We start from the raw sequence: 60,948 nt of genomic DNA, 5'->3' as shown, positions 1-60,948 counted from the left end.
TATAGAGCTGTACCTTCTCCCCCAGCAACCCCTCTGTATAGATCTGCACCTTCTCTCCCAGTAACCCCTCTGTATAGATCTGCACCTTCTCCCCCAGCAACCCCTCTGTATAGATCTGCACCTTCTCTCCCAGTAACCCCTCTGTTTAGAGCTGTACCTTCTCCCTCAGTAAACCCTCTGTATAGAGCTGCATCTTCTCTCCCAGTAACCCCTCTGTATAGAGCTGCACCTTCTCCCTCAGTAACCCCTCTGTATAGATTTGCGACTTCTCCCCCCAGCAACCCCTCTGTATAGATCTGCACCTTCTCCCCCACTAACCCCTCTGTATAGAGCTGCACCTTCTTCCCCACTAACCCCTCTGTATAGAGCTGCAGCTTCTCCCTCAGTAACCCCTCTGTATAGAGCTGCACCAGTAACTCCAGTTGATACAAGAAGCTGACAATCTACCTGCCTCTCCCACAGACCCCCCAGTGATGCTTCTTTAGAGCCTGAACTCACATCCCCCCCCATAACCCCTCCTCCTCCAGCCCCGGATTTGCATCTGTGACTCCTCCCACCTTCCCTTTCTTGCTCCTGGGAGAGGGGGGATTTATTCCAGATCAGACTTTGCAGCAGGAGAAGCGGCAGCAGCAGCAGAGAGAGGGGGAGAGACAGGGACCAGACAAAACCCCCACTCTCATGAGTAACATGCAGCCCCCCTCCCCCACTTCTCAGCAGCCCCCCAATGGTCTCCAGAAGACCCTCCAATCCTAAAGACCCCGAGTCTTTCCATGAAATATGGGAAAACTTCTCCTGCTAAACTTTCCCCCCTTCCCCTGAACAGCAGCAAATCCAGCGACAACAAAGGAGCAAAAGAAGCCCCCGTCCCACCCAAAAACCTCCATTGCCCCCCGTCCTTTTGTGCATTTCCCATTGAATTTCCCCTTGAAACATGATGTTTGGCCGGGAGTTGGCCACGGCTTTGTACATACGGATGCTCTTCACCTGGTGGGATTTCTCTATGATCTCAGCCCTCAGCCTGGACCCCATTTACTGGAACAGCTCCAACAAAAGGTACGACATGGGGGGACAGCGAGCGTTGCCTCTACGTATGGGGGTAACAAGGGGGGCTCATCCCACTGGCACTAACAACTGTCAGAGAACCCGGGGGATATTCAGGGATTCTTTTGCCTTTCCCAAATCCCAGTTGGTTTTCATCTTACACTAAATACTCTATTATACAATTTATATGGGGCACCTACTGTTTGTTTATATGGGGGTCACTGTGTATCAGGGGTACTGGCTCCTGTAATATGTTTATATGGGGGGGTCACTGTATCAGGGGTACTGGCTCAGTATATTTATATGGGGGTCTCTATGTATTAGGGGTACTGGCTCAGTATGTAAATATGGGGGTCTCTGTGTATTAGGGGTACTGGCTTAGTATGTAAATATGGGGGTCTCTGTGTATCGGGGGTACTGGCTCAGTATGTAAATATGGGGGGTCACTGTATCGGAGTTACTGGCTCAGCATGTTGATATTGGGGTCACTGTGGATTAGGGGTACTGGCTCAGTATGTAAATATGTGGTCCCTGTATCGAGGGTACTGGCTCAGTGTGTATATATGGGGGATCTCTGTATCGGGGGTTACTACAATATGTATATGTGTTGGGGTCCTGCCAATAGTAATTATATTTACATATGGAGAAAAATGGGGTTCTTGTTATTTATGGACCAGAGGAATAATTATTCAGCTCCACATCATGAAATCTCTGATATAAACTGCAGATTAATGGGAAATGAAGCAGAAATCTGTGGATAATCAGTTGGTTCCACTGGTGCAATGGGATTGGGATGAAATAGAGTTTTTTTGGTTTCAGTGATTAGGAAATTGGTTAATTGTGTGTTTATATGATGTGTAAGTGCCGGCAGCTGTATATGTGCCACACACAGGGGGTATTGTTCTGGGGCACCCTGGGCACTGGGTTACCCTAATAGAAAGGGGGTGTGAGCTCTCAGTACGTGGGGAAAGGCTGAAATAATCTATTTATATAAATTGGGGTGTCATGTAACATATATCGTGGGTAAAGGATAGTGTGGAAAGGTTTTATTTGAGATGTGAAATCTGAACAGAAATTATTGCATGAAAATCGGCGATATCCGTGTAAATGATCAGATGCAGCAAATTGTGCTGTTTTGCATCTTTACATTGGGGGACCAGAGACTCAATAGTGGGGGGCAGGTTTAGCCGGGACACAGGGTCCCCTCTTCCTGTATAAAACGTGGGGTGATTAAGCAATAATTACCGATATACAGTTACTGATGGCGCATGTCGTGTAAGATGTGGCTTTGACATGGTGAAGGGGGTACGTGTAGTGTTGGAGAGGTCTGACAGCTGTTATGGGGGTGCAGGGATTGATTCCACTATGGGTGATGGAAAGTGCCAGTTTGGGGGTGTCAGTGCTGGTGGATGTGTAGCTGGCGGAGAGCAGAGCTGGACAGGCAATGAAATAGCAGAGCTTGGCATGGCACTGGCTGGCACAGAGTCAGACAGCTGGCAGTTTGCTAACAGATACATTCATGTATTTATATGGTAGATGCCAAGCCTTGGGTTTGCTGTGTTGGCACAGGACTCTGCCCCACTGGTACTGTAATAGCTACAGGGAAGGTGAGCTTGGCATGGAGCTGACACTCATTGTCTCACAATCCTTTCTGTGGGTCAGGACGGTGACCTGGAGATGTCGGCCAAACAGCACTGAGCCAGGGAGTGTGCCTGACACTAATAAGATCTGGGCTCTGCTTGTGCCAACCAGTGCCCACCCTATTAACTCCCATAAAAACTGCCAGTCTTGGGCATTTCTTTAGTCTGGAGACCCAAGCAACAAGGGAGCACCATGTTATCTATTCCCAAAGCTCCCAAGAGCCTCTATTCACTGTACAATACATTAAGCTGACCATACATTAACTGCCAACATGGAGGGGATAAGTGATGCCACAGTCATTAGTTGTTATAGGTGGGATAAGTAATGCCACAGTTGCTATAGGAGAGATAAGTGATGCCAAAGTCACTTGTTGCTATAGGAGGGATCTCATGCCACAGTCACTAGCTGTTATAGGTGAGATAAGTGATGCCACAGTGACTAGTTGTTATATGTGGGATAAGTGATGCCACAGTGACTAGTTATAGGTGGGATAAGTGATACCACAGTGACTTGTTGCTATAGGTGGGATAAGTGATGCCACAGTTGCTTGTTGCTATAGGTGGGATAATTGATGCCACATTTGCTAGTTGCTATAGATGGGATAAGTGATGCCACAGTAACCAGTTGCTATAGGTGTGATAAGTGATGCCACAGTGACTAGTTGCTATAGGTGGGATAAGTGATGCCACAGTGCGTAGTTTCTATAAGTGTGATAAGTGATGCAACAGTCGTTAGTTGCTAAAGGTGAGATAAGTAATGCCACAGTCGCTTGTTGCTATAGGTGGGATAATTGATGCCACAGTCGCTAGTTGCTATAGATGGGATAAGTGATGCCACAGTCGCTAGTTGCTATAGATGGGATAAGTGATGCCACAGTCGCTAGTTGCTATACGTGTGATAAGTGATGCAACAGTGACTAGTTGCTATAGGTGGGATAAGTGATGCAACAGTGACTAGTTGCTATAGGTGGGATAAGTGATGCCACAGTGACTAGTTGCTATAAGTGGGATAAGTGATTCAACAGTCATTAGTTGCTATAGGTGGGAAAAGTGATGACACAGTCGTTAGTTGCTTTAGGTGGGAGAAGTGATGCCACAGTCGTTAGTTGTTATAGGTGGGATAAGTGATGCCACAGTCGCTTGTTGCTATAGGTGGGATAAGTGCTGCCAAGTTGCTAGTTGCTATAGGTTGGATAAGTGATGCCACAGTCGCCATTTGCTATAGGTGTGATAAGTGATGCCACAGTGACTAGTTGCTGTAGCTGGGATAAGTGATGTCATAGTCACTAGTTGTTATAGCTGTAAGAAGTGATGCCACGGTCGCCAGTTGCAATAGGTGGGATAAGTGATGTCGCTAGTTGCTATAGGTGTGATAAGTGATGCCACAGTGACTAGTTGCTATTGGTGAAATAAGTAATGCCACAGCCATTAGTTGCTTTAGGTGGATGAAGTGATGCTATAAGTGGCATAAGTGATGCCACAGTCGCTTGTTACTATAGGTGGGATAAGTGATGCCACAGTCGCCAGTTGCTATAGGTGTGATAAGTGATGCCATAGTGACTAGTTGCTGTAGCTGGGATAAGTGATGCCACAGTCACTAGTTGTTATAACTTGAAGAAGTGATGCCACAGTCGCCAGTTGCTTTAGGTGGATGAAGTGATGCCACAGTCACTAATTGTTATAGGTGGGAGAAGTGATGCCACAGTCGCCAGTTGGTATAGGTGGGATAAGTGATGTCGGTGGTTGCTATAGGTGGGATAAGTGATGCCACAGTCACCAATTACTATAGGTGGGATAAGTAATGCCACAGTCGCTAGTTGCTATTGGTGGGATAAATTATGCCACAGTTGCTTGTTGCTATAGGTGGGAGAAGTGATGCCACAGTCATTAGTTGCTATCAGGGATGCACCGAATCCAGGATTCGGTTCGGAATTCGGGCAGGATTCGGCCTTTTTCAGCAGGATTTGGATTCGGCCATTTCCTTCTGCCCGGCCGAACCGAATCTGAATCCTAATTTGCAATCACGTGACTTTTTGTCACAAAACAAGGAAGTAAAAAAGGTTTTCCCCTTTCCACCCCTAATTTGCATATTGCATATGCAAATTAGGATTTGTATTCGGTATTCGGCCAAATCTTTTGCAAAGGATTCGGTGCATACCTAGTTGCTATAGGTGTGATAAGTGATGCCACAGTCGTTATTTGCTATAGGTGGGAGAAGTGATGCCCCAGTCACTTGTTGCTATAGGTGTGATAAGTGATGCCACAGTCATTAGTTGCTATAGGTGTGATAAGTGATGCCACAGTAGTTATTTGCTATAGGTGGGAGAAATGATGCCACAGTCATTAGTTGCTATAGGTGGGAGAAGTGATGTCACAGGCACTTGTTGCTATAGGTGTGATAAGTGATGCCACAGTCGTTATTTGCTATAGGTGTGAGAAATGATGCCACAGTCGCTTGTTGCTATAGGTGGGAGAAGTGATGCCACAGTCACTTGTTGCTATAGGTGTGATAAGTGATGCCACAGTCATTAGTTGCTATAGGTGTGATAAGTGATGCCACAGTCGTTATTTGCTATAGGTGGGAGAAATGATGCGACAGTCATTAGTTGCTATAGGTGGGAGAAGTGATGCCACAGTCACTTGTTGCTATAGGTGTGATAAGTGATGCCACAGTGGTTAGTTGCTATAGGTGGGAGAAGTGATGCCACAGTGGTTAGTTGCTATAGGTGTGATAAGTGATGCCACAGTGGTTAGTTGCTATAGGTGGGAGAAGTGATGCCACAGTGGTTAGTTGCTATAGGTGTGATAAGTGATTCCACAGTGGTTAGTTGCTATAGGTGGGAGAAGTGATTCCACAGTGGTTAGTTGCTATAGGTGGAATAAGTGATTCCACAGTCTCTTGTTACTATAGGAGGGAGATGTGATCTCAGAGAGGCCAGTTGGAAGGTGCCAGTAGCCACTGATCACATTATCAGCCTGAGCTGAATTCCCGGGATTCTTTTATAGACACAGGGAATTGTAACCTCAGGCTTTGAGCCCCAGGGAGGGGCGTACCAAGTGGTTTATATGCGGGGGGGGAGACAGTTGGAGTCGCATTTGTATGTCTGTTTGTATTTACTACTGCACCTAATTCTGCCTTTGTTCTGATAATTAGGCCCCCGGCATATTATACATTTTCATTCTTTTCTACCAATTTTCTGTAATTAGCTGCATTAATTAGATACATTGGCTGTCAGCTCCAAAAATCGTCATTAGCTAACGAGCATTCAATTAATTACAATGGCAATGATGAGAGATCACCCTGATGTACCAATGTCTCTGTCTGTAAGTTGCGCTTTCCCACTTTATTGCCTGACAGATGTACATGCACCCGCTGTGTCTCCCTCTTTCCTCCTGCACTGCCAGTTCTCCCTTTGTCCTCCTGCACTGCCAGTTCTCCCTCTGTCCTTCTGCACTGCCAGTTCTCCCTCTGTCCTCCTGCACTGTCAGTTCTCCCTCTATCCTCCTGCACTGTCAGTTTTCCCTCTGTCCTCCTGCACTGTCAGTTCTCCCTCTATCCTCCTGCACTGTCAGTTCTCCCTCTATCCTCCTGCACTGTCAGTTCTCCCTCTATCCTCCTGCACTGTCAGTTCTCCCTCTATCCTCCTGCACTGTCAGTTTTCCCTCTGTCCTCCTGCACTGCCAGTTCTCCCTTTGTCCTCCTGCACTGCCAGTTCTCCCTCTTTCCTCCTACACTGTCAGTTCTCCCTCTTTCCTCCTGCACTGTCAGTTATCTCTCAGTATAACTGCACTGCCAGTTCTCCCTCTTAACTCCTGCACTGTCAGTTCTCCCTCTTTCCTCCTGCACTGCCAGTTATCCCTCAGTATAAATGCACTGCCAGTTCTCCATCATTCCTCCTGCACTGCCAGTTCTCCCTCAGTATACATGCACTGCCAGTTCTGCCTCTTTCCTCCTGCACTGCCAGTTCTCCCTCTGTCCTCCTGCACTGCAGTTCCCTCTCAGTATACATGCACTGCCTGCATTTTCTCCTCCAGCACCATCTGTTCTCCCTCTAAACACCCACCCACATTCACACAGTGGGGTACAGTGGGGTGTCCCACAGACTGAGCCCCCAAGAACAAAATTATTTATACGCGACATGAGCTTTCAACATAATCAGGTTTCTCAACTGAGATTCCAAAATGTCTCTACTAACGTTTTATTTATTGTCACAGTGTCTGTGTATTTGTCATTTCCACCATCTGCACCCGTCTGGCACCCACCACCCCTCCCCCCACTCTCCCACAATCCTTATCATTCCTCCATATTGTCTGTCATCATTCTGCACCCTATCCTGTCCTGTGATTGGCCAGAAATCTGAGTATCACTCATGTATTATAAGGGATAATGTACCCCCTACTGTAAATGATAAGGATATTAGAAGTCACTGAGGGGTTGTTCTGTGACCATATAAAGACACAAGGCTGCAGGCTGAGTTATACAGGGAACTCTGAGTGTCACTAATGTATTATAAGGGTTAATGTACCCCCTACTGTAAATGATAAGGATATTAGAAGTCACTGAGGGGTTGTTCTGTGACCATATAAAGACACAAGGCTGCAGGCTGAGTTATACAGGGAACTCTGAGTATCACTCATGTATTATAAGGGATAATGTACCCCCTACTGTAAATGATAAGGATATTAGAAGTCACTGAGGGGTTGTTCTGTGACCATATAAAGGCACAAGGCTGCAGGCTGAGTTATACAGGGAACTCTGAGTATCACTCATGTATTATAAGGGATAATGTACCCCCTACTGTAAATGATAAGGATATTAGAAGTCACTGAGGGGTTGTTCTGTGACCATATAAAGACACAAGGCTGCAGGCTGAGTTATACAGGGAACTCTGAGTATCACTCATGTATTATAAGGGATAATATACCCCCTACTGTAAATGATAAGGATATTAGAAGTCCACTGAGGGGTTGTTCTGTGACCATATAAAGACACAAGGCTGCAGGCTGAGTTATACAGGGAACTCTGAGTATCACTCATGTATTATAAGGGATAATGTACCCCCTACTGTAAATGATAAGGATATTAGAAGTCACTGAGGGGTTCTGTGACCATATAAAGACACAAGGCTGCAGGCTGAGTTATACAGGGAACTCTGAGTATCACTCATGTATTATAAGGGATAATATACCCCCTACTGTAAATGATAAGGATATTAGAAGTCACTGAGGGGTTGTTCTGTGACCATATAAAGACACAAGGCTGCAGGCTGAGTTATACAGGGAACTCTGAGTATCACTCATGTATTATAAGGGATAATGTACCCCCTACTGTAAATGATAAGGATATTAGAAGTCACTGAGGGGTTCTGTGACCATATAAAGACACAAGGCTGCAGGCTGAGTTATACAGGGAACTCTGAGTATCACTCATGTATTATAAGGGATAATGTACCCCCTACTGTAAATGATAAGGATATTAGAAGTCACTGAGGGGTTGTTCTGTGACCATATAAAGACACAAGGCTGCAGGCTGAGTTATACAGGGAACTCTGAGTATCACTCATGTATTATAAGGGATAATATACCCCCTACTGTAAATGATAAGGATATTAGAAGTCACTGAGGGGTTGTTCTGTGACCATATAAAGACACAAGGCTGCAGGCTGAGTTATACAGGGAACTCTGAGTATCACTCATGTATTATAAGGATAATGTACCCCCTACTGTAAATGATAAGGATATTAGAAGTCACTGAGGGGTTCTGTGACCATATAAAGACACAAGGCTGCAGGCTGAGTTATACAGGGAACTCTGAGTATCACTCATGTATTATAAGGGATAATATACCCCTACTGTAAATGATAAGGATATTAGAAGTCACTGAGGGGTTGTTCTGTGACCATATAAAGGCACAAGTCAGTAACACAGGTTGGAGTCAGACAATATATGAATGTGACTAGAGAGTTGTTTGTCACGGTCCCTAGGATGAGTGAAATGTCCCACGGTCCCTGGGTCTGACAGTTGCACATAGAGAATAAAGTGACCTTTATATGAAATAAATGACAATTGTCACATACAAATATAATGAAAAGACAATTAACCAGTGTCATTGAGAGGAGAGTCAGACCCCCAGGTATTAAAGTGCATCAGTTTGTTCCCTGTGTCTGACGCTGAGGTTTATACATCAGTATGGAGTATGGTAATAATTGAAGTGGAAAGTTTATTTTTAGAAGATTCTGAATTTCTAATAGCGGTGAGATTCATACAGATCCTGATTGGCTTTGGTATCTACATTATAAATCACTAAAAGCCACTGAAATTCCTTTCATTATCTGTTTTAAAATATTCCTTAAAGGGGTTGTTGACCTTTAAATGAACTGTTAGGGGCCGATTCATCAAGCTCGAGTGAAGGATTCGAAGTAAAAAAACTTCGAATTTCGAAGTTTTTTTTGGGCTACTTCGACCATCGAATGGGCTACTTCGACTACGACTTCGAATCGAAGGATTCGAAGTAAAAATCGTTCGACTATTCGACCATTCGATAGTCGAAGTACTGTCTCTTTAAAAAAAACTTTGACCCCCTAGTTCGCCATCTAAAAGCTACCGAAGTCAATGTTAGCCTATGGGGAAGGTCCCCATAGGCTTGTCCATGTTTTTTTGGTCGAAGGATTATTCCTTCGATCGTTGGATTTAAATCCTTCGAATCGTTCGATTCGAAGGATTTAATCGTTCGATCGAAGGAATAATCCTTCGATCGTACGATCGCAGAATTTGCGCTAAATCCTTCGACTTCGATATTCGAAGTCGAAGGATTTCAATTCCTAGTCGAATATCGAGGGTTAATTAACCCTCGATATTCGACCCTTGATGAATCGGCCCCTTAGTATGACGTAGAGAGGGATATTCTGAGACAATTTCCAATTGGTTTTTATTTTTTTATTATTTGTGGTTTTTGAGTTATTCAGCAGCTCTCCAGTTTGTAATTTCAGCCGTCTGGTTTCTAGGATCCAAATTCCCTTAGCAACCATGCACTAATATGAATAAGAGACTGGAATATGAATAGAAGAGGCCTGAGGCCTGAAAGTAGTAATAACAATACATTTGTAAGCTTTTGTTTTTTAGATGGGGTCAGTGACCCCTGTTTCAGAGCTGGAAAGAGTCGGTAGAAGAAGGCAAATAATTTAAAAACTATAAAAAAAAAGGAATAAAGAAGACCAATCGAAAAGATGCTTAGAATTGGCCATTCTATAAGATACTAAAAGTTAACTTTAAGGTGAACCACCCCTTTAACAACTAAGATTCTTAAGTCATTTATGGAGGGGTGAGGGGTGTTGAAATGGTTTCCTACTGGTGTATCCAGTTTTTTATTGGTTATACTGATACATTAATTACTGACTGTTACCCCTGTGTTATTGACTGATACATTTATTACTGACTGATGCTCCTGTGTTATTGACTGATACATTTATTACTGACTGTTACCCCTGTGTTACTGACTGATACATTTATTACTGACTGTTACCCCTGTGTTACTGACTGATACATTTATTACTGACTGTTACCCCTGTGTTACTGACTGATACATTTATTACTGACTGTTCCCTGTGTTATGACTGGTTTAATTTAATTACTGACTGTTACCCCTGTGTTATTGACTGATACATTTATTACTGACTGTTACCCCTGTGTTACTGACTGATACATTTATTACTGACTGTTACCCCTGTGTTACTGACTGATACATTTATTACTGACTGTACCCGTGTTACTGACTGATACATTTATTACTGACTGTTACCCCTGTGTTATTGACTGATACATTTATTACTGACTGTTACCCCTGTGTTACTGACTGATACATTTATTACTGACTGTTACCCCTGTGTTATTGACTGATACATTTATTACTGACTGTTACCCCTGTGTTACTGACTGATACATTTATTACTGACTGTTACCCCTGTGTTACTGACTGATACATTTATTACTGACTGTTACCCCTGTGTTACTGACTGATACATTTATTACTGACTGTTACCCCTGTGTTATTGACTGATACATTTATTACTGACTGTTACCCCTGTGTTACTGACTGATACATTTATTACTGACTGTTACCCCTGTGTTATTGACTGATACATTTATTACTGACTGTTACCCCTGTGTTACTGACTGATACATTTATTACTGACTGTTACCCCTGTGTTACTGACTGATACATTTATTACTGACTGTTACCCCTGTGTTATTGACTGATACATTTATTACTGACTGTACACGTGTTACTGACTGATACATTTATTACTGACTGTTACCCCTGTGTTATTGACTGATACATTAATTACTGACTGTTACCCCTGTGTTACTGACTGATACATTTATTACTGACTGATGCTCCTGTGTTATTGACTGATACATTTATTACTGACTGTTACCCCTGTGTTACTGACTGATACATTTATTACTGACTGTTACCCCTGTGTTATTGACTGATACATTTATTACTGACTGTTACCCCTGTGTTACTGACTGATACATTTATTACTGACTGTTACCCCTGTGTTATTGACTGATACATTTATTACTGACTGTTACCCCTGTGTTACTGACTGATACATTTATTACTGACTGTTACCCCTGTGTTACTGACTGATACATTTATTACTGACTGATACATTTATTACTGACTGATACATTTATTACTGACTGTTACCCCTGTGTTACTGACTGATACATTTATTACTGACTGTTACCCCTGTGTTACTGACTGATACATTTATTACTGACTGATACATTTATTACTGACTGATACATTTATTACTGACTGTTACCCCTGTGTTATTGACTGATACATTTATTACTGACTGTTACCCCTGTGTTACTGACTGATACATTTATTACTGACTGTTACCCCTGTGTTACTGACTGATACATTTATTACTGACTGATACATTTATTACTGACTGATACATTTATTACTGACTGTTACCCCTGTGTTACTGACTGATACATTTATTACTGACTGTTACCCCTGTGTTACTGACTGATACATTTATTACTGACTGTTACCCCTGTGTTACTGACTGATACATTTATTACTGACTGTTACCCCTGTGTTATTGACTGATACATTTATTACTGACTGTACCCGTGTTACTGACTGATACATTTATTACTGACTGTTACCCCTGTGTTATTGACTGATACATTTATTACTGACTGTTACCCCTGTGTTACTGACTGATACATTTATTACTGACTGTACCCTGTGTTACTGACTGATACATTTATTACTGACTGATACATTTATTACTGACTGTTTTTACTCTGTCCCTGTGTTACTGACTGATACATTTATTACTGACTGTTACCCCTGTGTTACTGACTGATACATTTATTACTGACTGATACATTTATTACTGACTGATACATTTATTACTGACTGTTACCCCTGTGTTACTGACTGATACATTTATTACTGACTGTTACCCCTGTGTTATTGACTGATACATTTATTACTGACTGTTACCCGTGTTACTGACTGATACATTTATTACTGACTGTACTCCTTTTACTGACTGATACATTTATTACTGACTGTTACCCCTGTGTTACTGACTGATACATTTATTACTGACTGTTACCCCTGTGTTATTTACTGATACATTTATTACTGACTGTACCCTGTGTTACTGACTGATACATTTATTACTGACTGTTACCCCTGTGTTATTGACTGATACATTTATTACTGACTGTTACCCCTGTGTTACTGACTGATACATTTATTACTGACTGTTACCCCTGTGTTACTGACTGATACATTTATTACTGACTGTTACCCCTGTGTTACTGACTGATACATTTATTACTGACTGATGCCCTGTGTTATTGACTGATACATTTATTACTGACTGTTACCCCTGTGTTACTGACTGATACATTTATTACTGACTGATACATTTATTACTGACTGATACATTTATTACTGACTGATACATTTATTACTGACTGTTACCCCTGTGTTATTGACTGATACATTTATTACTGACTGTTACCCCTGTGTTACTGACTGATACATTTATTACTGACTGTTACCCCTGTGTTACTGACTGATACATTTATTACTGACTGATACATTTATTACTGACTGATACATTTATTACTGACTGTTACCCCTGTGTTACTGACTGATACATTTATTACTGACTGATACATTTATTACTGACTGATACATTTATTACTGACTGTTACCCCTGTGTTACTGACTGATACATTTATTACTGACTGTTACCCCTGTGTTATTGACTGATACATTTATTACTGACTGTACCCGTGTTACTGACTGATACATTTATTACTGACTGATACATTTATTACTGACTGTACCCGTGTTACTGACTGATACATTTATTACTGACTGATACATTTATTACTGACTGATACATTTATTACTGACTGTTACCCCTGTGTTACTGACTGATACATTTATTACTGACTGATGCCCCTGTGTTATTGACTGATACATTTATTACTGACTGTTACCCCTGTGTTACTGACTGATACATTTATTACTGACTGTTACCCCTGTGTTACTGACTGATACATTTATTACTGACTGTTACCCCTGTGTTACTGACTGATACATTTATTACTGACTGATGCTCCTGTGTTATTGCTGTGTTTACCTGAAGGCACATATGTTCCCAACACACCGGTGCTACAGACAGAGGCATCTATGTTATTTATTAATGTACCACGTTACTGAGTGTTACCCCTGTGCTACATAAGCAATGACTAACCTGCAGTACTGAATAAAGCGTCTGTGGTACCAACTGATGAGTATTCAGGGCGCTTGTTGCTGTTTACGAGAGAAGCTACAATAACAGGCTTTCAAAATGTAGGAACAGGTGGCATTGTGGGTAAGGGCATGAGGGCAGTATGTTATAATATATAATATAAATATAAATTAAAGAGGGTTGTAGGTTTGTTTTTTACTCCTGCCCACAAGCTGGATGTTTAGTCTCCTTCAGTACAATTCCTACTCAGCCATCTTTTTCCTTCTTCCTGAAACCTTTTTCTCCTAAAAATGAAAACCAAAAGTCATTGTATGTCCTCCCTGTTTCAAGCTGAGGGTGAATAGTCGCCTTGTATTAGACGACAAGAAGAAAACGCAGCTATAGCTTTAAAAAAGTCACCCTTTTTCTGTCAAGTGCAAAACGCGTTGGTCCCTCTTCCTAATTTTTCACAGCTAAAAGGAAGATTTGACAATGAAGATCAGTGGGTCTATCCAATGTAACAATTCAGTGTGTAGGTGCTACTCACAGGTACAGAGAGAGAGCGTAAGCTCTGCAGAGTGCGAAACGCGTTCCTTGTCCTTTCTATCTTCATTACAGCTGGAAATGTGACAGATAGAGAACATTTGACTCAGACTGCCCAGAGTGAAGATCTCTACTGAAAACTTGCAAAGGGAACATGCCGGCAGAAAATGTTGGTATGGTACTTAAGTGCCAGGGGAACTGTTTAGTTCATTCCACATGTTATAAGGGATAACGCACCCCCTACTGTAAATGATAAGGATATTAGAAGTCACTGAGGGGTTGTTCTGTGACCATATAAAGACACAAGGCTGCAGGCTGAGTTATACAGGGAACTCTGAGTATCACTCATGTATTATAAGGGATAATGTACCCCTACTGTAAATGATAAGGATATTAGAAGTCACTGAGGGGTTGTGACCATATAAAGGCACAAGGCTACAGGCTGAGTTATACAGGGAACTCTGAGTATCACTCATGTATTATAAGGGATAATGTACCCCCTACTGTAAATGATAAGGATATTAGAAGTCACTGAGGGGTTGTTCTGTGACCATATAAAGGCACAAGGCTGCAGGCTGAGTTATACAGGGAACTCTGAGTATCACTCATGTATTATAAGGGATAATGTACCCCCTACTGTAAATGATAAGGATATTAGAAGTCACTGAGGGGTTGTTCTGTGACCATATAAAGGCACAAGGCTGCAGGCTGAGTTATACAGGGAACTCTGAGTATCACTCATGTATTATAAGGGATAATGTACCCCCTACTGTAAATGATAAGGATATTAGAAGTCACTGAGGGGTTGTTCTGTGACCATATAAAGACACAAGGCTGCAGGCTGAGTTATACAGGGAACTCTGAGTATCACTCATGTATTATAAGGGATAATGTACCCCCTACTGTAAATGATAAGGATATTAGAAGTCACTGAGGGGTTGTTCTGTGACCATATAAAGGCACAAGGCTGCAGGCTGAGTTATACAGGGAACTCTGAGTATCACTCATGTATTATAAGGGATAATGTACCCCCTACTGTAAATGATAAGGATATTAGAAGTCACTGAGGGTTGTTCTGTGACCATATAAAGACACAAGGCTGCAGGCTGAGTTATACAGGGAACTCTGAGTATCACTCATGTATTATAAGGGATAATGTACCCCCTACTGTAAATGATAAGGATATTAGAAGTCACTGAGGGGTTGTTCTGTGACCATATAAAGGCACAAGGCTGCAGGCTGAGTTATACAGGGAACTCTGAGTATCACTCATGTATTATAAGGGATAATGTACCCCCTACTGTAAATGATAAGGATATTAGAAGTCACTGAGGGGTTGTTCTGTGACCATATAAAGGCACAAGGCTGCAGGCTGAGTTATACAGTGAACTCTGAGTATCACTCATGTATTATAAGGGATAATGTACCCCCTACTGTAAATGATAAGGATATTAGAAGTCACTGAGGGGTTGTTCTGTGACCATATAAAGGCACAAGGCTGCAGGCTGAGTTATACAGGGAACTCTGAGTATCACTCATGTATTATAAGGGATAATGTACCCCCTACTGTAAATGATAAGGATATTAGAAGTCACTGAGGGGTTGTTCTGTGACCATATAAAGACACAAGGCTGCAGGCTGAGTTATACAGGGAACTCTGAGTATCACTCATGTATTATAAGGGATAATGTATCTTCGCACCTTTGGATCCCAGTACAGACCTGATGTGGGTAATAGTCGTCTCATTATTTTGGAAGACAAGTTGTGGGAAAAGCCTGACCCCCAGCACCTCCAGTTCAAGTCACTAAGTAAACGTGCTCTGTTGGAGTTGGCGAGATCTTTGCTTTTAGCTGTAGATTTATTGCCGGAGAAGCTCATATATAAATTGTTAGTAACCAGTGGGGAGCTCCCAAGCTGTTGCCCAGACTCTCATTCCCAGGGTGGTGAAAGTGTAACAGCTGTGGGGTCAGAGCCAGGCTGGGTAACCAGCAGACCCTGAGGCAGTAATAGGATTGTGTAATAATAGTGTTTAGGTTCAGGTGGGAATTGGAATGCTAAATGCAAAAGTTGTCTTCATTTTCTCCAGTCTTTACTTCCCCTTTACCTCCTATTTTCTGCCCAGTAGAAAGTCTAGTAGGTTGAGGCGGGTGTTCCTAGCTGGACACAAGTAAACTAGCAGAACCTGTATATAATGAATGGGCCCCTGCGGGGGGCCCCGGGGCCGTAGCTTTCCTGTATACAAGTCCTGGGAATGTGACAGGCTGGGGAAGGAATAAGCAAGAGAATCCGGAAATGTAAAGAGTCAGCCAGTTAAACAAGACTTTACTGGAGAGACAAGTAACTGACACGGCTCCATTGCTGCCACTGGCTTCCCTCTTGTTGGACTGCATTACATATAATAAGCTGATTAATGTCAGGCTCTGCAGGGAGGGATTTTATGCAAAAACTGGAAAAAAACCCAGGCTCAAAGTTCCATTATTTTGTACAAACTTTACTTTGTGGCCCAGTTTTGCACCTACAATTTAGCACCTTAACCTTGAAATAGTACATCTCAGAGCTGCCTGGGCCGAGCAATGCTGAATACAAGAGGGGCAGGACATGGAGCACTTGGGCATTCACTTGCACTCAAGCTCTAGGGGCCTATGCTCCACTCCTGAGCACTCAAACACTCGTCATTGTGTCTTTAGCGGGTGTAAACAGGTGATCGACCTGACCCATTTGTCAGGACCCCTTATTTAACCAGAAGTTAGCAGCTATACTAAGGTAATGTGCCAGGAGATTGAAAGATGGGGACAGCAGGACTAGATGGACACAGTAGGACAAGATGGAGACAGTAGGACAAGATGGAGACAGCAGGACTAGATGGAGACAGTAGGACAAGATGGAGACAGTAGGACAACATGGAGACAGTAGGACAAGATGGAGACAGTAGGACAAGATGGAGACAGTAGGACAAGACGGAGACAGTAGGACAAGATGGTGACAGTAGGACAAGATGGAGACAGCAGGACAAGATGGAGACAGCTGGACAAGATGGAGACAGTAGGGCAAGATGGAGGCAGTAGGACAAGACGGAGACAGTAGGACAAGATGGAGACAGTAGGACAAGATGGAGACAGTAGGACAAGACGGAGACAGTAGGACAAGATGGTGACAGTAGGACAAGATGGAGACAGCAGGACAAGATGGAGACAGCTGGACAAGATGGAGACAGTAGGGCAAGATGGAGGCAGTAGGACAAGACGGAGACAGTAGGACAAGACGGAGGCAGTAGGACAAGATGGAGACAGTAGGACAAGATGGAGACAGTAGGACAAGACGGAGACAGTAGGACAAGATGGTGACAGTAGGACAAGATGGAGACAGCAGGACAAGATGGAGACAGCTGGACAAGATGGAGACAGTAGGGCAAGATGGAGACAGTAGGGCAAGATGGAGACAGTAGGGCAAGATGGAGGCAGTAGGACAAGACGGAGACAGTAGGACAAGATGGAGACAGTAGGACAAGATGGAGACAGTAGGACAAGACAGAGACAGTAGGACAAGATGGTGACAGTAGGACAAGATGGAGACAGCAGGACAAGATGGAGACAGCAGGACAAGATGGAGACAGTAGGGCAAGATGGAGGCAGTAGGACAAGACGGAGACAGTAGGACAAGATGGAGGCAGTAGGACAAGATGGAGACAGTAGGACAAGATGGAGACAGTAGGACAAGACGGAGACAGTAGGACAAGATGGTGACAGTAGGACAAGATGGAGACAGCAGGACAAGATGGAGACAGCAGGACAAGATGGAGACAGTAGGGCAAGATGGTGACAGTAGGACAAGATGGTGACAGTAGGACAAGATGGAGACAGCTGGACAAGATGGAGACAGCAGGACAAGATGGAGACAGTAGGACAAGACAGAGACAGCAGGACAAGACTGAGACAGCAGGACAAGATGGTGACAGCAGGACAAGATGGAGACAGCTGGACAAGATGGAGACAGTAGGGCAAGATGGAGGCAGTAGGACAAGACGGAGACAGTAGGACAAGACGGTGACAGTAGGACAAGATGGAGACAGTAGGACAAGATGGAGACAGTAGGACAAGATGGAGACAGTAGGACAAGATGGAGACAGTAGGGCAAGATGGTGACAGTAGGACAAGATGGTGACAGTAGGACAAGATGGAGACAGCTGGACAAGATGGAGACAGCAGGACAAGATGGAGACAGTAGGACAAGACAGAGACAGCAGGACAAGACTGAGACAGCTGGACAAGATGGAGACAGTAGGGCAAGATGGAGGCAGTAGGACAAGACGGAGACAGTAGGACAAGACGGTGACAGTAGGACAAGATGGAGACAGTAGGACAAGATGGAGACAGTAGGACAAGATGGAGACAGTAGGACAAGATGGAGACAGTAGGACAAGATGGAGACAGTAGGGCAAGATAGAGACAGTAGGACAAGACGGAGACAGTAGGACAAGATGGTGACAGTAGGACAAGATGGTGACAGTAGGACAAGATGGAGACAGTAGGACAAGACAGAGACAGCAGGACAAGACGGAGACAGCAGGACAAGATGGAGACAGTAGGACAAGACGGAGACAGTAGGACAAGATGGAGACAGTAGGACAAGACGGAGACAGTAGGACAAGACGGAGACAGTAGGGAAAGATGGAGACAGTAGGGCAAGATGGAGACAGTAGGACAAGATGGAGACAGCAGGACAAGATTGAGACAGTAGGGAAAGACGGAGACAGTAGGGCAAGATGGAGACAGTAGGAAAAGTCGGAGACAGTAGGACAAGATGGAGACAGTAGGACAAGACGGAGACAGTAGGTCAAGGCAGTAGGACAAGATGGAGACAGTAGGTAAAGATGACGATATTGGGACAAGATGGAGACTTTCCATTTTTTGCAAGTTCACATGGCGCAGACATTTTCGGCTGCAAACGAGACGTGTTTTGGCGTGAGTGCGGCCACTGTGCACAAATTGATGTGCCCACGAATAACATTGACTGTCCTTTAAATTCGCAATTGTCAAACTGCTTTGAGAATATTTTCTCTGCCACTAAACATGTGCCCAAAAATAAAATCACAATTCCTCTTGCACATTAAATACTCCCCTCTCAATTGTGAGTCTAGGAATTAAAGGGTCAGTTCAGCCTTGACTTAACCTTTTCCTTCAGGTATTTATATCCTAAAGGATAAATCATTCAAGAATTAAACATTTGTAAGGTTAACTTCCCCTTCCACTGACATCATCCTCCATTCCTCCTTATTATCCCCCAGAGCTGTGAATAAGCCGGGGCTAAAATAAGATTCCCACCTCCCGAAATTCATATTATTTGTATAAAGAACTCAACACTTTCAGTCTCTCAGCAGCAACTCCTGAAATAGAAATGGATATTTATGTTCATCACCCAGAGTAACACGAAACTGCCTGCTCTGTAACTGCCACTCTCACTCATGTATTATAAGGGACAATGTACCCCCTACTGTAAATGATAAGGATATTAGAAGTCACTGAGGGGTTGTTCTGTGACCATATAAAGGCACAAGGCTGCAGGCTGAGTTATACAGGGAACTCTGAGTATCACTCATGTATTATAAGGGATACTGTACCCCCTACTGTAAATGATAAGGATATTAGAAGTCACTGAGGGGTTGTTCTGTGACCATATAAAGGCACAAGGCTGCAGGCTGAGTTATACAGGGAACTCTGAGTATCACTCATGTATTATAAGGATAATGTACCCCCTACTGTAAATGATAAGGATATTAGAAGTCACTGAGGGGTTGTTCTGTGACCATATAAAGACACAAGGCTGCAGGCTGAGTTATACAGGGAACTCTGAGTATCACTCATGTATTATAAGGGATAATGTACCCCCTACTGTAAATGATAAGGATATTAGAAGTCACTGAGGAGTTGTTCTGTGACCATATAAAGGCACAAGGCTGCAGGCTGAGTTATACAGGGAACTCTGAGTATCACTCATGTATTATAAGGGATAATGTACCCCCTACTGTAAATGATAAGGATATTAGAAATCACTGAGGGGTTGTTCTGTGACCATATAAAGACACAAGGCTGCAGGCTGAGTTATACAGGGAACTCTGAGTATCACTCATGTATTATAAGGGATAATCTACCCCCAACTGTAAATGATAAGGATATAAATTCCCCTTATTTATTCAATTAATAGTAAGTGTTGTGAAAGTGTTGGCTCTATATAAATACATATAAACATACAGTATGATGAAGCACACAGTAGGAGCTATACATTCAGTTGGTAAGTGAACCAATATGGCAGCTCCAGTAAGGGAATTAATGGATGGGGAAGGCAGTGCAAGTCTGACTGGTTGAACCATAGGTCGGGAGATGCCATAGGTCTGTCAGGTAATGAGGGAGGTAAATGGAAGGAGTTTGCCTGAAGGTACAAGTACATTATGGATGTGTAGAGTCTGTGCATTAGCAGATGTTTGTACAATTACCCCCCCCCCCTTCCCATTTGGAAGGTCCTTTGTCCTGTCTGCTGACTGTCCATCCTGGGAAGCTACTACAATAGAGGGGGGTGTGGTTGGATTTGGGGGTGGGGGAGGCCAATGTGGTTTCTTTTTGGTTGACTTGTCGGGAGTGAGATGCCCAGGCAGGAGGCGGCCATTGAATTCTGCTCGTCACCATCTTTCAACCCCCAATGTGTTTTTGGTGTGTGCTGCTGGGACTGACCCATGTGGGGCTGCTATTGGGGGTGCACAGAGTTCTTCTTGCAATGCATTCTGGGTGGGCAGTATTTTCACATGATGAAAATACTGACAAGTTGTTTATTCAATTTCTGCAGCCGCCATGTTGTGCTCAAGTCACATGGAATATGGGGTATTAAACTGCCACTTCTGCCTTCCACTAAATGGCGGCTAAATGGCAACTGCCTGATGCCAGTTATGCAATTAATAAATGCCTATACTTTCAGCCATGTGACCTTTAACTCTATGGGAGAGGCAGCCTGGGTGGTGACCCTAATGGGGGCAGGGGATTGTAGCTGGTGTATTACTACAACTCTCAGCATGCCAATGACTTCTAGTTAAAGCACAGTTAGGGCCTGCAGGTTGAAAACACCTGACCTTAACACAAATATATAATGGGCTGTTCTTAATTTAAGAGACCCTCCTCTGTTGAGCCTTAAAGTGATCCTGGTGACCCCATAAACCCTCGATGCTTCAGTTGTCCCCTAATGTAATGCCAGTGAGCCAGCCCACCTGAAACCCCATAGAAATACTCAGAGCCTCTGGCATCTGCAGTGAAGGCCTTGTCACCCTTTAGTTCCCACATAATAGACTGCTAAACTTAAAGGGGAAATAAAGCAATAAAAAAGTAACATAAAGGTTGAAGTCTCGCAGACAATCTGTTTTTGGACAATGAAAAGGTGAACTTTCCCTTAAAATACAAGTTATCTGCCCATGACTTCCAGGGAAGGACGGCAGGGCCTGGGCATCTTTACAGCAGATGTTGGTGCCTTCTTACCTCTTCATTAAAGGGCACAGTACTCTTAATAAAGGGGAAGTAGCATCTGTTCTCAGTATATAATAAAACTGTCAGCTGTAGCTGCCATTACAACTAAATCCCAAGTCCTGTAGGATTGACAAGACGTTGGGGATATCACTGCTTTAAACATTCCCTGTTTCCCCCGTAGGTTTGAGGACACTGAGGGGTACGTACTCTATCCCCAGATCGGAGACCGGCTGGACCTGTTGTGCCCTCGATCTGAGCCCCGGGGCCCGTTCTCCTCGTACCCTTATGAGTTCTACAAGTTGTACCTGTTGGCCACAAAGGAAGAGATGTTGTCCTGCTCCATCATAAGAACTCCCAACCTCCTCCTGACCTGTGACCGGCCCTCGCAGGACCTGCGCTTCACCATCAAGTTTCAGGAGTTCAGTCCCAATCTGTGGGGACACGAGTTCCAGTCTCAGAGGGATTATTACATTATCGGTAAGTTTGGCCAAAGTTTCCCTTGGTGAGCTCTCACTCTTCCCATTCACTCGCTTTCTGGCCCCTTATTCTCTCCATATAAGTAATAACCTCCTATGCACTGGTAAGGTGAGTACAGAGAAGAGCAACAAAACATATAAAGGGATTAAAGGATATCATTTATGGAGACAGGGTTAGTAGAGTTCATGTTAAAATGTGGAAAGGGATTGCTTTAGTTGTACAAAACTGGCCGATAGACTGGACAGTTGGGTTTCCTTTACAGCAAATAATAAGATACAAGACCTTTGGTCTGGAAGTGCAGATGGTAAAATAGCCTGAGACCCCAGGCATAGAGACAACCCCCTTTGCCTCGTAATACTGTATATTTATATCTACAGTTTCAACTAACTGCTATTGAACTTTCATTCCCAGCTTTGGCTGTTGGTGGAATGTTGGGAATTCTGCAGGTTGGGCATAACTAATTAAGGCACTTTGTTGCCTAAGGGCCCAGGCCTTATTGAATTGTTGGGGGTCCATCTTCTCCAGCTCTTGCATTGCCTAAATTAATTCCCTTTTCCAGCAGCCAACGTCTCCCCCCCTTAATTTGTCCTCTTACTTTCTCTTCATCTAACAAGCTTCCATGTTACTTTGTCTTCTGTCCACCATGCCCAGACCCCAGATGTCCTTCTTTCCAAATCACTCCTGTTCAATCAAGGAATGTCCCTCATGTTCCAAGCCCCTAATCTTACCCTTCTTGTTCTGACCCCCATGCCATTATATTTTTCCCCTTTGCATTCCATTCCCCTTGATGTTCCTTCCCTGGTTATTCTACTCTAACTCCAAATGCTTAATTTCCCAACATGTTCTTACAGCTAAATCTCTCAGCCCCTCTTGAAGCCTTATATTATAACATCTTGAGCTGTGAGCCTTTATGTTCCTCCTTTAGCTCCTGGCCAACCCTGCCCTTTCTTTTTGCTGTTGTTCCGTCTCGTTCATGTCGGCTTTCTCCTCTAGCCTCCCTTCATTGTGCATTTATTGTCCTCAGCTCTCCTTCTCTTTGCCTCTCCCATTCACTCTCGCCCCTTCCCTTAGGGGACATTCTTGTTCCTCCGTCACTGAGCAGAAGTAACGAGCTGTGACATTTAGGTCAGGAGGAGACGGGAGGGAGCGGGATATATGGAGACAGATAGGAGAAGGCTAAGCCCATCTACACCAGAGGTATTTACCTGCTGTTAGACAGTGAACTGATCAGAGGAGTCTATGGTGAATATGAGCTAAAGACGATCCTACTTCCCCCTCCTTCATTCCCGCTTGGTACCATATTCACCTTCCATGATCCAAGTTGTTTCACCTCCCTCACTCCAATGGGTCTCCCTGTCCCAGTCTGCGGTTTCACTGCCTGTCACTCAATGCCGAGTGTCTCTCAGACTTCCCTGCACTCTGTCACTTTCCCTTGCACAATAAATGGTAACACAGCTCTCTGCTTTCCCTTTGGCACTTATTGTCCTTTTTATCAGCCTTGATCCTCAAGCATTTCTGCCTTCTTCAGCATTGCACTGTACCTCTCCCACCCCCACTAGTGCACAGCCTCCCCATCCCTCCCTACATAATGTACCTCTCCCCATCCTCAATACTCTCCATCCTCTCCATCAGTCCCTATATCATGTACCTCTCCCATCCTCAATACTATCCATCCTCTGTATCAGTCCCTACATACTGTACCTCTCACCATCCTCAATACTATCCATCCTCTCCATCAGTCCCAACATAATGTACCTCTTCCCATCCTCAATACTGTCCATCCTCTCCATCAGTCCCTACATCATGTACCTCTCCCCACCATCAATACTGTCCATCCTCTCCATCAGTCCCTACATCATGTACCTCTCCCCACCATCAATACTGTCCATCCTCTCCATCAGTCCCAACATAATGTACCTCTTCCCATCCTCAATACTGTCCATCCTCTCCATCAGTCCCAACATAATGTACCTCTTCCCATCCTCAATACTGTCCATCCTCTCCATCAGTCCCTACATCATGTACCTCTCCCCACCATCAATACTGTCCATCCTCTCCATCAGTCCCTACATCATGTACCTTTCCCAATCCTCAATACTATCCATCCTCCCCATCCCTCCCTACATACTGTACCTCTCCCCATCCTCAATACTATCCATCCTCTCCATCAGTTCCACCATGCTGTACCTCTCCCCATCCTCAGTACTGTCCATCCTCTCCATCAGTCCCTACATACTATACTTCTCTCCATCCTCAAAACTGTACATCCTCCCCATCAGTCCCTACATAATGTACCTCTCCCCATCCTCAATACTGTCCATCCTCTCCATCAGTCCCTACATCATGTACCTCTCCCCACCGTCAATACTATCCATCCTCTCCAGCAGTCCCTACATAATGTACCTCTCCCCACCATCAACACTGTCCATCCTCCCCATCAGTCCCTACATACTGTACCTCTCCCCATCCTCAATACTATCCATCCTCCCCATCAGTTCCTAAATACTGTACCTCTACCCATCCTCAATACTATCCATCCTCTCCATCAGTCCCTACATAATGTACCTCTCCCCATCCTCAATACTGTCCATCCTCCCCATCAGTCCCTTCATACTGTACTTCTCCCATCACTATTTGTCTTCTTCCAATTTAGTCCCAATCCCTTCCCTCTGTATTGTGCACAGGGATGTCTCAGGCCAAAAAAGAGTAAAGTTAAAAAAGAAGTAGAAGTCCGAACAGTGTAGGAGCTGAGGAGCTGACAGTGAGAGGGAGATGGGGTAGTAATTAGCAAGGCATGTGGGGTCAAGTGAATTCTTCCTGACAATTAGCTAAGCACATACTTACATGGCAGGAGTGATGTCCAACATGCAGAGAAGAATGGGGCATGTGTGGGAGTGAGGGCAGCAGCATAGTCCTTGTTTGAAGGGAGAAGGCGTTGGGACAAGGAAGAAAGCAGAAGGGGGTGAGAAGGTGCGGGAGAGAAGGTGGGCTTTATCTGAGCCCTGCAGTCAGACTTTATATGCTCAGACTTTACTTTTGCTATAGATGGACCATCAAGATCTGCTGTCAGAGCTGCAATGTCAAAACAATGTTTCATTGCCATCCAAATTCAGGCCAGCCGCCATATCTCAAGGCATATAGTCCTGCTGCTAGATCACAATCTATCTTTTATGCTTTGGATGCAGTACCTCTTCATAACATACTATCTATGGCCCCCATAAAAGTACCACCATTGCTTAATACTGCCCCCTGAGTCCCTACATACTGTGTCCCTTAGTAATTTACATGCTCCCTAAACACCTATCCTCTTTACTATACTCAACCACTGACCCATATCAGCCCCTACATACACCATGTACCTCCCCATACTGACTTCACATTGCACCTCTTTCTCCATGGGTCCAAAGCAAGGATGGTGTCCTCTAAAGAAGCAGCGCAGAAGTTAGCAGTAAGGAGGCTACAAGTCAGTAATTAATAGGGCTTGTGGGGGTCAACTGAAGTATTCCTAAGAATGAACTAAGTACAAGCTTGCTTGAAAGAAGAAGGTTCCAACAGGCAGAGGATAATGGGCATGTGTGGGAGTAAGGACAGCAGCACAATGATTGCTTAAAGGAGAAGGCACTGGGACTGAGAGATAGTGGGAGACATCTCTTGTCTCTACATTGGAGGCACTCAGACCTTTTATTGAAGATGGACCATCAAGATGTAACCCCACAACAGCACTACAACAATGATTATACACTGCCATCAAAGATAATTACATTGTGTAATGAAATGAGCAGCATCTGTCTCTCCAGTCTGATAATGCACTTGTTAGTCACTTGTCTATGGCTCAGGATCTGAAATGGTGGGAGCACAAAGCACACGGTAGAGCTAACTCCATGTGTGCATAGCCCTAAGATTTCAGTCCTAAAATTACATCTGACTGTACATCTGACTGTACATACTGTACCTCTCTCTTACTCTACTCATAGTCTGTTTCCTACTAATCAGCCCCTACGTACCGTACCTCTCTTTCCTCCATCTGTACTGAATTTCCTACTAATCAGCCCCTACATACAGTACCTCTCTTTCCTGGGGTGCCCAATAAAGGCTGTGATTGGGTATTTGGTGGCCCCCCATGAGTGTCCAGCCTGCAGGAGACTCAGCAGTGCAACTGGTTTTTATGTAACTAAATCTTTCCTTCAAACCAGGAATAAAAAAATAATCACCTGCTCTGAGGCCACTGGGAGCAACATCCAAGGGGTTGGGAGTAACATGTTACTTGTGAGCTACTGGTTGGGGGTCACTGGTCTACATACTGTACTGTCTGTACTGTCTTCTTTCCTCCACACTGTAGTTCCAATCCATCAGCCTCTACATGCTGTGTAAGACCCATTACCACTAATTACTCTCCCTTGTAATAACCTCCTCTTGTATAGCACCAACATATTCCTAAGCACTTCGAAGAGATTTAGGGTCCAATCGGTCGCATATAGTACTTGATTGGCAAATGTATAGTCATCGTTAGTCAAGGTAATGTGGGATGTCAAAAATAGGGGTACGGTACTAACATTTCTCCTCCCCTCTCTCTGTTATACTAATATCTCTTCCCCCTCGCTCTACTGTACTAACACCTCTACTTCCTCTCTCTCTCTACTGTACTAACATCTCTACTTCCTCTCTCTCTACTGTACTAACATCTCTACTTCCTCTCTCTCTACTGTACTAACATCTCTACTTCCTCTCTCTACTGTACTAACATCTCTACTTCCTCTCTCTCTCTCTCTCTCTCTATTGTACTAACATCTCTACTTCCTCTCTCTCTACTGTACTAACATCTCTACTTCCTCTCTCTCTACTGTACTAACATCTCTACTTCCTCTCTCTCTACTGTACTAACATCTCTACTTCCTCTCTCTCTCTCTCTCTACTGTACTAACATCCCTACTTCCTCTCTCTCTACTGTACTAACATCTCTACTTCCTCTCTCTCTACTGTACTAACATCTCTACTTCCTCTCTCTCTACTGTACTAACATCTCTACTTCCTCTCTCTCTACTGTACTAACATCTCTACTTCCTCTCTCTCTCTCTCTCTACTGTACTAACATCCCTACTTCCTCTCTCTCTACTGTACTAACATCTCTACTTCCTCTCTCTCTACTGTACTAACATCTCTACTTCCTCTCTCTCTACTGTACTAACATCTCTACTTCCTCTCTCTCTCTACTGTACTAACATCTTTACTTCCTCTCTCTCTCTACTGTACTAACATCTCTACTTCCTCTCTCTCTACTGTACTAACATCTCTACTTCCTCTCTCTACTGTACTAACATCTCTACTTCCTCTCTCTACTGTACTAACATCTCTACTTCCTCTCTCTACTGTACTAACATCTCTACTTCCTCTCTCTCTACTGTACTAACATCTCTACTTCCTCTCTCTCTACTGTACTAACATCTCTACTTCCTCTCTCTCTACTGTACTAACATCTCTACTTCCTCTCTCTCTCTCTCTCTCTATTGTACTAACATCTCTACTTCCTCTCTCTCTACTGTACTAACATCTCTACTTCCTCTCTCTCTACTGTACTAACATCTCTACTTCCTCACTCTCTACTGTACTAACATCTCTACTTCCTCTCTCTCTCTCTCTCTCTCTCTACTGTACTAACATCCCTACTTCCTCTCTCTCTACTGTACTAACATCTCTACTTCCTCTCTCTCTACTGTACTAACATCTCTACTTCCTCTCTCTCTACTGTACTAACATCTCTACTTCCTCTCTCTCTACTGTACTAACATCTCTCTCTCTACTGTACTAACATCTCTCTCTCTATTGTACTAATATCTCTCTCTCTACTGTACTAACATCTCTCTCTCTACTGTACTAACATCTCTCTCTCTATTGTACTAATATCTCTCTCTCTATTGTACTAACATCTCTCTCTCTACTGTACTAACATCTCTCTCTCTATTGTACTAATATCTCTCTCTCTACTGTACTAACATCTCTCTCTCTACTGTACTAACATCTCTCTCTCTATTGTACTAACATCTCTCTCTCTACTGTACTAACATCTCTCTCTCTACTGTACTAACATCTCTCTCTCTACTGTACTAACATCTCTCTCTCTACTGTACTAACATCTCTCTCTCTACTGTACTAACATCTCTCTCTCTATTGTACTAATATCTCTCTCTACTGTACTAATATCTCTCTCTACTGTACTAAAATCTCTCTCTCTCTACTGTACTAACATCTCTCTTTCTATTGTACTAACATCTCTACCCATTGTACTGTATGTATTGTACAAACACCTCTCTTTTATCTCTCACTGTTCTGCATTAACATCTGTCTCCCTGTCCCACAGTCCATTGCTTTTATGTCTCTCCCATATTACATTTCTTACATGTCTTCGCTCTCACTGTACAGCAGTCACATCTCTGTCTGTGTGTCTTTCCCCCTTTGTCTCTTCTCATGACACTCGCTTTCCTTTTCCTGCACATCATCTCCACTTGTCTCCCTTTCAGTTCATTCTGAGCTGTCTCTTCCCCTTTAGTCATATCACTAGACACCTTGTGATCTCTCTCCCGTCTCTGCTCCTACTGTGCGCTCTCTCCAGCCTTCCCTATATTTACATTTTCTCTTGATTGCAAATTTCATTTTCTCGCCGTGCTCTCCCCCAATTTCTCGGCGTCCCCCATAGGCATGTCATTATACACCTCTGCGCCCGGCTCTTATCCTGCGCTCTGATTGGCCACTCGCTCTCTCTTCAGACACCCGGGGACAGTGGGAATATGATTTAATGAAACAGGAGGCAACACGACTGTCACTGACTATTACTGAGGCTTTGGCCACTGTCACCCCTTTACTACAGACCCGCTCCTCTATATTGGAATATATATGTATATAATGATCCCTGTGTAAATCATCTCAGTGTATAATACACTTATTTTACTTTGTATCAATAAATATCTCTGCACTTAAAGGGACAGTAACCTTCAGGATAAATGACATTTTTTAGCCGCCCTTCTGTTCCCATTTGTAAATAAAATTCAATTAAGTCATTGAAAGTGGCTTCTCAGGGAAATCAGATCCATCAGTCACATATAACCTGGACTTGATCTCCTGTAACAAAGAGCTAACACTCTGTTCTCATTTCAGCCACCTCGGATGGGACGCTGGACGGGCTGGAGAACCTTCGAGGAGGAGTGTGTGAGACCAAAGGCATGAAGGTCACATTAAAGGTTGGGCAGAGTAAGTGTGTCAGCGCCACGTAAAAGAGCTTGCAATCTAACCGACAGGAGAAGTGAAGGATTATAGAAAAGAGTGGAAGGAGGTAGAGACCACTAGCAGCCGTAGCACAGGGGAAAACAGTGAAAGTCTATGTGTACATGTTATTACTATAGGTGGGAGCTGCCATGCTGCAAACATAGTGTCATGTACTCTTTGCACAGGTTTTATTATATGGCTGCTATGAGCAATGGCACAGCGGAACTACAGCAACATACCTTTTGTTCCCCCTTAGATTATATATAATATTTATTCATAACAAATCTCAATGGGCTTGATCTAATATAAAGTAGTAAAAAAGTCATTTCAATTGGAAAAAAAAAGACACAAGTCCATTTAGATGAAACTCTGTGCTGAAATGAAACCTGCCTAACGACCATCTGCAAAAGTAATTGCTGTAGAAACAGTATCTGGCCGCCCCTCCCTGCACTGTTGTTTCCGACTCATGAAAGAATATAGCAGAAGCCAGCTCCTGCCTAAACTCCATTTCCCACAATGCCTGTAAGCACTGCTATGATTGGAAGTGTCTGTCCAAGTGACTGTGGTTATGTGTGTGTGTGTGATACATCTCCATGGTTACCTATCCTATTCCTGTCTCCAACACAGATCCTAATGGGGCGACTCCTCCTCGCAGACCCTCATCTGCAGCAAAGGATTCTGGGATTTCACCATCTATGCCAAACCCCGACATTCCACAATTTGGAGGTACAGTACGTCCCAATACTCACACAATGAGCTGAGACTCCTCACTAGGGACAATGGGATCTGTGTGTGTGGGGGAATTGTGTGTTGTTATGGTTTGGTAGCCGAGGATGAGTAGAGTAGAACAGGGCTTTATTATTGTAACAATGAAGAAAACTGGAGGTATTCCATTGTGTGTTCATCTCCGTGAACCTAATAAAGCAGTTGTTATGGATAATCATCCCATCCTCGTCGCCAATCTGTTATGTTTTTTGTGTGTATGGGAATTGTGTGTATGGGAATAGTGTGTGTGGGAATTGTGTGTATGGGAATTGTGTGTATGGGAATTGTGTGTGTGGTAATTGAGTGTGTGGGAATTATGTGTATAGGAATTGTGTGTATGGGAATTGTGTGTATACGAATTGTGTGTATACGAATTGTGTGTATGGGAATAATGTGTATGGGAATTGTGTGTATGGGAATTGTGTGCATGGGAATAGTGTGTATGGGAATTGTGTGTATGGGAATTGTGTGTATGGGAATTGAGTGTGTGGGAATTGAGTGTGTGGAAATTATGTGTATGGGAATTGTGTGTATGGGAATTGTGTGCATAGGAATTGTGTGTATAGGAATTGTGTGTATGGGAATTATGTGTGTGGGAATTGTGTGTATGGGAATAGTGAGGTGCTGATCTGCTGGATAGGGTTTGAAAGACTTTTTATTGATCATAAGGATAAAGATCTTATCATGCAGAGTCTAAGGGAAGCAATATGGCAGCACCTACTTGTAAATATACTTGTAAATATAAATACAAATATATAGAGAAGGAATATTCTGGGTGCAGCATTAGAAGAATTGTGGGGTAACAATGATGGGAACTGCAGGTTCCTATCCAAGAAAATCTGTGGCGCCACCTGTTGACTTCAGTGGGGACTGCGTGTGGCAGTTGCATCAAACACTTTCCACTGAAATGAACAGGAGGCGGCACAGAGAGTTTCAGGGGATTCTCCACCGGGAAATACCTCGTGTTCCATCAGCTTCAGGTGCAGAAGGAGTTAATGTTGGTAACACTATATGAATGTGGCTGTAGGAATAGTTTGGGGTATCAGTACATGGATGTGGGGATTAATAGGGTTATCAGGAGACGGTGCTGGGGACAGAACAGAGGGGGGGAGATATAGGAATAGTGGGGGTAACACTGTATGAATGTAGGGGGGCAGAGTCTGGGGCTACAAGAATAGGTGGGGGGTAATAGTTCATGAAGGATTCCACAGGGTTTCGGGGCCAGTGTGGGGCAGTAGGAAGAGACAAGTTGTACCAGTAGATATGGGTAAGTCGGGGTTTTGGAACAGATACATAAATGTGGGTTCAGGAGAAGGGGAGGGGCATAGGAATAGTTAGGGGATAATGGTGCATAAATTGGGGTTAGGGCAGGTTTCGGGGAGAAAGTGGGGATATAGGAGTAGAAAAGGGGGTACCAGTACATAATTATGGGGTAATAGATCAGCATTAACTGTACATAATATTGAGGTCGGCCGGTTTGGGGAACAGGAGGAGGTGGAGGAGGTGGAAGCAATTGATTAGGGATAAGAGTAATGATGGTTTGACAGGTTTCAGGCAGAACATGGGGGGAATAAATATGGGGTTCTGGTATGTGACCAGGAGTAGGTAACGGGGGGCATAGACATGGATAATGGGGGGCATGGAATGGCTGAGGGATACAGAAGTGGATAGGGGGTACTCATAGAGGAATTGCAGATAAATAGAAGCAGAGGAGAGAATGAGTAAGACTCTGCGGGGGGGGGGGGGCAGCAGGGTGTCAGTTTGAAGGATTTCCTTTAATAAAGCAGCAAATTGGCCGAGTGAGACCCACCCTGGCTACTGGCCACTGCCACCCTCCCCTTGCCTCTCACTCATTTCAGCCTTTTTAATCAGACTTAATGAAAGCTCTATATTTAACCCTGACAGCCCATTCAGCCCCAGTCATATTCCCTCAATCATGTGCCTGGGAGGAACCAGGGTCAGCTGAGGGTAAACATTGTCCAAAATAGAGGCTGAAATTCCCCAAAATATCAGTGTTACCGAATCGAGATTGTTTAAAGTGCTTGTGGCAAGTCTTGCGCCCCCATTTCTTCTGTCGATTACTAAAAACCATAGGGGGTCATTAAGGACCCCAAGAACAGTTGCAGTTGTGCTCCCTGCAGTCAGTTGCACGTACACCCCTGATTCGTTAAAGTTACATCAAAATGCACCCCCAAAATGCAGCCGCTGCCTCCCCCCTATTCCATATTGAGTGCTGCTCCGTCTATTGACACAGAGGAACCCTGGGGTTACTGCCACCTCTAGACCAGGTTGTAGCTCCAGGGCTCCCACATCAATGGGTGCAGCCTACATAAGTCATTTTCAATCTGAACCCCAAAATGACACCAACAAGACTTGCGTCAGCAAAAATCTTTATGCATCTGCTACAGTTGCACTAAGCCAACTCTCCCTTCCAAGAGCAATGACACTGGAATTCTGGGAATGCTCAGGGCCACATGTTCCTGGTGCTTCATTGTGTAGCTGCTAAAGGCTTTATCACCAGAAACATCGGTAGGGGTTTGTTTATCAGGGGTAATAACCATACATGCAATAACCATGTATTCAGCTAGAGGCCGTTTATCAAAGGTAAGAATTTCAAATTCATGTGAGTTTTCTAATAAATTCGAATATACTCGAAATTCGAATGGGAGCTTTTTTAAGAAAAAAATATTTAATAACTCGAATGAATATTATCGACCAGAAAACTCGAATCAAATTTGAATCGAATTCGACTAAACTCCGGAAAAACTTGAATTAACTTGAACTTGGCAGGTTAAAGGTGGCGAATAGTCGAATTATTCCCAGGGTATAGGTTATGATAAATCTCAAAATTGGAATTCGAATTCAAATTCTAATCGAGTTTGGATAATTGACAATTCGAATTTTGACCAAAAAAATAAATGCGAAAATTCAAATTAGAATTTATTATTCGACCGTAAAAATATGCCCCCTAATGGCTGTCCCATTCAATTATTGGCTGTTACCATGGGTGACCAGTTCTCTTCTCATTTAGTTAAACAAAAATATTCCAGAAAATTGAAAATCATTCACTCACAGGACGATTGGGCTTCATGGTGCCCCTCAAGAGGTTCTTTGGGTACTTCATGCTTCATTACTATGCCTTATTTTCCATTGTGATAATATTGACCATACCAGCTTGTAATTTTCTTTCTTTTCAGCAGAAACATCTGGCAATGCAACCAAGACAGGGGAAAATGGTCCTCTACCAATCTCCCATGTTCCTCTAGTAGCTGGCGCTGCTGGTGGGGCTGCACTTCTACTGCTGGTCTTCGGAGTATTGGGATGGGTCTGCCATCGAAGACGTCAGGCCAAACACAGCGACACCCGGCTCCCACCTCTGTCTCTAGGATCCATCACCTCCCCAAAAAGAGGAGGAGGTAACAACAACGGCCATGAGCCCAGTGACATCATCATGCCTCTTCGACCATCTGACGGGGGCACCTTTTGCCCTCACTATGAGAAGGTCAGCGGGGACTATGGACACCCTGTATATATCGTTCAGGACATGGCCAGCCAGAGCCCTGCCAACATCTACTACAAAGTATGAAACAGCTGCCAGCAATTTTTTGTCCTTGTAGCTTTTTGTTTTTGGGCGGGGCTGACTGTAGGATGTTTGTGGGGTGGGTTGCAGGATGTCTTGGAATGAAGGTGGGAAAGTGTTCAGAGCAGTATTGGTAGTTGGAGGGTAAGTCTTGCAGATTGCCTCTTGCACCTCTTCTCCAAAGTTATGGTTCATGATAGTATGTTGAGGCCATCAAAAACTACAATTAGAGGTTCTGCATTACATAGGTGAGCCTGAAGTATATGAAGTATACCCAAAATATTTCCTTTGCACCAGCAGCCATGTTGCTTGCCATGCCACCAGCCATTTTGCTTGAGGCGCCCATATGACTGCACTTAAGGCAAGCATGAAGGAACGTAAAAAGAGGAGGAGGACATGGTATGAGGCCTCAACTTGGGCTTAATCTGAGACAAAGGAAGAAAGGAATATGCCAAGGGAGAAGGTAGAACCTTTTGTGCCAGTGTTCGAGAAGATAGTTGACGTGTCGCTTGTCTGTGAGGTTCTCCCACCGATGGTACAATTCTGGCCTAGAGAAAAGACTGTGGACAAAAAAAAAAGTCTGCCCTTGGTGTCCTCTTTGTTTTTCTTTTTTTTTTTTTTTCGTAATCCAGCCCAACGCCTTAAATTGTTACCTGTGCCATATCTGCCCTTACTTTCCTCCTGAACTTTGCACAGACGTTCAGGACAAAACCCTTCTTTGAATAGCAAGCGCCATCATACCGTTCCATTACCCAGTATCTCATGTGTAGACCCGTTGTGCCTTTTAGATACAGGCAAGAAAGAGCCCTAAAGTGTAACCCCTTTTTCTGCTGTCAGATTTCAAGTTCTTTGCCTCGACAACCCCAAATTCATTTATTTTTCTATCCCGGGAGATGAAGCGCCTTAGACTGCCCATTGCTGTTCCACAGCCTTTGTATATATTAAGAGTTAAGCCCCTTGAATTTTCAATGTATTTGAGTAAAGAAATATCAGACACAGTGAGAAATTCGCTCCAACTGTGCCCGCGTACTGGGACACGCTGAAATATGGCACCTCGGCCGGGGGCACGGGAGAGGGAACAAGTGGGGGGGAGGGAAAATGGAGCGTAATTAAGCTAGGCCTCGTATCCATAGCAACGGATTGGGCCTACTTGGTCCTTAGCGTCTCTCCCCCCTTCTCCTGTGTCTGCCTCTCTTCTCGCCATGGCATTAAAAGTGTCGGTCGCCTGGGAGACCGGGAGCGAAAATGAGATAAAAAAGGGGGAGATGTAGTTTTTTTTTTTATGGCTCAGTGTTGCAAGATATTTGAAGATGTCAGCCGTCCGAGTAAATACACTAAAAGATGGGCCGTGCAGGGGCGGGGGGTCCATTTTTTAAACTTGACGACGGCCCAAGTGAAATCATAGTCTGTGAAAATTTAAAAAAAGACCCCTGCTCCCACGGTAGGCTGACAACTAAAAGAAATGCAATCGTTAAAAAAGTATTAAAAAAAAAAAAAAGAATTGTTGATTAAATCTCTTTTTTTTGGCCGCGTTTTTCAGCATAATGAAACTTTTACGGGAGCAAAAAGTACAATGGCCGGCCGAGACCTTGACATAAGCGGCCAAGTCTTCTTCCCAGTATAACGGTCCTGGTTATCTGTCCTTTTCTCTTCCTTTATATATAAAGTCTCACATTCTTCCAAGGTCACGATTCCCCATTCAAATGTTTGAGTCAACATTTGTATTCTCTTGAAACCTGGACAATTTCATCGTTTTTTTTTTAAAAAAACATTGGGAAGACTAAATTCGTGGCAGATATTAACTGAAATTTAGATTTATCCTTCAAGACAAATGGAAGAATTATTTCTAAAATGTTTTCACTTCTATACTTCTTCTATATTTCACTTCTATAAGTCAAATTAAAGGAAAAAAACGTTTCCTGAAGATTATCGTCGGCCTTTGACATTGCTGCCCTATTACCCGAGCCCATGAAATTATGTTCTTAACACGGTAATAGAATGGGGGTTATTTATTAAAGTCCGAATGCCAAAACTATACTATAAAATCCAAATTTTTAGTGGGAAAATAGTAAAATTTATCTGAATTTATTAAACCCTGAGGGTGTTAAAAATCAGAATAAAAAATGACTCCAACTCCGACCTGCAGAGTTCATGTAGAAGTCAATGAGATATTCTAATCTGAGCTGGGCTTCGGATTTGGTCGGAGAAGCTTTCAGAAAATAATAAGATATTTTCAGATTTTGATAAATAACTCCCAATGTGTGAGCGTGGTCCTCTGGTTTTTAGAATAAAAACCTCCAGTTTTATTCTGACAGTTTCTGACACATGAAGATGAGCCAGAATGCTCATCTACATATCCTGTAAATTTCGTGTGAAAATACACAGTTTTTCTCTTCTTTCACAGAAAATGAGGCAGATGCAAAGCCGATACGGTCTTGATGCTCGACGACTAATTGCAAGAACTTATTTCCCAATGATCATTTTTTATTTTCTACCGTTTTACTTTCTACAACTGAGAATTTTTTGTAGCTGAAAATTTTGACCAAATTGAGAAATGTAGACAACACAATGTTTTTGAAGATTCTCATTCTTCTCATGTTTATATTAAAATCTGTGAATTAAAAGACGACGGATAAAAAAACCCTCTAATTATCGAGTTTACGTCCCGGAAAAACTCCAGTTGATCAAATTTAAGTTTTTGGATATAAATCAAATATTTACATTCAAATTTTCGAATTTGATTTTGCTTGGAGTTTTTGAAAATTCTATTTTTTTTATTTTTATGAATCTGCCCCTTCATTTTTTAATTCTAGAAACAATGAAAATATTTTATTTGCTTTAGGGTTTTGAGAGACGTTCGCTATGGATATCAATTCTGCATTTTTGAAGTTTGACTGATAATTTTGAGAATATGTTTGAGAACAATTTTTTCCCTTATTCGTGCAAATGTTGACAATAGTTTTGCGTGATGGCACCTGATTGAGATGATTAGATTCACATCTGATAAAGCACCAAAAAACCAGCCCCTGCCATCTAACGTTGACCTATTTCATGGACAAATCTGAAATTTACCATCGGCCTTAAAACTGGAGCCATGAACAGGCAGCTCACTTAAGTTTTAATAACAGCAATTTTTGACCCGTCATGTCTTAGTCAATAGAGTCATAATTTTTGAGCAAGATATTCGTTTCACTCGTTTACAGGCCCATTAAGATTCAAAACCTTCTAAATAAATTATACGAGGACTGGATCTGGTCTGGTTTTTTCAATGCAACAACAAACAGGATTTCCCCAGTGTGGCTCAGCTCCTGGAATCACAATTTTTTGTTTTTCAGCAGAAATACAGAATTTTCGCTCCTGCATTCGCCTACAGATTTAATGTGACAGTTTAACGAGCCAGTTCAGTGTATGATATAAACTCAGGTTTGTAAAAGACGCAATGAGCTCTCTCAGGCAGAAACATCTCCCCCTCCGTATCCTCAGGAGGAACAACCTCACGAGTCACGCAGCACGGTTTCTTTTCCTAGATTAAAATTTGGGAATTCCAAATGGGTGGCAATGAACCTTTTAAAACTGAGAGCGGAAACAGTTGTTATACATCATTCAGAAAATATACAATTTTGCCTTGAAATCCCTTCTGCCCTAAAAACAAAAAAAAAAAAGAAAAAAAAAAATAAAATCAAAAAGGTTTGTAGATATTTTACACTTTTTGTAGAATTTTTTTTAATAGTTTTCTGAGAAGCTTTTAATTTAGAAGGGGGACCATTTTTTTTTAAAGAAAAAGAGATTCAAATTGTGGTTAGATATAATTTATGAGCTAATTAGAGCATTGTTAACGCATTTGAATTGTAATTAGCACAGACTGTCCCTTTTAAAGGGAACCTTCTTTCGTTGGTTTTGGCTTCTTTGTGGACAAAATAATAATTAAATGTTTTATAAAAAGTATGTTTGTCGTTTTTCTTGGTTAAATCTAGAAGACATATTGGTGTTTATTTTTGTTTTCATCAATAAGGGTTAAACTCCAAGGGAGATTTTGTCAGATGGCGTCTGATCGCATCCTACGAGTTGGATGTAGTCAAATGGGTCAAATGGGACTGATACAAAAATCTGATTTGGAAACTACAAATGTTTTGATTCCTCGTCTAATGAAATAAAATCCTGATAGCATCTGACGACTATTCTTTTCCACTGAAATACATTGAGGCAGTGCGAATTGAAGTCTTTTTTTTACTATAAAATCTGAATTTTAAGTGGAAATAAAAAACTTGAATTTTTCCAGATTGATTATAACCCGAGGCTGCAAAAAGTCAGTATCCGGAAATACTTACTGGCAGAGGTCCTATTTGCAATTTGAAGGTATTATTGTCTACACTGGGTTTTGTACGATAATCCAAACATTTCCGGCTTTTCTGCTGATTTCATGAAAAATTCAGACTTTTTGGGGCATCAAATCCGGAAAAGTCACGTTTTTCCCGATCTTTTTTTTTTTTTTTTTTCTAAATAAGAGCAAACCATGGATTCCAGTTTGGTCGGGCTTTTGTTTTTATTTAAAACATCATAAAAATTCAGCTTTTGATAAATAACCCCAGTAATGTTGGATGTAGATGCCTGAAGAAGCCACACCATCTGATCCAGCTTTACATTCCAGCTATAGGGGGATCAGATATCGTAGTATCCTACAAATCTCGCGCAGTTGCACTGCAAGATCGGATAAAATCTGACCCACAAAATCTGACCAAAATCTTCCCTGAAGTTTATCCCTTAAAGGAAAAGGGTAAATTTCTTATCGAGTTGTTAGTTAAATCTGGCTCTCCATCACCATTCTATCTGGGCCCCAGCAAGGACTATATCTGGCCTCCAATTGGGTGGCTCTGTTGTGTATCATGTGGCCTAAAGACCGATCTTCAATCAAATCTCTGGTCATAAGTTAGACCTCCAAGAGTCGCTGAAAAATGACAAACCCGTCGCATAGAGACGGAGCAGACAATTACTTTCACTTTCCATTCAGCACTTCCTACATGTCACTGCTCTCCCCACATTCCCCCCGTTCTCTTCACCATTTAATTATGTAGCCAGGACATGGGGATGGACATCAGGTCCCACATTCTGGTGCACAAACAAGATTCTGAGATGATACAAGACTTGTCTTAATAACAGTGTCCACAAAATGGCTCCTGCCTGCTTGTTATAATTATGAATTCCCAGACTGATGGAAACAATATTCAAATCATTTATACAGTGTAATTAAAGTTCACTAATGTGATAAAATAGGATTTGGAATAATTTTTTTGGGTAACGGGTCCCTTTTAATTCGCTACCGATACGCTAATTCACTAAAATTCACAGTTGCGTTTCTGCAACCGAATGCTGGTGAAGTTTCGCTAGTGTAAATTCATCAGCATTTCATGGCAAAGTTCATTTCTGCCTAATAAAACTCCGTTAACACACTTACACTTAGATCAATTTGAATAGGGCGGGAACATATAGATCATATATGCGTCTTTATTAGAGATATTGGTGCAAATGCTTGAAGTGGCCACTTATTATTACACATGTCCAAGGAAGCAAAATAAAGACAAACGATCCTCTTATACCCTAGACATGAGCCCACCTTAAAACAAATGTGGCATGCCCCTGAAATGGTTAAAAAAATGTTATAACAAAAATGCTTAAAGGACCAGTAACATCAAATTTTTTTATAGAAAAATTCGTTAGTATACCACGAAAAAAACCCCACCAAGACTCGATTTCTCCTCCCTGGCTATCTCCTATAAGGAATAACTGCGCATGCGGCGAAAGTCACGATAATTTCCGAAAAATGTTCATAATTTATTGTGACTTACGGTGCATGCGCAGTGGTTCGGGACCGGAAATTTACTTCAACTGTGCATGCACCGAAACGTCCAAAACTGACAGAAGAAAGAAGATGGCGTCCGTGAACTCTGAGGCCAGAATCTGTACGGAGGGGTGAGTTAAAAATTAGGGGCATTTGCCTGGGGGGGGGCAGGTCATCTGGGGGGGAGGAGGGAGGGGGGGTCTACCCAGGGTAGGGGGGAGGGTTTTTTATTGTGGTATACAAACACATTTTTTTAAAAAATGTTTTTTTGATGTTACTGGTCCTTTAACAATTACAACTTTTAAAGATAATTTCTGCTTTAAAATATGAAAAGAAGGTCAGCGTTTTTTTTATCATTTTTATGACTTTTCGGCTAACAGGATATGATGTCACTGACATAAGATTGAGGAGGATGAAGCTAGGGTTGCCACAAGGCCGGTATTTTACTAGCCGGTAAAAGACCAGCCAAGGCCGGGGCCGGTATTACAAATTTACCGGCAATGTAGCTGCCGGTAAATTTGTAATACCCTTAAAAAGACCCTCTCGGCCAGCCCCCAATCCCCTGTAAAACTTAGCTTTCTGTCCTCTATCTTCACAGGGCCGCGGCAGCCCGCCCCTTTTCGACGACACACAGCTCCGCACCGTGGCCCCGCCTCTTTTTACTCCATAGTCCCGCCCCTTCTGACGTCACACCCGCCCCTTTTTCTTCCCGTCCCCCCACCAGCCGGTAACTAAATTACAAAAAGGTGGCAACCCTAGATGAAGCTTTATCCTATCAGTTTGCTAGGTCTGGCGAAAGGGGTAACGTCATTGAAAATTAAAAAATTTGGTAGTAACGATCGTTCTCCTGAGAGAAAATTTGTCTGGCGTTAGGGCACAAACATTTGTTAGCAATGTACTCGAACGCTAGCGAAATGTCCTCGACGCCTGCCGATGCCCCTGATGAAATTTTGCTAACGGCGGACATTCGCCCTTAAAATCTGCCCCAAAAAGCCAGTTGCTGCGTGAGTTGCAGTAAGGGGTAAGCGCAGTGCTGCGTGACTGCTAAATACAAATACTCGGAGTATTAGTAATTCTCTGAGAAGCACAAATAGGCTGCTCTTTCATCTTATTTCATGTTGTGCAGAATGTAGCGCTGAGGCCGTTTGTTCTGGCCGGTCTATTAATGCTAGAGTATTGCCTGGCAGTCAGTGGAGAATTACACTGTGTGTGTATTAATAACACAATGCCACTGTGATTAATGGCCAGTGTGTTATCTTAGCTGTAACCAGGACAACTTGTTCCCATGGCAACGCAACAATAGGCTCTAATCGTCCACGTAGGCCTGAGCCCATGTGTTTGAGTTACTGTTATTGTGGAAAGGGGGGGGGCTCAGAGGGTCAAGTGCGACTACTAAACACACACTCTCTCTGCAGGGCCCCCACCCTGACCCCCGGCCATGTGGGGAGACATAATCATGTCAAGATGAAACAGTAATAAGCACAATTTCATGGGGGGAGAGAGAGATGGAGGAGAGACGGGCGGGAGAGGAAAACAAAGCAGGAATAGAATGAGGAGAGAGAAGAAAGGTGAGAGCAGAGTGAGCAGGAGCCAAACTCACAGGGAACATTAAAGTACTTGTACGTATTGTTATTTATACTGCAAAGTCTTTTATCTCTTGGCTCTATCTGCAAAACAGCATCAGATTTGTAAATAAATAATGTTCAGCAATAGCAATATCTCTTCAGTACTCGGAGTGTTACTGTGGGATACAAAGTATAGTAGGGAGAGATGGTGCCTATAGTAACAGTGGATAATAGTCTCTGGGAAGGGAGTGTGACTGTGGGATAGCAGGTATAGTAGGGAGAGATGGTGCCTATAGTAACAGTGGATAATAGTCTCTGGGAAGGGAGTGTGACTGTGGGATAGCAGGTATAGTAGGGAGAGATGGTGTCTATAGTAACAGTGGATAATAGTCTCTGGGAAGGGAGTGTGACTGTGGGATAGCAGGTATAGTAGGGAGAGATGGTGTCTATAGTAACAGTGGATAATAGTCTCTGGGAAGGGAGTATGACTGTGGGATAGCAGGTATAGTAGGGAGAGATGGTGTCTATAGTAACAGTGGATAATAGTCTCTCGGAAGGGAGTGTGACTGTGGGATAGCAGGTATAGTAGGGAGAGATGGTGTCTATAGTAACAGTGGATAATAGTCTCTCGGAAGGGAGTGTGACTGTGGGGATAGCAGGTATAGTAGGGAGAGATGGTGTCTATAGTAACAGTGGATAATAGTCTCTCGGAAGGGAGTGTGACTGTGGGATAGCAGGTATAGTAGGGAGAGATGGTGTCTATAGTAACAGTGGATAATAGTCTCTGGGAAGGGAGTGTGACTGTGGGATAGCAGGTATAGTAGGGGGAGATGGTGCCTATAGTAACATTGGATAATAGTCTCTGGGAAGGGAGTGTGACTGTGGGATAGCAGGTATAGTAGGGAGAGATGGGGTCTATAGTAACAGTGGGATAATAGTCTCTGGGAAGGGAGTGTGACTGTGGGATAACAGGTATAGTAGGGAGAGATGGTGTCTATAGTAACAGTGGATAATAGTCTCTGGGAAGGGAGTGTGACTGTGGGATAGCAGGTATAGTAGGGGGAGATGGTGCCTATAGTAACATTGGATAATAGTCTCTGGGAAGGGAGTGTGACTGTGGGATAGCAGGTATAGTAGGGAGAGATGGGGTCTATAGTAACAGTGGGATAATAGTCTCTGGGAAGGGAGTGTGACTGTGGGATAACAGGTATAGTAGGGAGAGATGGTGTCTATAGTAACAGTGGATAATAGTCTCTGGGAAGGGAGTGTGACTGTGGGATAGCAGGTATAGTAGGGAGAGATGGGGTCTATAGTAACAGTGGGATAATAGTCTCTGGGAAGGGAGTGTGACTGTGATATAGCAGGTATAGTAGGGAGAGATGGTGCCTATAGTAACAGTGGATAATAGTCTCTGGGAAGGGAGTGTGACTGTGGGATAGCAGGTATAGTAGGGAGAGATGGTGCCTATATTAACAGTGGGATAATAGTCTCTGGGAAGGGAGTGTGACTGTGGGATAGCAGGTATAGTAGGGAGAGATGGTGTCTATAGTAACAGTGGGATAATAGTCTCTGGGAAGGGAGTGTGGACTGTGGGATAGCAGGTATAGTAGGGAGAGATGGTGTCTATAGTAACAGTGGATAATAGTCTCTGGGAAGGGAGTGTGACTGTGGGATAGCAGGTATAGTAGGGAGAGATGGTGCCTATAGTAACAGTGGATAATAGTCTCTGGGAAGGGAGTGTGACTGTGGGATAGCAGGTATAGTAGGGAGAGATGGTGCCTATAGTAACAGTGGATAATAGTCTCTGGGAAGGGAGTGTGACTGTGGGATAGCAGGTATAGTAGGGAGAGATGGTGCCTATAGTAACAGTGGATAATAGTCTCTGGGAAGGGAGTGTGACTGTGGGATAGCAGGTATAGTAGGGAGAGATGGTGTCTATAGTAACAGTGGATAATAGTCTCTGGGAAGGGAGTGTGACTGTGGGATAGCAGGTATAGTAGGGAGAGATGGTGTCTATAGTAACAGTGGATAATAGTCTCTGGGAAGGGAGTGTGACTGTGGGATAGCAGGTATAGTAGGGAGAGATGGTGCCTATAGTAACAGTGGATAATAGTCTCTGGGAAGGGAGTGTGACTGTGGGATAGCAGGTATAGTAGGGAGAGATGTGTCTATAGTAACAGTGGATAATAGTCTCTGGGAAGGGAGTGTGACTGTGGGATAGCAGGTATAGTAGGGAGAGATGGTGCCTATAGTAACAGTGGATAATAGTCTCTGGGAAGGGAGTGTGACTGTGGGATAGCAGGTATAGTAGGGAGAGATGGTGTCTATAGTAACAGTGGATAATAGTCTCTGGGAAGGGAGTGTGACTGTGGGATAGCAGGTATAGTAGGGAGAGATGGTACCTATAGTAACAGTGGATAATAGTCTCTGGGAAGGGAGTGTGACTGTGGGATAGCAGGTATAGTAGGGAGAGATGGTGCCTATAGTAACAGTGGATAATAGTCTCTGGGAAGGGAGTGTGACTGTGGGATAACAGGTATAGTAGGGAGAGATGTGTCTATAGTAACAGTGGATAATAGTCTCTGGGAAGGGAGTGTGACTGTGGGATAACAGGTATAGTAGGGAGAGATGGTGCCTATAGTAACAGTGGATAATAGTCTCTGGGAAGGGAGTGTGACTGTGGGATAGCAGGTATAGTAGGGAGAGATGGTGTCTATAGTAAATGTGGATAATAGTCTCTGGGAAGGGAGTGTGACTGTGGGATAGCAGGTATAGTAGGGAGAGATGGTGTCTATAGTAAATGTGGATAATAGTCTCTGGGAAGGGAGTGTGACTGTGGGATAGCAGGTATAGTAGGGGAGAGATGGTGTCTATAGTAAACAGTGGATAATAGTCCTCTGGGAAGGGAGTGTGACTGTGGGATAGCAGGTATAGTAGGGAGAGATGGTGTCTATAGTAAATGTGGATAATAGTCTCTGGGAAGGGAGTGTGACTGTGGGATAGCAGGTATAGTAGGGAGAGATGGTGTCTATAGTAAATGTGGATAATAGTCTCTGGGAAGGGAGTGTGACTGTGGATAGCAGGTATAGTAGGGAGAGATGGTACCTATAGTAACAGTGGATAATAGTCTCTGGGAAGGGAGTGTGACTGTGGGATACAAAGTATAGTAGGGAGAGATGGTGCCTATAGTAACAGTGGGATAATAGTCTCTGGGAAGGGAGTGTGACTGTGGGATAGCAGGTATAGTAGGGAGAGATGGTGTCTATAGTAACAGTGGATAATAGTCTCTGGGAAGGGAGTGTGACTGTGGGATAGCAGGTATAGTAGGGAGAGATGTGTCTATAGTAACAGTGGATAATAGTCTCTGGGAAGGGAGTGTGACTGTGGGATAGCAGGTATAGTAGGGAGAGATGGTGTCTATAGTAACACTGGATAATAGTCTCTGGGAAGGGAGTGTGATTGTGGGATAGCAGGTATAGTAGGGAGAGATGGTGTCTATAGTAACAGTGGATAATAGTCTCTGGGAAGGGAGTGTGACTGTGGGATAGCAGGTATAGTAGGGAGAGATGGTGCCTATAGTAACAGTGGGATAATAGTCTCTGGGAAGGGAGTGTGACTGTGGGATAGCAGGTATAGTAGGGAGAGATGGTGTCTATAGTAACAGTGGATAATAGTCTCTGGGAAGGGAGTGTGACTGTGGGATAGCAGGTATAGTAGGGAGAGATGGTGTCTATAGTAACAGTGGATAATAGTCTCTGGGAAGGGAGTGTGACTGTGGGATAGCAGGTATAGTAGGGAGAGATGGTGCCTATAGTAACAGTGGATAATAGTCTCTGGGAAGGGAGTGTGACTGTGGGATAGCAGGTATAGTAGGGAGAGATGGTGTCTATAGTAACAGTGGATAATAGTCTCTGGGAAGGGAGTGTGACTGTGGGATAGCAGGTATAGTAGGGAGAGATGGTGCTATAGTAACAGTGGATAATAGTCTCTGGGAAGGGAGTGTGACTGTGGGATAGCAGGTATAGTAGGGAGAGATGGTGTCTATAGTAAATGTGGATAATAGTCTCTGGGAAGGGAGTGTGACTGTGGATAGCAGGTATAGTAGGGAGAGATGGTGTCTATAGTAAATGTGGATAATAGTCTCTGGGAAGGGAGTGTGACTGTGGGATAGCAGGTATAGTAGGGAGAGATGGTGTCTATAGTAACAGTGGATAATAGTCTCTGGGAAGGGAGTGTGACTGTGGGATAGCAGGTATAGTAGGGAGAGATGGTGTCTATAGTAAATGTGGATAATAGTCTCTGGGAAGGGAGTGTGACTGTGGGATAGCAGGTATAGTAGGGAGAGATGGTGTCTATAGTAAATGTGGATAATAGTCTCTGGGAAGGGAGTGTGACTGTGGGATAGCAGGTATAGTAGGGAGAGATGGTACCTATAGTAACAGTGGATAATAGTCTCTGGGAAGGGAGTGTGACTGTGGGATACAAAGTATAGTAGGGAGAGATGGTGCCTATAGTAACAGTGGGATAATAGTCTCTGGGAAGGGAGTGTGACTGTGGGATAGCAGGTATAGTAGGGAGAGATGGTGTCTATAGTAACAGTGGATAATAGTCTCTGGGAAGGGAGTGTGACTGTGGGATAGCAGGTATAGTAGGGAGAGATGTGTCTATAGTAACAGTGGATAATAGTCTCTGGGAAGGGAGTGTGACTGTGGGATAGCAGGTATAGTAGGGAGAGATGGTGTCTATAGTAACACTGGATAATAGTCTCTGGGAAGGGAGTGTGATTGTGGGATAGCAGGTATAGTAGGGAGAGATGGTGTCTATAGTAACAGTGGATAATAGTCTCTGGGAAGGGAGTGTGACTGTGGGATAGCAGGTATAGTAGGGAGAGATGGTGCCTATAGTAACAGTGGATAATAGTCTCTGGGAAGGGGAGTGTGACTGTGGGATAGCAGGTATAGTAGGGAGAAGATGGTGTCTATAGTAACAGTGGATAATAGTCTCTGGGAAGGGAGTGTGACTGTGGGATAGCAGGTATAGTAGGGAGAGATGGTGTCTATAGTAACAGTGGATAATAGTCTCTGGGAAGGGAGTGTGACTGTGGATAGCAGGTATAGTAGGGGAGAGATGGTGCCTATAGTAACAGTGGATAATAGTCTCTGGGAAGGGAGTGTGACTGTGGGATAGCAGGTATAGTAGGGAGAGATGGTGTCTATAGTAACAGTGGATAATAGTCTCTGGGAAGGGAGTGTGACTGTGGGATAGCAGGTATAGTAGGGAGAGATGGTGTCTATAGTAACACTGGATAATAGTCTCTGGGAAGGGAGTGTGACTGTGGGATAGCAGGTATAGTAGGGAGAGATGGTGCCTATAGTAACAGTGGATAATAGTCTCTGGGAAGGGAGTGTGACTGTGGGATAGCAAGGTATAGTAAGGAGAGATGGTGTCTATAGTAACAGTGGATAATAGTCTCTGGGAAGGGAGTGTGACTGTGGGATAGCAGGTATAGTAGGGAGAGATGGTGCCTATAGTCACAGTGGATAATAGTCTCTGGGAAGGGAGTGTGACTGTGGGATAGCAGGTATAGTAGGGAGAGAAGGTGTCTATAGTAACAGTGGGATAATAGTCTGGGAAGGGAGTGTGACTGTGGGATAACAGGTATAGTAGGGAGAGATGGTGCCTATAGTAACAGTGGATAATAGTCTCTGGGAAGGGAGTGTGACTGTGGGATAGCAGGTATAGTAGGGAGAGATGGTGCCTATAGTAACAGTGGATAATAGTCTCTGGGAAGGGAGTGTGACTGTGGGATAGCAGGTATAGTAGGGAGAGATGGTGTCTATAGTAACAGTGGATAATAGTCTCTGGGAAGGGAGTGTGACTGTGGGATAGCAGGTATAGTAGGGAGAGATGGTGCCTATAGTAAAAGTGAATAATAGTCTCTGGGAAGGGAGTGTGACTGTGGGATAGCAGGTATAGTAGGGAGAGATGGTGCCTATAGTAACAGTGGATAATAGTCTCTGGGAAGGAGTGTGACTGTGGGATAGCAGGTATAGTAGGGAGAGATTGTGTCTATAGTAACAGTGGGATAATAGTCTCTGGGAAGGGAGTGTGACTGTAGGATAGCAGGTATAGTAGGGAGAGATGGTGTCTATAGTAACAGTGGATAATAGTCTCTGGGAAGGAGTGTGACTGTGGGATAGCAGGTATAGTAGGGAGAGATGGTGCCTATAGTAACAGTGGATAATAGTCTCTGGGAAGGGAGTGTGACTGTGGGATAGCAGGTATAGTAGGGAGAGATTGTGTCTATAGTAACAGTGGATAATAGTCCCTGGGAAGGGAGTGTGACTGTGGGATAGCAGGTATAGTAGGGAGAGATGGTGTCTATAGTAACAGTGGGATAATAGTCTCTGGGAAGGGAGTGTGACTGTGGGATAGCAGGTATAGTAGGGAGAGATGGTGCCTATAGTAACAGTGGATAATAGTCTCTGGGAAGGGAGTGTGACTGTGGGATAGCAGGTATAGTAGGGAGAGATGGTGTCTATAGTAAAATGTGGATAATAGTCTCTGGGAAGGGAGTGTGACTGTGGGATAGCAGGTATAGTAGGGAGAGATGGTGTCTATAGTAAATGTGGATAATAGTCTCTGGGAAGGGAGTGTGACTGTGGGATAGCAGGTATAGTAGGGAGAGATGGTGTCTATAGTAACAGTGGATAATAGTCTCTGGGAAGGGAGTGTGACTGTGGGATAGCAGGTATAGTAGGGAGAGATGGTGTCTATAGTAAATGTGGATAATAGTCTCTGGGAAGGGAGTGTGACTGTGGGATAGCAGGTATAGTAGGGAGAGATGGTGTCTATAGTAAATGTGGATAATAGTCTCTGGGAAGGGAGTGTGACTGTGGGATAGCAGGTATAGTAGGGAGAGATGGTACTATAGTAACAGTGGATAATAGTCTCTGGGAAGGGAGTGTGACTGTGGGATACAAAGTATAGTAGGGAGAGATGGTGCCTATAGTAACAGTGGGATAATAGTCTCTGGGAAGGGAGTGTGACTGTGGGATAGCAGGTATAGTAGGGAGAGATGGTGTCTATAGTAACAGTGGATAATAGTCTCTGGGAAGGGAGTGTGACTGTGGGATAGCAGGTATAGTAGGGAGAGATGTGTCTATAGTAACAGTGGATAATAGTCTCTGGGAAGGGAGTGTGACTGTGGGATAGCAGGTATAGTAGGGAGAGATGGTGTCTATAGTAACACTGGATAATAGTCTCTGGGAAGGGAGTGTGATTGTGGGATAGCAGGTATAGTAGGGAGAGATGGTGTCTATAGTAACAGTGGATAATAGTCTCCTGGGAAGGGAGTGTGACTGTGGGATAGCAGGTATAGTAGGGAGAGATGGTGTCTATAGTAACAGTGGATAATAGTCTCTGGGAAGGGAGTGTGACTGTCTGATAGCAGGTATAGTAGGGAGAGATGGTGTCTATAGTAACAGTGGATAATAGTCTCTGGGAAGGGAGTGTGACTGTGGGATAGCAGGTATAGTAGGGAGAGATGGTGCCTATAGTAACAGTGGATAATAGTCTCTGGGAAGGGAGTGTGACTGTGGGATAGCAGGTATAGTAGGGAGAGATGGTGTCTATAGTAACAGTGGATAATAGTCTCTGGGAAGGGAGTGTGACTGTGGGATAGCAGGTATAGTAGGGAGAGATGGTGTCTATAGTAACACTGGATAATAGTCTCTGGGAAGGGAGTGTGACTGTGGGATAGCAGGTATAGTAGGGAGAGATGGTGCCTATAGTAACAGTGGATAATAGTCTCTGGGAAGGGAGTGTGACTGTGGGATAGCAGGTATAGTAAGGAGAGATGGTGTCTATAGTAACAGTGGATAATAGTCTCTGGGAAGGGAGTGTGACTGTGGGATAGCAGGTATAGTAGGGAGAGATGGTGCCTATAGTCACAGTGGATAATAGTCTCTGGGAAGGGAGTGTGACTGTGGGATAGCAGGTATAGTAGGGAGAGAAGGTGTCTATAGTAACAGTGGGATAATAGTCTGGGAAGGGAGTGTGACTGTGGGATAACAGGTATAGTAGGGAGAGATGGTGCCTATAGTAACAGTGGATAATAGTCTCTGGGAAGGGAGTGTGACTGTGAGATAGCAGTATAGTAGGGAGAGATGGTGTCTATAGTAACAGTGGATAATAGTCTCTGGGAAGGGAGTGTGACTGTGAGATAGCAGGTATAGTAGGGAGAGATGGTGTCTATAGTAACAGTGGATAATAGTCTCTGGGAAGGGAGTGTGACTGTGGGATAGCAGGTATAGTAGGGAGAGATGGTGTCTATAGTAACAGTGGATAATAGTCTCTGGGAAGGGAGTGTGACTGTGGGATAGCAGGTATAGTAGGGAGAGATGGTGTCTATAGTAACAGTGGATAATAGTCTCTGGGAAGGGAGTGTGACTGTGGGATAGCAGGTATAGTAGGGAGAGATTGTGTCTATAGTAACAGTGGATAATAGTCTCTGGGAAGGGAGTGTGACTGTGGGATAGCAGGTATAGTAGGGAGAGATGGTGCCTATAGTAACAGTGGATAATAGTCTCTGGGAAGGGAGTGTGACTGTGGGATATCAGGTATAATAGGGAGAGATGGTGCCTATAGTAACAATGGGATAATAGTCTCTGGGAAGGGAGTGTGATTGTGGGATATCAGGTATACTAGGGAGAGATGGTGTCTATAGTAACAATTGGATAATAGTCTCTGGGAAGGGAGTGTGACTGTGGGATAGCAGGTATAGTAGGTAGAGATGGTGTCTATAGTAACAGTGGGATAATAGTCTCTGGGAAGGGAGTGTGACTGTGGGATAGCAGGTATAGTAGGGAGAGATGGTGCCTATAGTAACAGTGGATAATAGTCTCTGGGAAGGGAGTGTGACTGTGGGATAGCAGGGTATAGTAGGGAGAGATGGTGTCTATAGTAACAGTGGATAATAGTCTCTGGGAAGGGAGTGTGACTGTGGGATAGCAGGTATAGTAGGGAGAGATGTGTCTATAGTAACAGTGGGATAATAGTCTCCTGGGAAGGGAGTGTGAACTGTGGGATAGCAGGTATAGTAGGGAGAGATGGTGCCTATAGTAACAGTGGATAATAGTCTCTGGGAAGGGAGTGTGACTGTGGGATAGCAGGTATAGTAGGGAGAGATGGTGCCTATAGTAACAGTGGATAATAGTCTCTGGGAAGGGAGTGTGACTGTGGATAGCAGTATAGTAGGGGAGAGATGGTGTCTATAGTAACAGTGGATAATAGTCTCTGGGAAGGGAGTGTGACTGTGGGATAGCAGGTATAGTAGGGAGAGATGGTGTCTATAGTAACAGTGGATAATAGTCTCTGGGAAGGGAGTGTGACTGTGGGATAGCAGGTATAGTAGGGAGAGATGGTGCCTATAGTAACAGTGGATAATAGTCTCTGGGAAGGGAGTGTGACTGTGGGATAGCAGGTATAGTAGGGAGAGATGGTGTCTATAGTAACAGTGGATAATAGTCTCTGGGAAGGGAGTGTGACTGTGGGATAGCAGGTATAGTAGGGAGAGATTGTGTCTATAGTAACAGTGGATAATAGTCTCTGGGAAGGGAGTGTGACTGTGGGATAGCAGGTATAGTAGGGAGAGATGGTGCCTATAGTAACAGTGGATAATAGTCTCTGGGAAGGAGTGTGACTGTGGGATAGCAGGTATAGTAGGGAGAGATTGTGTCTATAGTAACAGTGGGATAATAGTCTCTGGGAAGGGAGTGTGACTGTAGGATAGCAGGTATAGTAGGGAGAGATGGTGCCTATAGTAACAGTGGATAATAGTCTCTGGGAAGGGAGTGTGACTGTGGGATAGCAGGTATAGTAGGGAGAGATGGTGCCTATAGTTGTTTAAAATAGTTTCATAAATTCTATAGATCCCATAAAACTATGGCAGCATAGGTATTCCCCTGTACTAAGCACAATTCAGCAGGAACAGCCCCTAAGTTTACTCATAGTCTGTACAGAGAGATCCCATAAAACTATGACAGTATAGGTATTCCCCTGTACTAAGCACAATTCAGCAGGAACAGTCCCTAAGTTTGTTCATAGTCTGTACAGAGAGATCCCATAAAACTATGGCAGCATAGGTATTTCCTGTACTAAGCACAATTCAGCAGGAACAGTCCCTAAGTTTGCTCACAGTCTGTACAGAGAGACCCCATAAAACTATGGCAGTATAGGTATCCTCTGTACTAAGCACAATTCAGCAGGAACAGTCCCTAAGTTTGCTTATAGTCTGTACAGAGAGATCCCATAAAACTATGACAGCATAGGTATTCCTGTACTAAGCACAATTCAGCAGGAACAGTCCCCTAAGTTTGCTTATAGTCTGTACAGAGAGATCCCATAAAACTATGGCAGCATAGATATTCCCTGTACTAAGCACAATTCAGCAGGAACAGTCCCTAAGTTTGTTCATAGTCTGTACAGAGAGATCCCATAAAACTATGGCAGCATAGGTATTCCCTGTACTAAGCACAGTTCAGCAGGAACAGTCCCTAAGTTTGCTCACAGTCTGTACAGAGAGATCCCATAAAACTATGGCAGCATAGGTATTCCCTGTACTAAGCACAATTCAACAGGAACGTGTTGATCTATAGTGGCCCTTTAATAAATAAGTCCCAGATGTGAGAGCTCTGTGATTGGGAGGGGCAGGCTGTGGGCAGATCAGAAGTGGGAGGAGGCAGATTGGGGGCGGGGCAGATGAATACATTTGGTCTCTGGGGCAGATTCAGAGAATTTGCAGGTTTCACTGCAGAATAAAAGTCTCGCTTCAATAAGCCACTTGTGATTAATGAGGAAACACAGGTAATTACTGGAAGCACAGAGAATGGGATACATTTCCCTGCAGCTCATATTAGTTAAAGGAAATTATCCTCTCGCCGGCACTGAAGATTAACCCTTGCACACACTGCAATTATTTTGTGTGTGGGGGGGGGTAGATAAATAAAGTAAATTTGTACCCCAAAGCAATACAGCGCCTTCAAGGTGTTGGCAGTTATAGTCCAGAAACATGTCGGGTCCCGGAGTTAAGAAACTGAGCCAAAAATGCAGTACAATCAGAGATTCCCAAGCTGCTGCGGCCCTCCTGCTGTTGTTGATCTAGAACTCCTAGTACCCCACTGAGAGTTGTAGTCCAACAACAGCAGGAGGGCATCAGACTGGAATTCTTTGGATTTAAACAGCTGGGGGGCCTGGGTGCATTTGCACAGAATCGCATGAAATAGTATAAAAGAAATGCAGAGTGTGCCCCGTCCTGCTGCGTCCTGATTGGCCCCTGCTGCTGCGCAAGTGAGAACCAGCAGTGCAGGAGGGCACAGTGGCGGGAACGGGGCCAATGGCAAGCGAGGTCAGAATAAACAATGAGCCTGATTAGTCACTTCTCTCCCAAACTCTTTCACTCATATATGGCATTAGTAGTGATGTGAGGGTTGGGCGGGTTTGGGCCAACACATTGGGGGGATTCACAAAAGTGTCGGTAAAATAAGTAACCCAGAAATGGCAGTAGACAAATTACTAAAATGTCGTACGTTCCTGAATGTCTCGTAATTTTCTAAAATGACGTCTATCTTTCCGTGGGACAGAACAAACGTTTTCAAAAGACGATTTGACCAACATTTTCATTTTGGAGAGACTAATGTGTCGGAAAAATTGTCGGCAAAACAAATGCATTTATGAGCGATTCATAAAAACGTCGGGGAAATCGGCGGCGATAAAAACCACGCCCACTTTTACCAACACTATTTCAAAAGCGTCGGAAAATTGGCGGGTAAATGCTCTGTGAATTTCTACGACATTTAAAAGACATTTTTTTCGTTCCCGACACTTTTGTGAATTCCCCCCATTGTGTGGGTTTGAGACCTTCCTGTGTTGGCTTCTTTATAAAGCTGGAAGAAAAAAATTTAAAAAAAATTACCATTTATGCGTTCGGCCCTACCTGTCAGTGCAGGACGTCTGGGGTTAATGCTCTCCCATCTGGAAGCAGGACAAACAGAGTCTTCAGGGGTAGCTCCTCCTCTTCCTGTCTCCACTTCCTCTCCTCAGTTTTTTGTTTGCCCTGCTCGGAGTCAGATACACTTTTATACTCAACTCAATAATAATAATAAATAAGACACATAGGGGCACATTTACTAAGCTCGAGTGAAGGATTAGAATAAAAAATACTTTGAATTTCGAAGTTTTTCTTTGGCTACCTCGACCATCGAATTGGCTACTTCGACCTTCGACTACGACTTGGAATCGAACGATTCGAACTAAAAATCGTTCGACCATTCGATAGTCGAAGTACTGTCTCTTTAAAAAAAACTTCGACTACCTACTTCGCCACCTAAAACCTACCGAGCACCAATGTTAGCCTATAGGAAGGTCCCCAAAAGCTTTTCTTGTTTTTTTTGATTGAAGGAAAATCGTTCGATCAACGGATTAAACGATTAAAGATTTTTCCTTCGATCTTTCGATCGAATGAAATGCGGTAAATCTTTCAACTTCGATATTCGAAGTCAAAGGATTTTACTTCGAGGTTCGAATATCGAGGGTTAATTAACCCTCCATATTCGACCATTAGTAAATGTACCCCATAGTGTAATCCAATAACTTCTTAACTTCAGAAAAACTACACACAGTATATGGGGTGCTCCCTAGTTCCTACTCTCTTCAAGGTGCTCCTTTACAGTCAAGCCCTGCATGACTACTCTCTGAGGAGGCGTGTTCCCTGGTAAGTGTTTATAACCCTAATTTGGTTACTGTCTCTTTAAATAGCAATTAACCCTTGGCAATCCAGGGCCCTGAGTCCCTTTTGCGTATGACAGGGAACTGGTATTTACAGCGCAGTGCCTCCACCTAGTGAACACTGAGAAGCACACCACTAGGAACCATAAAACAAATGTAAACTTTATGTAAAACTTTATTTAGTAACTGTAAATGACACAATATAGCTTTACTCTGGGGAACCTGTATGGACTATTAATCCCTGGCACAGTCTCTCAATGCCACAGCCCCACACCTGGTGGATAAATGTAGAATAGAATAAGTCAAAGTAAACTTTATTGTCTTCTCAGCAGTATACGAATACCCAGTGAGACGAGACGACGTGGCTCCAGCTAGTACATATCACAAAAAGGCACTTAGAATACACAATAAATATGTAAACAATTTGTGCAATATATTGGCAGAAATTGGATATATACATGTGTAAACCTATAGAATTGTGCAAATAAATTAACAGTTCCCAAAGTTAAGTTCAGAAATAATAAATGTTCAACATCCCTTCCCCAAGAGTTCTTATGTCCCCAGGTAGCACTACCTGCCCCAAGGTAACTTTGAAAGTAGTAGCCGCTCCCATGTGGCAGGTACACGAGCAAGACCTGTCCTCACCCCGAGGAACACACAGTGGCCAAAGTATCCACAGGCGGGAGATAGAAACTGGCTCTCCCTGATGCTTAAATACTTTCCCAAGCAGAGCAAAATGCAGCCTTTTCTCCACCTTCTTACTGGAAACTCCTTTCAAGCAGCACTGTCACACTCCACAGATCTGATTCTCTGTAGCTTCTGCAGCTGGGATTCCTTCATAAGCTCTGTGGGAAACCCTGTACATTTGGTTCCAAAGTCAGGTATCTAGTTCAGTACATGCTGAGGTTATGCATGAAGTTCTTCTGGGTTGGATGTGGATCAGTACATGATGATGTTATGCATGAAGTTCTTCTGGGTTGGATCTGGTTCAGTACATGATAAAGGTTATGCATGAAGTTCTTCTGGGTTGGATCTGGTTCAGTACATGCTGACGTTATGCAGGCAGTTCTTCTGGGTTGGATGTGGATCAGTACATACCGAGATTATGCATGAAGTTCTTCTGGGTTGGATATGGATCAGTACATGATGATGTTATGCATGAAGTTCTTCTGGGTTTCATCTGGTTCAGTACATGATAAAGGTTATGCATGAAGTTCTTCTGGGTTGGATCTGGTTCAGTACATGCTGAGGTTATGCAGGCAGTTCTTCTCGGTTGGATGTGGATCAGTACATACCGAGATTATGCATGAAGTTCTTCTGGGTTGGATGTGGATCAGTACTAGGGATGCACTGAATCCTGGATTCGGTTCGGTTTTCGGGCAGGATTCGGCCTTTTTCAGCAGGATTCGGATTCGGCCAGGGTGGGGAGGGAAATCACGTGACGTTTTAAAAAAATAGTGGATTCAGTGCATCCCTAATCAGTACATACCGAGATTATGCATGAAGTTCTTCTGGGTTGGATGTGGATCAGTACATGATGAGGTTATGCATGAAGTTCTTCTGGGTTTGATGTGGATCAGTACATGATGAGATTATGCATGTAGCCCTTCTGGGTTGGAGTCGATTCAGTAATTGCCGAGATTATGCATGAAGCCCTTCTGGGTTGGATCTGGTTCAGTACATGTCGAGGTTATGCATGAAGTTCCTCTGGGTTGGATCTGGTTCAGTACATGTCAAGGTTATGCATGAAGTTCTTCTGGGTTGGATGTGGATCAGTGCATGATGAGATTATGCATGAAGCCTTTCTGGGTTGGATCCAGTTCAGGACATGCCGAGGTTATGCATGAAGCCCTTTTTGTTTGGATCTGGTTCAGTACATGATGAGGTTCTGCATGAAGCCCTTCTGGGTTGGATCTAGTTCAGTACATGCCGAGATTATGCAAGAAGTTCTTTTGGGTTGGATGTGGATCAGTACATGCTGGATTTATGAATGAAGCCCTTCTGGGTTGGATCTGGTTCAGTGGGGTCGGATGACTATTTAGCAAGTGAGGGAATACAGGGATATGGGAGATAGCTCATAGTACAAGTTGATCCAGGGACTGGTCCCATTGCATTTTAGAGTCAGGAAGGATTTTTTCCCCTCTGAGGCAAATTGGAGAGGCTTCAGATGGGTTTTTTGGATCAACTGGCAGTTAGGCAGGTTATATACAGACTTAAAAGGTTGCACTTGATGGACGTGTCTTTTTTTAACCAAACTTACTATGTTACTATGTTACATGCTGGGGCTATTAAACCTTTCTGGGTTGGATCAGGTTCAGTACATGCTGGAGTAATCCATTAAGCCCTTCTGGGTTGGATGTGGTTCATGCTGGGGTTATGCATGAAACCCTTATCAGTTGGACTGAAATGAGAGATAACTGAGCTATGGAACATTTGGGCTGGTACCGATCCAGCATATGGGTGCATGTACAATATCCCAACTGTGGCTGCCACTGATTAAAACCGTTTCTATGAAAACATTAGACTTTTATTAAAGAGACGACTTTGTTCATGTAACAATGTTTCCACGCATCGCGTTCTAGTGTTTGCCAATAAGCCCATTAATGTCACTCTCCCTCATACAGTCTCATGGTGAATTAGCAACTGTCACTTCCAAGGAAACCAGCATTCAATTTATACTGTTTCAACACACATTCCTCCATCGTCAGAATTACCACTAAGAGGGCATGATCTGAAAATGACACGGGTGTCATGGAAACACAGAGAGATGTAATTTGCCTTTTTTCCACATAAATCAGAAGCGCCCGTGACATAAGGATATCTGGGCTTGTGTGGGTAATGAGATCCTTACCAAAGTCAGCCTGGGGGCATGTATGGTATTGTCCACAAATTGCAGTGCAGGATTGAAAGAGCGATATTCAATACAAATGAGTACAAATAACACAAATTTTGTATTTTAAGATTTTCTTTTTTCCCTCCATGATTCATATTCCTAATCAAGGTGAATTGTGTCTCCCGTGCGACTTTATGCACAGCCAAGTGACGTCATCACTGGAGGAAATGTCACAATTGGCTCTTGCTATGTCTAAAGATGTCCATGCACAGGCCAATATTCAACTCATTTCTTTCAGTCCAATTCCAAATCCACGTGAGCGAATCTTCCTGGGGAATCCAAGCTTAAAGCCTGTGTCACACACATCGATTTACTTCCTTCGCCCCAGACAATGCACCCATCTGTCAGTGCACACATGGAGCTGATTTCGGTATACACTTTCACTGTAAAAGCCACCCATGCTTTTGTCAGGGCTGCCATCAGGGGGGAGCAGGAGGTACTGTTATACCAGGCCCGAACCTAAAGGGGGGCCCAGCTGTGCTGCACTTTTCCAATTAGTCAAACCCCCCTTGACAGCACCAAAATCATGCTCCCGAACCACTGAAGTCGCGAAGAGCCAAAGTGCTGAAGGTCGAAGCCCCGCAGTCCTGAAGAGCCAAAGTCTCAAAGTGCCAAAGTCCAGCTGAAGTCCAGAAGAGCCAAAGTGCCAAAGACCCAAAGTACTGAAGGCCCAAAGTGGAAAAGAGCCAAAGTGGCAAAGAGCCAAAGTCCTAAAGAGCCGAAGAGCCAAATCGCCCACAATTACAGCTTTGACGTGCTGTTATGTTGCCGAGTTCTAGTTCTCCTGAATGTAAGGGGTTGGTTGGCTCCGATTGGCTGTTTTGTTTTTGCCATTTAACATCTTCTGATTATTAATTTAAATAAATATATAGATATATGGGAGAAGGAAGATTCCAGGTATGTTTATTTCTCCCTAACCCCCAAAGTTGTACCTAAAGGCTATACTGACTCCAGAATATCAACATTTATGATCTTCTTCTGTAGACATCGATCCATCAGTTGAACCAGAGCCTGAGACAACTTTTACATCACTCCGTCTTCTTCCATGAAGTTGTAGCGTCTGGAACACTCTCGATCATTTCAGTTGAAAACATTATTGGTCACCTTTACATATCTCCATTTTTCAGCTGTTCCTCCTCCAGTTTGAACTACTTAGTCCTGGATCTTTCTTTGGTATCCTTGTGCCCAACCAGCATTACCTTTGGCTTCTACTAACACTCACATTATCACAGACCAACCATTTGCCCAAACGTTACATTTTTGAAGATACTTCCTGAATCTAGTTGGCGGTATAATTCCGTTTTTCTGGGTGCCAAATCATAGTCATTTTAGGACTTTCAAATGGCAATATATATAAATTGTTCGTTATTTAGGACCCCACTAGGTCCCCTGCACTCATAGGCATTTCTTTGTAGCCTCGTCTTATGAGATTTAATGGAAGTTTGTTCCATTTTTCTATGGAGTGAAATACACTCTCATATATCTGCTGTGTTGTGTAAATTTGGGGTTCCATAGATCCACATAAGACAGCAATAAAACTTTTTTTGATGTGGTTGGGTGCCACAAGGTGCCACAGAGGTCATTTGAGACCCATCTGCCCCCCGTAATAATGTGCTTTTGTTCTCTCGCGTCTGTAGGAAAAGTAATAAGAACACTCCATTTCTACAGCAAGTGAAGTGACACTCGAAATACTTTCATGTCTGCGGCCTCTAGATTGGCTTTTTGGTAACTATGGCAGTATTTGTCTTTCCTTCATAAGCCAAGGTCAGGAACATCTCAGCTAGGAAGCAATCGTTTTATTCGATCTGCCTTTATTTCATGTTGCCTGTTTTCTAATAGCATTTGCTCCACTTAACAGTTCTTATAGTAGTATTAAAAGTTACACCACTGATGAGCAACCAGAAGATCACTAGATATTGTTGAACACGTGTTGAATGCGCCTGCTTCTTCAGATTCCCCCCCCCCCCCCTCCGTTGGTAAAGTCCTCTGCAATGCAAGTGAAGGAAGGTTTTATTTTCCCCTTTAAGGAATTAGTCAGTTTCACTTTCCACATTAAGCTGGTCATAAATGTGCTAATTAATAACCTCCAACTTGATCCAGCCAGATCATATTGGAAATGCCTCATCTTGTGCATGGGTCACTTAAGAATGCTTGTTCAACCAATATTTGGCCAAAAATCAGCCAGATATTTGTTGGTAAGGGTTTATTGGGTGCATTCATGTGGTTCTTGCCTGATAATATTGGATTGGCCCTGGGGCCAAGGACTGGACTCCTGAATTGGTTCAGTGTGGTCTAAATGGGCAGATGTTGGCTTATTTGGTTACCTGGCAAAACAATTGTATCTCCATGTGTATGGCTAGCTTAAAACTCTCTTAATATTCAGTCGGATCTGTGTCTGAGGCACTAAGGCTTATAGCGCACGTAGGTTTTTGATCATTGATACTGAAGTGAGGATGAAAATGCCCAGGGTCTCCACAGGATTCTTCCCAGAGATGGTTATGTGAGTGCCTCAAATGGTCTTAGATCCCAAAATGGCACCAGAACATGAAGTGGGTCGGCTGTTACTCTTTACTCCTTCCACTCTTTCATACAGATACTCAGTTGTATCATTTGCTACGTCATGGAGGGATTTAGTCAGGAAGGACCCCAAAGCCCCATTGTTTAACAACATAAGTTGATGCATTTCCAGCTTCAGACTCTTCTGAGCGTGATCCTTGACTTAAAGCTGTGCCAGCAACTAATGTCTCAAACTGGAGCAGCTTCTGAGCTCTATTGCAGTTTATATTATTGAGCTTTTCCTTTTTGTATTCATGATGTTATGAGTCTAACACTGCCCCCTATCATGGTGACATAGTGAGTTAGGTTGAAAAAAGACACACGTCCATCAAGTTCAACCTTTTTAGTCTATATATAACCTGCCTAACTGACAGTTGATCCAGAGGAAGGTGAAATAACCCCGTTTGAAGCCTCTCCAACTTGCCTCGAAGGCGGATCATGAATGAGCGACAGAAGCTCGCTGGGAACAATGGCGAAAGCTTATGATACTGAGGTCGGAAACAACTCCTATTTGTCCACTGCTCAACAGGAGACGGTGATGGGATTCTAACGTTTTATCGTAGATCCTCGTGATGCTGTCGTGCTGCCTGCTGTAACAACTTGCTTATTTATTCATGCCTGTCTGTATGCTGTGAAGGCTCCTGTAAATATAAACTGCTTCTCATTCACACTACATGTTTAAATCCAAGGAATGATGGGATTTGCAGCTGAGCAGGAGCCTCAAACATTGACATTTTGCTTTATGGAAGCTCTGCTCACAGGCTCCTATCACAAACCCCTCAAAAAACGATATATTATCTCCATACTGATGCCCCTTGCTCTGCAGCCCACCTTTTCCACTGCTCTACAGGGCTGAAGGGACCACCTTAGGGCCCATGCGCCAACGCAACCCCCCCCAGCGCCCCTGGTAATTACTCCACTGCATTCTTTTCTATCGTTTAATTCCTCGTTTGATCTCACGTTATCTCATGAACTACTTCAAAACTGCATTTTTACAATCAATTGTCATTTCGGCACATCAGTTGCTGTCTCTACGTCAGATGACAGTTGTAGAATATCTTCCATTAATCAAGTGAGTAATGAATTATGCAATGAACTCGGCCACTTTACATCACATTAGCACTTTAGAGACGGAACCCTTATATTACATTTTTGTCTGATGCATGCGGGGTGGTTGGTCCCTAATCATACATTTGTGAAGAATGGGTCGTGCACTTTGGGGGGCGCAGTGAGTGTTGTCGGGGTGCACCTTTCAATGTGAGCACCACTATAAATACATGTTAAGTAACATTACTTCTGTAATGAGTGTGTGAGGTCACAGTCTATCAGCCAACATAATGAGATGGGTTAATTGCTCCGTTAGCAGACAGAGTGCATCTAATAACTAATTACTTCTTGGCTTGAAACAGTTGCACTGGGTCCCTGGCACCTTCCCACCAGCAGTCGCTTTATCTCTTTAACTTGCCTTATTGCCTGCAAAGAATCCCCAATCGTCTGGCCCAAGCCTTGTTTTTTCTTCTTGCTTTCACCCCCAAACTCTCCTTCTCTCATTTTACCCCTCCTTCTCCCCCAAACGCTCCTTCTCTCATTTTCCCCCTCTTTCTCCCCCAAACTCTACTTCTCTCATTTTCCCCCTCTTTCTCCCCCAAACTCTCCTTCTCTTATTTTCCCCTCCTTCTCCCCCAAACTTTCCTTCTCTCATTTTACTCCTCCTTCTCCCACAAAC

General features: G+C 43.5%; 1 protein-coding gene across 2 annotated transcripts; it reads left to right on the top strand.

Moving 5' to 3' along the window:
* The first annotated feature begins 593 nt into the window (after positions 1-593).
* Positions 594-37,531, top strand: LOC108703540 (ephrin-B3). Of its 2 annotated transcripts, none has more exons than XM_018239718.2 (5): positions 594-1,053; positions 21,689-21,984; positions 29,134-29,226; positions 29,869-29,967; positions 33,207-37,531. In XM_018239718.2, exons 1-5 carry the CDS (start codon positions 932-934, stop codon positions 33,590-33,592), a joined length of 996 nt encoding a protein of 331 aa, XP_018095207.1. In that variant the 5' UTR covers positions 594-931; the 3' UTR covers positions 33,593-37,531. The 2 variants fall into 2 exon arrangements, with proteins under 2 accessions (XP_018095207.1, XP_018095206.1); XM_018239717.2 differs by having other exon boundaries at positions 596-1,053; positions 33,204-37,531.
* Positions 37,532-60,948: the final 23,417 nt, after the last annotated feature.

The sequence above is a fragment of the Xenopus laevis genome, chromosome 3S (assembly GCF_017654675.1).
Source record: "Xenopus laevis strain J_2021 chromosome 3S, Xenopus_laevis_v10.1, whole genome shotgun sequence".
Taxonomy (NCBI): Eukaryota; Metazoa; Chordata; class Amphibia; order Anura; family Pipidae; genus Xenopus; species Xenopus laevis.
Note: the sequence above shows the minus strand (reverse complement) of the source record. Positions and strands in the feature narration are given on the sequence as shown.

Bases quoted from the DNA above. Each gene is read 5' to 3' on its own strand.
- LOC108703540 (XM_018239717.2), top strand. From the start codon at position 932: ATGATGTTTGGCCGGGAGTTGGCCACGGCTTTGTACATACGGATGCTC. The intron at 1,054-21,688 runs GTACGACATGGG...TTTCCCCCGTAG, and splicing joins TGGAACAGCTCCAACAAAAG to GTTTGAGGACACTGAGGGGT. The intron at 21,985-29,133 runs GTAAGTTTGGCC...TTCTCATTTCAG, and splicing joins GAGGGATTATTACATTATCG to CCACCTCGGATGGGACGCTG.